Source organism: Liolophura sinensis, chromosome 12 (assembly GCF_032854445.1).
Source record: "Liolophura sinensis isolate JHLJ2023 chromosome 12, CUHK_Ljap_v2, whole genome shotgun sequence".
Classification (NCBI taxonomy): Eukaryota; Metazoa; Mollusca; class Polyplacophora; order Chitonida; family Chitonidae; genus Liolophura; species Liolophura sinensis.
The window spans coordinates 23,085,127-23,157,215 of record NC_088306.1 but is presented as its reverse complement, the minus strand read 5'-3'; the positions used below and the strand labels follow the sequence as shown (position 1 = coordinate 23,157,215).

The following is a 72,089-nucleotide window of genomic DNA, read 5'->3' as shown; positions in this document are numbered from 1 at the left end:
TTTATTTATTTGATTGGTGTTTTACGCGGTATATAAGAATATTTCACTTATACGACGACAGCCAGCATTATGGTGGGAGGAAACAGGGCAGAGCTCCCCACATTCGGCCAGAGAGGAAACCAGCATGAGCTGGGCTTGGTGAGAGGCTTCTGGATCAATGCGCCACGCTAGCGTGCTAACACCTCGGCCAGTTTAGGCTCAGTATAAGATAAAAATAGCCAACTTTACAACTGTGATGTAAATTGTCTACTCGTTAAAATTCTTGATTATGTCCATAACAACAATCAAATAAAGAACTAAAGGGATGGTCTACTTGTGTCCCATTATCACTTGTGCGATCCGTTCTAACTCCCGACCGACCTTATGGACAAGTTACTGGGTTGTCGCTTATTTACAAATATTAATTTATATGTTGGCAGTCTGTCAAGGTTTTGCATCGCTAACCATGGTAAGTGAGTACTTTAACCATGAAGTTCAATTTTAGCCTTAGGCAGGGAATTTGTAGACCCCCCACCCCCACTCCCTGCGCTAGTATTGTCCATAATGGCATTGATGACAATATGCTGTGACATACGGGACTGTTTGAACAGCTGTACATTTGCTTATCTTGCACTAATATGTCGTGCAAGCCTTAACGTCATGCACATTATGTGGAAATTGTCAGTAACTTGCCAAAGGTCAGTGGTTTATTAACCTCCATGGCATAAGGCAAACGTTCTTCATTATGGAGCTAAAAAACAAGTAAACAAAAAATCAACTGATTTACGGTAAACCGTGCAGAACGGTTGTTGAAACCAAACAGATAAATATGGCGTGAAGTACCTATGTAAATTTAAATTAACAATTTCCCGGTTTAAAGTATGAGGCCAGTGAACAAACTGTATGGCGGACATTTTCTGTCTTTATTCAGCTTATCCCAGACTCTAAAAATAAACATTACTGCGTTAAGAAGAAGCGTTTTGCTTTATTTTAGAACCATACAGGGCAACATTATCTTCATCTAATTGTGAACCAAAACTTAACATACCAGCTTATGTTAGATTCTTTTGATCATACCTTCACATTCTTTATCACTCATAATATACAAAGAATCACATAGAGCCATTTTCCTGGCAACTGAAAGTATATCATATATTTTTTCTTGCAGCGCTAACATTTAACAGGTCGTTGGGAGATCAGATGATCAGATGTTACTTAGCATACTGTTACTGTAGCAATATCATCTAGTATACATCACATGTAGACACAGAAACCCATTTGAATCTGCGGCAGAACCTCACATTGTTATACCCCATACGTCTCAACAATCCTGACCCTCTCTTCACGCGCGTCCAGTCCCAAAGAGTGCATTTCTTCAGCCGTACACGCCTGCATTTAGGTCCTGGTTTAATCCGCTGTCCAGGCTCTGGTAATGGCCACCGCTTTTGTCGATCGAGAAGTGACTCTGTAATGAAAACAATAACCACAATGAAACGAAGACTAATGGCATTTAATGGTGACAATATAAAGAACGACAGACTTTGCTCTAGGCCACCATGACAGGCTTTTTTGATAGATAAATGGCACTGCAATGACAACGGTAACTGCAATGAAAAGAAGAAGAAGAAAGCGTTAATTGTGATGACATCTCCAAAATGTTTGTTTGCATGCTTGGGGATTAACGCTGCACGCAAGATATATTTCACTACATGACTTGCCAGTTTCTTTTTTGTGCTAGCATCGTTCTGTTTTACTTGTACCATCCTTTCTGTTACAGGCGTCATCCTGTTTCAATTGACCCTCATCATAAATCAGCAGCCGTCGATTCTCATCAGACACCCGTCACCACTCCCGCTGTTAAATTACTAGAAATTGCTAGAAAAAAGAAATGCAACTCATACTCCTTCGTTCCTTATTTCTTTCTTTCTACCGGATTGTGTCATAACAAAGACTAAAATGGGGCCTCCGTAGCTCAGCTGGTTAGTGCGCTAGCGCAGCGTAATGACCCAGAGGGCTCTCACCAATGTGGTCGCTGTGAGCTCAAGTCCACCTCATGCTGGCTTTCTCTCCGGCCGTGCGTGGATAGGTATGCAGCAACCTGCGAATGGTCGTGGGTTTCCACTGGGCTGTGCCCGGTTTGCGCCCACCATAATGCTGGCCGCCGTCAAGTGAAATATTCTTGTGTACGGCGTAAAACACCAATCAAATAAATAAATAAATAAATAAATAACCAAAGCCTGAAAATGGCACTTGCTGCTGTGCCACAGCGCTCAGCACTGAGCGGTTAGAGCAAGGAATCAGGACTGGTTGACCCGGTGTCAGTATAATGTGCCTGCGTGCTGTATCTTGTCTGGTGTCTTTGGCGTGATACTTTAGGGGAGAAGTTGGCGGAATGGACTCGATCCAGGGTCAATCCTGGGTCGGGTGACACCTAAGACTTCAAAAGAGGAAATTGCAGCTTCCTCGCTTGGCGTTCATCATGAAGGGGATAGTGCAACGACTGGTTGACCCGCATCAGTATAATGGCTCGGGCGGGGCGGCTTACTTACCTTCGGGAATGACCCAGAGGGCTTCAGTGAAGAGGCATTAGATAAAAGAGGGGTGGAAATCCATCCCGCAACAAAGAGGCACATTACATGCACTCTAAGGACTCTTTCGTCGTCACATGACTGAAATATTGTTAACTACGACGTTAAACCTCAAGCACTCACTCTTCTACTGTGCTTCAAAGACAACAACAACTACTAGTAGTGCTATTATTACGGCAACTACACTATAAATATTAATACTACTGCTACAACAACACCAACGAGAACAACTAGGCCTCTAACGAGCACGGATACGAACCAGTTAAACCTCCCGGTTGCCACATTATGATGTAAATAAACATGTACCATTTCAAATTATACTGACAGTGGGCCAACCAGTCCTGTTTCAGTGATGAGCGTTTAATCAAGTCAGCAAGAAAGACCAGTTTTAATATCTGACCCACCCGGGTTTGATCCCGTGTCTCCCGACTTCAAAGTCGGCACTCTAACCATTGGGCCACAGAAGCGGCCCTTGTAAATTAATAAAAGCTCACCATTTTCCACGAATATCTTCACATCACCGACTTCCATGTCACCTTTCTCAGCTGCATCAACCTACAGACATGCAATTTGATTACTTCTTATTTTTTCTTTTATTTCAGTTCTTTTCTGCGGTTCCGTCAGTCAAGATTGTGTCACTGGTATGAAGGTTTGTTTTTCTACAAACCCCCTGATGTTTTGAGGACTGTGAAGTGTTGCTCAAACTTTTAAACGAGCAGCCTCATCAATGGGGGGAATCCTATCAACAATTATTAATTCATTTATTTGGTGTTTTACGCCGTACTCAAGAATATTTCACTTATAGGACGGCGGCCAGCATTATTCTGGGAGGAAACCGGACCGAGCTCAGGGGAAACAAACGATCATCCGCCGGCTTCCGGGGCAACTTTGATGAATTACGCCTTAAATTAAAACTGCTTCATTTCAGGAATTCATGCAAATTCACTGCCGAAAATTTTTTTCAGGAACACGGTCACTGCTGAAAACGGACACCACTTTTAATGAATATTTTTTTTTAAATTTGAACTTCTTCCCCTGTGTCATTTTAATGCTTTATGCATGAGACGCTGCTTTAGTAAGCGATTGAAACAGTCGTATCATAACTTCAATGGCAAACGTTTCTCAGAAATTTCATATTTGCTGGAACCGGCATAATACTGATGATTTAAGACAAAATAATGACGGTGGTTGGGGTAAAGAAAGATAAAAAAATAGAAACACAGAGAAAGGTATAGCAAATGAACGAGATTCTGCTCCTTTGTCAACTTTTTGCGTTTGAATTTCTGGCAACATTTGTACATTTTTCTTTTACCTCTTTTTTATCACATTTTCTATCAAGTGTATTTTATTTTATGTGTTTTTTTTATTTCATGTAGCTGTACGTTGGTCTAAGTTATTTCACTATTGTGATGGCGGCCAGTTACCGCACTATGCGAGGAATATGACAAACCTCCTGATTTGGGGTCGCGCCGAGTCATTCAGAGCTGGACTTGAACGCTCGACTGCATTGGTGACGGGCTTTAGTGGATTCATGACATACCAATTCGTCAAGTCGTAAAGTCGCATTTTAACGACTTTGTATAAAATTTAACTGACTCACCTTAACTGACAGAATCCAGCAAGCAAACAGCAAAACCAGAACCAGCATCATAGGACACCCCTTGGCCGTCATCATGATGGATCTGAAACAAGCCGCGGAAGGAATAAAGTCTATTTTCAAAACCCTTATTGTTAACATCTATATTTGATACATTGATGTCTCAGGTTATAACTGGTAACGCGGAACGCGTAACACGTGGCGAAAACACGAAAGTGCGAAGTTCACAACTTCGCTTCGCGGTTTCGACCTTCTATTTATAAGACGAAAAGGCGAATGGCCGCATCCGGCTACCATAGTCTCGCGTGCAACAGACACGGGTCATATTGGTCTGAGGCAAATGATCTCCAGCAACCTTCATGCAAGACTACATGTATACCCAAGACACCGCCATTAACTGCTTATTGCAACTAAGGCCACAAGAACCAAGAAAGAGGGGGAATCTAGGATGATTGCCAAATCTATTTTGACTTCAATCCAAATATCACTAATGACATTTTTCTAAAGAAATTATTATTGGGAACAACTACATGGAACTGGTGTTGCATGTGTATGTTAAAGATCAAACATGATTTAAGCCTATGAAAAAACGATTACTGTATTATGATATTGGGGTTTTAAATGTTGACAATATCTCATAATAGACTCGGACTCATAATGTAAAGTTTTTACTAAATTTCTTAAGTTTTTCAAGAAACATATTTCCCTTAAGCGTTTTTTTCCAGAGATATACACTCCATGTTTGGCGTCGAAAAAAATATAACGCAGTACCCGAGATTTTGGATAAAATAATCCGTACACGCCAATACATGTATTAAACAAATTTTATGTATTTGCCTTTCACTAAATATCAATCTCGCACCTGTATCATTTATGGTGATAAAATGATTCTAAAGTCTGGAAAACTCATAATGTGGCCAGCTTTTTAAAATTTACGAAATTAACACGTGCACAGATGACGATGACATTTTGTGAAAAGTTATTATTTGACTTATTCTAATTAACAGCAAAAAATAAAAAGATAAGGAATATCAAAAAAGTGGACATTTACTGGAATTGGGAAGTTTCCTAAAACCGTCCATGGTGCCCTTTTCACTTTTTTCTGTTATCAAGATATCGTCTTATTGACAGGAGCAGTGAAATCCAAGGGCTAGGGAAAAGCATGCGCTTTGGAGTACTTCTTCTGTTTCACTTCTCTGAAATCTTACGTGAGAATGTCAAATGTCGGCTAGTTCTAGCTATGTAGTTATATTACAGAGTCTGTCTCTTTTTTTCTCCTAATAAATGGTTGAATTCTATTGAACCCTGTTGAAACAACCAACAAACTTAACATAATTCGACTGCTCACACACTCTAATTATTTCAATGATTCGACAAACACGCACTTGTCATATTAACGATTAAATTGTTAAAGATAATATGACTGCACATCGATTCACATATACAATTTTTTTCAAAACCAAAGTTAGTAATTTGGCGAGTGTCCACCATCCCATCAGTCCATTGTGTATATTTTTTATCGGTATAGATTTCAGTGTTGCTTGTCTGATGTTTTGGATTAAAGAAAACATTTAATCCAATAAACGCGGCGCTGCATTGGCGCATTTTTGACAACATGAAAACTCTAGTACAGAAATATGTATAGTGACTATAAAGGAAATGAAATAATGCAGTTCAGTATATATGATAAACTTACCAGAGTCACAGGGCTGAAGGACGTCTCTCTTCTGAGTGGAAATCTCCAGAAGCTATATGTAAATAGTATCAGTGACATTAAAATTCAAGATGATTGTTTGTTCACTTTCTTTTTTGACATTTTACTTTCCACATCGTTCAGTATAACCAACCCAACGTCTTTCTTTTTGTAGGTGTGACAGCTTTCCTATGGTTTATTACCAAATGGCGCTTTTCGCTTCTGTGTTCTGTTTATTCTCATGTAAATTCTCAGTGTAAGATTCTCATATATACAAGCATACTTTCAAAAGCATTTCATAATATCTTTCACGCGAACTCAAAATGGGTCAATGTATTTCGTGATTGCGCCTGAATGGCTGCACTCAAAAGGCCGCAAGTATTTTTATACCTACGCTTACATTAAAATCAAACTGGGAAACCAGGCACAGGCGGAGACCTGTCACATGAGGAAACTAAGTTTCTAGGTAAGATGAAGTGTAATTGTTACTTCCCACGTATTAACAAACCAGCCCCCACCCCATGCATGCAATACAACTGCATCCAGATCGGTAGATCTACGCGAATTTGCAGCCGTTGAGCACAGCTTGCACACAGCCGTATCACACGCGACAAGTTACGGTCACATTACTTAATGATGTCGACGGTCTTCGCTGGCCTAAGCGCAAGCAAAAGTAATCTGGTCGGACACAGACAGACGCTCACGATCGCAAGGTTATATAGAAGGCTGTCTCAGACTTTTCGACGCATAAACGGTACGTGTAGGTCTACATTGACAAGTTGAACCCAATTACTTAATCTCAACATATACGAGAGCTTAAGACGCCACTGAACCAAACTCAACTGGTAGTACGGAGATGATACCAGTCGCAGGGGGTCACGCGACTTTGAATTGAACTTTCATACTCATATAACGAACAGTACGCAACTCTAGGTGAATCTACGCGTTATTTTGGGTTACACGAACGCTTACGACTCGACGTCGGGTTAAGTTGAGTTTGGGTTTAAGCTCTCGTGCATGACTCAGCAATTACTCGGTGTTTAACATAGATGTTCTACTTTTCTGCTCTTCAGTGAATCCAGTTGCCTCCAGGTCTATCGATCTACGCATGTTTCCACCCAGTCATGCGCAGTTTACATATAGCTGGTTACTGTGAAACATCACATGTAGCTGGTCACGTGTCACACTTCTACGTCAGAGCTGACAGATGCCGCCAGTCGTTGTCGACCTAAGCGCAAACAAACTGAATCTGTTCGGACGATGACAGATGCTCACGATGACAATGTTTTCTCAAACTTTTCGACAGGATCGTAGGACGACCTAAACTCATTTTAATTCCCCCAAGTTGAAGGGAAAAGGCGGGGTAGTGGTAAATCAAGTGAGGAACCAAAATGGTTAATCCCCGGCCACAGATCTGAGTCGGTCAGTTTTCGCTCTGAAGAAGATAGTAACACTCACTGATAATTGTTACGACAAAGCAGTGGTTCACATGATCGGGATCAAGCGGTCTGAATGGATGAATGGGAGAAAAAAAAACGAAGTCGGGTATGAAAGTCTTTTGATTGTTGAAAGCACTGCAGCTGTGTGAAGACCTGGATCAGCAAATCTGCGCTACAACGTAGAAAGGGAGATCCGAAATAATCACCGTGTAAAGGGCGCGTTGATTGGTTAAACATGTGGCCTGATTAAAATATGGAATAATATATTTTATCGTTTCCTCCCACTATAATGTTGGTCGCCGTCGTATAAGTGAAATATCCTGGAGTACGGCGTAAAACACCAATCTAATAAATACAGCAATTAATATATTATCAAACCGGTAACCTACCGGTTACCGGTTTCTGCAGAGGTTCAATCGAAGGGACGGAATGGGTCTTAGCATAATGGAGAATACAGTATGGCTTGCACATCTGTACGTCACACGTCAGTATGTTGCCTAATATCGGTGGTTTAACTAGGGCATTCTCGTTTCATTTATCCATTTAAAACTGACAGCCAGTGAAAAGTACAGGTGAAAAATTATTGGGTTAGGCGTTAAATTGCAATCCATCTGCTGACTTATTTTAACCTATACAGGTTATGTTTTGTTGTGTTCTGCGAGTGGAATTGCCTTGAAGCTCATGTATACATATTTATCAGAGATCTGCCTTTAAAGTTTCCTGTTCTTCTAAAGTATATCATATAACAGTGACGTTAAATAGAACTGTAGATGTTGAATATTTCTGGGTACGCACAGCTTGGCTCTTTTAGTAGGCCCGTCTAGTATTACTGCGCTGTATTGCGTGCAAACACATTGTACACCCTTACAGGTGTAAATGTGCTATACATCCAGTATGAATGACGATCTGCTTTTAACTTTTTTCTCCGTTCAGATTTTATTTCACACTCTTGAAAAGGATCTTTAGAGAGAAAAAACTGATCCAGTAAACTACACCCAAAGTTTAACTGAGGTAAACTCATACTCAGGATGGGTGTCAGAATGTGCTTATACTTAACAATTTTCGGTCATATGACGTCGAGGAGTGATTAGGTGCGTGTACATATACCGTGTTTTATTGTGCGAGGGCGAGTCCATGCCGCCTAAGTGCTGCCATCACTAAAGAATTCCTCAATTTACTGATGATAGTCCGACAAGTGGTTTATTTTCCCGCCTTGAGTACTTCGGGACGTTGTTGATTCCTCTCTGTAAATTGTAATAGATCCTCCAAACCGTCAATCAAGAACACGGAACTGACCAATCATAAGCAGTATTGTTGCAAATAGGTCAACTGGATGTCCTACACATTAGTTACAAATGGTCAGTCTTTCTGTGAAGTCGTGACTCCACAATTTCTTTCACCGGAAACGTAATGAAAAGTAACGTTGTCACGTTACTGGTGGTGGGACATCGGATGTTTTGGATCTAGCCATACGCATTCATTTCCTGAATGCAGTGAGGGCCTCCGTGGCTCAGTTGGTTAGCGCTCTAGCGCAGCGTTATGACCCAGGAGTGTCTCACCAATGCGGTCGCTGTGAGTTCCAGCTCATGCTGGCTTCCTCTCCGGCGGTATGTGGGAAGGTCTTCACCAACCTGCGGATGGTCGTTGGTTTTCCCCGGGCTGTGCCCGGTTTCCTCACAACATAATGCTGACCGCCGTCGTGCACGGGAAATTGTACTCCTTTAATTTTTTTTACCCTTATCTTAATATAGTGCATACAATTATTGCTATGGTCCAATTCTTTAACCAGTCGCCTATATTCAGCTATCTGTCAAATCAGTCATACTCGCTACCAAAATTACCTTTTCTTAGTGAACACATAACATCACAACTTCATTGATATGTTGTGAGTTTATTTTATTGTAAAGAAAAATGCAGTTAGAATAATTTTTCTAATTCACAATGTTATACTCCTTAAACCTGGTTTCAACGCCAAGAGCTCATTGCCTCAGGTGACGTCATGATTAGTTCCACTTCCTGTTTGTACACGCTTAAGGATAAACACTGACGATAAACAAACAAATGAAAAAAAATGGACAAATGTCAATAGCTGAAAATGAAAATAAAGATCACAACGCACTGTACTGGTCACGTGAGTACTTTTGGGAGGGCGACGGCACGAAGCGATGGCACTATAGTACTAAGCACTGACACGATGGCACGAAGCGATAACGCGTGTCATCGCCTCGTCCCATCGTTGCTTAACGCCATCTTGTCATCGCTTCGCGCCATCGTTGAATCGTTTCGCATCACCATGCCATCACCTTGTGTCATCGCCGGTCGTTGGAATGATGATGACCTTATCTGGTTTCCACAGGTTTCCCTTCGAGCACAGTTTCTCTCGAGTCCTGACCTTTTCCGTCTGGGTTATAGAGCTGTGCTCGAACAATGTCGGACTTGTCTGACAGCAAAGATGATAGAAAAGTGGAAAAAAATGTCTCGTATCTAGATGATGACACTGATAAAATAGCAAGTAAACAACTGTCAATTGTCTGTATGACCTGTATGATAAGAAACCCTGACAATATTGTCAAAGTTGTGGCCAAGTTTTTACTTGCATGGTGCCTGGTTAAACCTTACATGACGGAATGATTGCATATACCTTAACCTTTCGCTTCTTTCGCTGCATGTATCTACCTTTCGCTGCATGTATCTACTTTCGCTGCATGTATCTACCTTTCGCTGCATGTATCTACCTTTCGCTGCATGTATCTACCTCTCTTACCTCTTTTACCACTCTATTTACTGCACTTTTTGAAGCATGGCTGTGGTCATGATGGGATTTCTTCTTGATCCCTCTTACTTTGCATGCATAGACTTCTTGTATGATTGGTTGAGTGCATGTACTTGAACCTTTTGTTCCTTTTTGCCGCGTGTATCTACCTACTTTACCCGTGTGCATGTGAGTGGGACTCACATGCTTTTTTTAGTTGCATGTATGTAAATCCTTATGTGACTTCTTCTTGACCCCTGTTTTTTTTTTCATGCATTGTTTTTTTTTTCAAATCTTTGTATTGTACGTGGCGCACATCATTGAGCTGAATGGAGACGCCAACCTCATCCCACCAGCAAACGATCCAACTAAACTATCAACCAACCAACCAACCAACCAACCAACACTCCAACACTCCAACCAAACAACCAATCAACAATCCAACCAACAAACTAACCAACCAACCAAGCAATCAATCATCTAACCGTCCATCCAAACAACCAACCAACCACCCAACCAATCATCCATCCAATCAACCTACGAACCAACCATCCAACCATCCAACAAACCAACCAACCAACCAAGCAAACAGCCAATCATTCAAGCATCCAACCAGCCATGACTTTGAGGTCAAAACAAGTCATGTTTTACCATGCCGCATTTAGCCACAACGTAGATTTTCATTAACTATTAACAATATTAGATGTTCTAAAAATATTTGCATGCCAAATCATGGCAAGTAAATACCACTGGGAGCCTCCGTGGCCGGGGGTGGGGGAAGGGCTTAGTGCGTAAGCACAAGAAACATGACACACAAGGAAACTGGCCCTATATAGGTAGGTCTGTCTGCAACCTGTGGATGGTCATGAGTTTTTCCCGGGTCCTGTATGGTTTCGTCCCACCAAAATGCTGTCCACCGTCGTTTAAGTGAAATATCCTTGAGCACGGTGTAAAACATCGAGTCAAATAAATAAACCAAATGGAAACTAGATACATGAGGAAGCGTGATGTGAAGGAAACTGGTTGACACGATGTCAGTATAATGTGACTGGGTGGGGTGTCATGTCCCTGTCACTAGAGACACACTACATAGAACCTATACTCCTCGTGGTAATGTGACAGAAAAATTGTTAAGTACAAGGCTAAACTTCAAGCATGCAGGGACACACACCTATACATATATACATACTGTCTTGAGTGAGTACTGCACAATCGATGATTTAATATCAATATTTTTTCACACAGTATACAGAGGCTGTGTACACAAAGTTATGGCACAGTTTCGTAGAGCTTCCGCTTTTGGGGGGCGGGAGATCCGGGGTCAATCTTGGGTCTAGTCACACTTAAGACTTTAAACGCTTGGCGTTCAGCGTTAAGGGGCTAATGCAACGACTGGTTGACCCGTATCAGTATAATGGTTCGGGTGGAGCTGCTTAATTGCCCGCGGTAAGTCGTCTCAATAAAGGAGCACTAGATAAAAGAGCGGTGGAAATAGGATTATTATGACTGAATATGACGTCATATGACTGAATATGACGTCATATGACTGAATATGACGTGACTTCGGTTAGCTCCCGATGGCGGTCACCCCTCTATGGCGATCAACACCCGATGGCGGTCAGAGCCCGATGGCGGTCAGATCCCGATGGCGTACACCATATCTCGAGTACACAAGACTACGGTCCGCTTCCAATAAAAAATGAAGAGCTCATTGTCCACGTATTACTCAACAAAAATACGATAAAAAAATTTTAAAATCCTTGAAAGCTGATCTAAAATTTGAAATCAGATACAAAATACTATATATCAGTAACTGATAATCCAGCGCTAACAACCGACCTTCAAAGGATACAGAATCGACGCTGAATGGCTGACAGAGGAGACAAAGTTTCCTGGCTTAAAACATGCAGCCTTGGTCACGCTTGAATAAATGTACCGCACCTAAATACTCAGCTGGGACAAGGCATGGCCTAGACTTGCCTATCTCTCACATCAGTCAGTCAGACAAGACATAGCTTAGACTTGACTATCTCTCACATCAGCCAGTGAGAATTGACAAGGCATAGCCTAGACTTGCCTATCTCTCACATCAGCCACTCAGAATTGACAAGGCATAGCCTAGGCTTGCCTACCTCCCACATCAACCAGTCAGAATTGACAAGACATAGCCTAGACTTGCCTATCTCTCACATCAGCCAGTCAGAATTGACAAGACGTAGCCTAGACTTGCCTATCTCTCACATCAGCCAGTCAGAATTGACAAGACATAGCCTAGACTTGCCTATCTCTCACATCAGCCAGTCAGAATTGACAAGGCATAGCCTAGGTTTGCCTATCCCTCACATCAGTCAGTGAGACAAGACATAGCCTAGACTTGACTATCGCTCACATCAGTCAGTCAGACAAGGCATAGCCTAGACTTGCCTATCTCTCACATCAGCCAGTCAGAATTGACAAGACATAGCCTAGACTTGCCTATCTCTCACATCAGCCAGTCAGAAATGACAAGGCATAGCCTAGGTTTGCCTATCTCTCACATCAGTCAGTGAGACAAGACATAGCCTAGACTTGACTATCGCTCACATCAGTCAGTCAGACAAGGCATAGCCTAGACTTGCCTATCTCTCACATCAGTCAGTGAGACAAGACATAGCCTAGACTTGACTATCGCTCACATCAGTCAGTCAGACAAGGCATAGCCTAGACTTGCCTATCTCTCACATCAGCCAGTCAGAATTGACAAGACATAGCCTAGACTTGCCTATCTCTCACATCAGCCAGTCAGTGAGACAAGACATAGCCTAGACTTGCCTATCTCTCACATCAGCCAGTCAAAATCGATTCTGTACCCCTTTAAAGAATTTAACTTCCCAGCACTTACTGCTAGTATAAGCACTAAAAACGGTTACCTAGTGAGAGGATACAGAAATATGGGGGATTAATATTTTTTATATTCAACGAAGTTATCATGCGAAAGAAATGACCCGCGGCAACGTCGTGATACTTTCATTGCTAAACAAAGAGTTTTCCCTTCGATTCTCTGTAGAAATTTACACCTTTGATTGATACAGTGAGGTCATTATGCAACACCATCGAGGTGTCAGATAACAGTAACATCACGAAGCCTTGCCTTCAATTGCAAAACGACTACCCTAGAAATTACTTATGCAAACGCTCGAACGTGCCGCAATTACTACATGCTGCGGATTGAAACATGGAGATTTGTAGGTTCAAAATAGTTAAAGGGCAATGAACACGTAATGAGTTATAGGACTGCATCGACTTCGAAAGCCAACAAATCACGGCGTTTTAATGATTTATTACTATTATTTTTATTCTTTATTTTATTATTCAAATTATTTTTGGTAAAGGGATATATACCTGGTCAGGCAAGTTCACACGCATACCCGTCTTACTTTCTGATTCAAAACCTGTTCTTATTGTACAAGGGTTTTAGGGACCAAAATTGGCCGACAGTGTTCGTAGGACTTCCCTTTCAAAAATACGGCGTAAAACACTAATGAAATAAATTAAAATCAAACATATGACTTGCGTGCGCCCTACATAGGAAAGTTCGTTAATAACTTTCCAAATGTCTATCCCTGGTCTTCTCGTAAAGCTGACTGCCATCGTAAAACTGACAAATTCATTATCATGCAGTTAAAAGCAATAAAATAAATATTTAAAAACCTATATAAATGAAAGGAAAAGATTAAGTCTTCTGTTTAAAAGATAAGGGCAATGAATAAACGATATCATTTTCTGTCTTTATTTAGTTTAACTCAGACTGTAAAGAAACATTACAGTTGCATCAAGAAAAACCATAGGTTTACAAGTTTACAAGGAATGTTCCACAGATCGGCTTGTATTTCTATTCGTGTTTGATTTAGTGCTTCACAATGCTATACTTTATGCATTTTCTTTTTTAATGTCGCCGTCTTGGCATTTTCACACGCCTATAATTCTTAGAGGAGTGAGCACAACCCCAAACTCTCCCAAAAGTGCATCCAGTATTCGAACGCCTTCCTCGTCCAGAAAGCGGGTCTGCAATAAAGCCGATGTCGGCAATAATTAGAAGACAGAGGATAAAATGAGGATATTCATATAACGGCCTTTCAACACAAATCCCCAAACACCGAAAAAATATATGGAGTAAGAAATTAGGATAGATTCATGCAGTGAAAGGATGGATTATCCTCAAAGCCTTAGCTCGCCGCGATATGGCCGAGGTATTGTGGCGTTAAGCTACAAACCGTTCATTCACTGAACGCCTTATTTTGTACAATAATGACTTGTGACTTTGACTCATATTGCCAAACAGCACATATGATCTAACAAATGCTACAACACGAGGTATATACACACCATAAGCAGAACCATTCGGTATATTGCTGTGTAAGTGAGGATAATTTGCAATGTCAAAATTGAAACCATCCTCCCTGTGGTACAGGCATATAAGGATATATACCTCCATGGCTGCACAGTACCGTTGTAGTCTTCGTGCCAAAACAAGTACGACGGTGTTAGGCAGTACCAGCATGCGTGCATTCTGCCTTGGGTACTAACGCCCTGTGTAAAAATTGCTTGACTGATCTGTCGCTTATTTTATTTTCTTGTTTTCGTGTCATTTTGTTTCACTGACCCCGCTTGAATGATCAGCAGCCCTGAATTCCCACCATAAGCCCTTTAGTATTTTGTGCACTCGGAATGAGAAAGATAGTATATCAGGCGGCTGATTACTTAACTTGTTAATGATATTGCTACTGTTGCCACTATACCCCTACCGAACCTGAGTTAATCAATTACCCACTTAAACCTGTAATCTGGCACAATCTTCCTAGATATGGCATATGCATTGAATAAATGAATAAGCAACAAGACAAATAAATGGACAGACATTCGTATGCTAGCTGTAAAGGAATATAAACGTTCCGGGTCAACATTCGCAAGATCAGTCCCCAACAACGTGTAACACAAACCACCAAAGAACTAAGACAGTACATAAAGCTCGAAATTTGGCCTGAATTAAGTAAAGATAAACAGCAAGCAGTTTTCAATGGAATGTAATGAATGAAAACTCACCATTTTCTTTCACCTCGTTCACATCAACGACTTCCAGGTTATCTTTGTCAGCTGCATCAACCTACAGACATACGGTTTAACTATAGCTGATCTCTCCATTAATGGGTCGGTCTCGTTTGTTGCGTATTTATTTCATTATCATTCTGCCTTCTAAACATGACTGAGTCACTGGATTCCTTTCACATAAGCAGCCGCGTCAGTTGGTTATCCTCAGATACTACTCGAATGCGTACTAAACATATTGACAAGATGCGAAAGTCGCAATTTAGAAATTCAAGGAACTTTGAAGAAATGAACACTACCGAAATTAAGTTAAAACCCGTAAATTTCAAGTAGTTTCGGGTATGGAGAGGCTTCTCTAAACTAATGACAGGGTAATGCAACAAAAAACACTCTGTACAACAGGTGTCAATTTACCTGAAACTACCTTTACCTGATGGTGTCATGTTGTACAAAGGTTTTCTGTCGCATTAATTCTCAGTGGAAATTTCAATAAACCAAAAAAGAATCTAGGTAGTATAGTGAAGTCTAGGAGAGATAAATACACTCGGATGAATACATTTTGTTTCCATTTTATTTACCTTTTTGATTTTGTTTAACACTGTGCTACTAATGTGATGGAAGCCAGCTTTATAGATGTAAACCATCGGGCTAAGATCAGGCGAAACTACCGCGCCTTACCAGGTATCTGGCTAACCTCCCGACGTAATACCGAAGCCGATAAATCATGAGCTGGATTTGAATGTTTCATCTGACAACACGAAAAAATTCTGGAGAGTTTGATCGTAAACATGCTTACAAAACCGATACCTATTTCCAGAATGTAAACTCTATTTACAACAGCACTAAACTCACACTAGATCGACTGAAGTAGAGCACAGGCTATAATTTACACAGATGGAAAACTGTAGGTCAGACACTGACAAATAAAAAAATTTTAAATATTATACAATGTTTACAGACGGGGTTTGTAACACTATGCTCCAATAGACACCTTCAATCCAATAGACTGGTTACATGCTCTAATACCAAACCACTTTCATGTGGAGTTATCAATAGTTTAATAATTTAATAGCAGATCATTACCTGACTCACCTTGGCTGACAGAATCCAGCAAGCAAAGAGCGAAACGAGAACCATAATCACAAGATACCTCTTGTCCATCATGATGATGGATCTGAAACAGGAAAGAACAGTGTTATTGATTACCATCCACATTTCTTTTCCTCTACTGTCTCAAATTATAAATTCAGGACAAAACCGTGCACTGTCCAGAGACACCTTGTACCTTGTCAAGTCCATGGCGTTATTATTAAATATTTATTTACTGTATTCGTCTGGAATCTCCGTGCCCTCGTGGTTAGCGTGCTGGCGCAGCACAATGGCCCAGGAGCTTCACACTAATGCGAACGCTATGAGTTTAAATATGGGATATCTAAACTGGTATAATCTACAATTTAAAAATTGTTTGTCATTAAATCCATTTGCAAACTAACATGTTCCATCAGGACTATCTGTTATCTCCTTTAAATCTCACAAAAATGCCTGATTTCTTTTAACGGCCTCCGTAATATTCTGATATTCTGAACAAGACCACAGAATAGAGCACCTTCAACCCTTTATTCTCTAAACCTGAATTAAATAAAAAAAAATTAGTGCAGAGGGATTCACCTGTATGTTCACCGAGATATAACTCTCACCTGAATTGTGCTATACGCCGTCTGCAGTGCAGAATACCCAATATAAACGAAGACGAACCTAATAAGGAGTTACACCTGAGTAGCGACAACCATGTGATAGCTGGGAGAAGGTCACACACAATCTATGAAATAAATAGGAAAGATGGATGAGTACATCTCGCCACGCGGCCCGCCGCAAGAGGGCTGTGCAAAGCGTGCGCGAATGGTACCACCCCCGCCAGCAACCTATGGTAGCAACCTGCGGATGGTAGTGAAGTTATGATAATAATGATCACCACCGTCGTATAAGTTACATATCCTTGAACACTACGTAAAACACCAAATAAAATAAATAAATAAATAACAATTGGATGAGACGACGTAGGATGGCCACTGAGCTATAGCTATGATAGCACATAGTTCACATGCTCAAGGTTCGTAGTTCTTCATCTGACATCAGCAGAACACCAGTTCTGAAGTAAATTGATCACGTAATCTTTCTCGTCTTCCGCCGTTCATTCAATTCACTGACGAGGAACATTAGTACAGGTTTTAAGATTTAGGGCGAAGATAAAATAGTGGTGGAGCTATACAATAACTTATAACAGTTACTGCTAACACATGTCCGGGTGTTTATTCCGAATGATCATGTTACTGCTGAACAGATTGTAAAACAACAAAAGTTGGATAAATAGAATTATACAGTAATTTCACTGGAAATAGCCAATGAGAGAATTCGCGGGAGAAGCCTTTATAGTGAACTGGCCTACCGTTAGTTATTTACAGGCTATCGGTCATAACCGGGGATACATGCTACTGGTCTATATTTCAATTCATTGCAACGTTTTTGTCGCCCTTTTTCTTTTACATTTTGTGACAACGTTTCATAGTGTAAATTACGAAATATTACACGACCCTCAAGTCAAATGGATTTTTAAAAGTGGGTCGTTCGCCCCGACGACCCCACTGGCGACGCCCCTGATTCCTAGCTTCGTATAGTGTTTTTCCTGCATCTTTCTAAATCTTGCTATATCTATGTAATATTTACCCATCCATCTGTATGTGATATCTTTCCATCTTCACCTACAGTGTATGTTAATAATGAAACAAACCCAGAAATATAATGTTTACAAACAAATAGTTAAGGTTTTTTTTATCTCGCTACTTTCTGATATGGAATATATATATATAGTTTATTATCTGGGTTTATCTCCTTTATAAACACAGGTGTAAGAGGGAGGGTTTCACATAGATACAGATATACGGATGGACAGAGATGCAAAGACAATGGAAAGGGAACTCCGTTCTGAGAAAAGATGGTCATTAGGCCAATATTATATCAATTCATTAAACACTGAACGAATAACTACATACTGTCTAGAATTTCTTACATCGTTGTTAAAAAGAGGCAACAGCCTGGAGGCTTTGATTATGCAGCGACCTGAACACAGTTTCCAGGGAAGGGTTAGTGACCCCACCTTTAATTAGTCCTGCAAAAAAGTTTCCTTGCATTATCGTTTTACAATGAAATAACAGGTGTGAGATGGAATCCTCAACTAAACAGGTCTCACAAAGGCCTGAGTCATGCTGATTGAATCTATGTAAATATGAATTCACTGAGAAATGACCCGAGACCAGTCCGTGAACAAGGATATCGGCCCGTCTAGTAGGAAGCTGCTCAAACCGAGAGGTCACAAGCGGACACATTCTATGGAAAAACCTCCCTTTCGTGTTATTATTCCATCTAATATGGAATTAAATATGATCACTTCATTGTGTTTATTTTATTGCCCTAAGGATGTACATTGCACATCACAGGCCCACTTCCAGCTTACGCGAAATAAACAAGTCTAATTTTTGGCGAGTGCGCACTTCTAATTTTCAGACATTCCCCACATCGTGCGTAAAGCCCTGTCCAGACTATCCAACACTGTTCAACTTGTGTTGACTCAACAGCAAATTGAATACTGTTGAGGTAAGTTGAGTGTCCGTCCACACTACAAATCAGATAGTTCAACATTGTCCAACATTGTTGTCGTGTGTTGAGCTGTTGTTTATCACCAAACTTTCGATAAATTGGAGGGAAATTTTCATCTTTCTCTCCAGTGCATGAGACACAATGATTTTCTTTTGTCCCTGTTTTTGTATTCTTTAAAGAGAGTGTTGTACGGGCAAGTATATTTTTCATACTCCTGTATCAAAGAAACTGTCTCATTCTGAGATCAGTTTCACTCTTTCGCCTTTGGTGCCGTCATTTTGCCCAGGTCATGTGTATTAAGATGGTCACGTTATTTCTACACGCCCGCTGATTGAGTGCTTTCACTCAAATTCACTCAACTTGTCGACAAAAAGTACACAAGCACATGTCCGATTCAATCGTGTTGGATAGTGTTGAGTGTTGTGCAACCCATCCAGACTACTCATCACGTCTTGTTCACTCTTGTTGGGTCAGCAAAAGTTCAGTGGTGTCGGATAGCCTGGACGAGGCTTTACGTAACTCTAACTTAATGGAGACACAGGAAACGCATGGCTGTACGACTTACTGGCATGAGGTGGCTCGAAGTCTTGCTTGAAATTAGTGCAACTGTATAGGATTAGAAAAAATGCGCCCCCCCCCCCCCTCCCCAGCCCCCAAATACATAACCTGCATGGAATTAAAGTAAGTTAATACCATGAGTCCCGGACCTGAGGTTAGTCTTGGCCATGTTCACGTGACTTGATCCACACACACACACATATCCTAGTCCTTCTCGAATTTGGGACGGCTGGTCTGCTCATTTTAGCAAGGATGTATGTAATTCTAGCAAGAATATTGAGTTTCTTTTTCTCATATGGTTAGACCATCTAGTAAACAACATACTCATATCATTGCGTTTGCAAAGGGCTGGTAAAGAAATGGAATGTTCTACTTTCAACCCCACTAATAGGCCTATCTGTCCCAAAATTTAGAACTGGGGTTCAGTATACACAAACGCACCGATATAAATACGCACATGCAGGGTATACTTGTTTGTGTGTGTGTTTTTATTTTTTTATTTTGATTGCACTGTTTTTTACGCCATACTCAAGAATATTTCAATATTATATGACGCCGTCCAGCATTATGACGGGAGGAAACCAGGTAGAAGCCGGAGGAAATCTATGGCCATCCCAAGGTAGATGGCAGATCTTTCCACGTACGGCCAAAGAGGACGCCAGCATGGGCTTAATTGAAGTGACCTCAGTGGTCTAATAGGCACGTGTCAGGTCTATCATGTTGAATTATGTTCACATGATAGAGATTCAGGATTCTATCTGAAACATGCCAAGGTCACACATTCGGCTTAATGACTTTGGTAACCATCCTTAGCTCATAACTAACATTTTACAACGTCAATGCGAGAACTGAATTGTATGTAAATGTACTTCGTTCTTATCAGGCATGCCAGGTATTAATTCAGTGTGCGCCTTCAGACATCAGTCGTTCTGCATGCGTATGTAAAGCGTCTTGAGAGGTATTTTTATATATTTTTGATGGATTATCTTTTAGCTATGCCGTTGTTATTAGAAATGTGGTATTCGTGTACACTCGACATCATTCGATCATTTTTATTCTTCTATATTGCAAAAGGCAACGCTTTATCAAGCACTTCTGGTTCTCCTCTTGGCTGCGGACTTTGTACCTAGCTGCTGCGTCACACATTCACTGATTATCTGCCACTGTATACCGACTTTGCAGAGAAAGGAGAAGTAATAGAATCATGCTTTCATCTTGGTTTTTCATACACAGAAATCTTAGGATTCTTGACATTGTTTCATGGTTTTAAAATTGGCTACCGACAACTTCAGCGTAAGCTTAGAGGAAGAGGGCTTAGGCGATATTCTGGACAAGCTGCTCCGGATGTTATTATGGATGTAATTGAAAGAGAGCTAAGTGGTAGAGGGAAGCGCCTAACATAACACTCTATGTGTCAAAGAATACGACAAAAATACAAGCTTGTGATATCCAGGGAATCAGTACGTGTTATACTACGGCATCTGGATTCTGATGATTTGCGCCTGCGACAGCAAAGACGATTATACAGGAGAGAATATTTTGCCAGTGGACCGAATTTCCTCTGGCACACAGATGGCTTGGACAAGCTGAAGAAATTTGGCCTTTGCGTTCATGGGTTTATAGACGGCTATTGAAGGCGTGTGATGTGGCTGGAGGCCTCTTCGCCAAACAATAATCCAAACGTAGTGTGTAGACACTTTGCTGTGTGCATTCACAGAGTGAAAGGTCTGCCATGCACTAAACGGGCTGACGGAAGGACAGAGAATGTGAATCTCTTTCACATCCAGGTCTTTGGTGACCTGGATATCGAATGACAAGTGCCTAGGGCTGAGGCCAAAACTATTTTCCAGTATTTCCTTCCTTTGAAATATATGATCATTTCGATCACATAGAAAATAATTTCGTCTATTGTTTCTATTTGTTTTATGTTCTGCGTTTTTTAACAATTGGGAAATGAAAAGAATATTAATATGTTCTTGAACTTCCGACAATTGGTCAAACGAATACAGTTGTTGATGTGAAGGATAGCGGCAATTCCACATGACACAAAACACAAATTAAAGATACCTAATTAACCAATTTTCATGTATTTCAAACTATGTAACTACAAGTTACTATTCTTCACGCACTCTTTCTGCATCCTTGACAAGTAGTGACTATATCTTTTAATGACCTTCATGTTGATGAATGATGCCGAAAATGCAGGGGTAAATAAGCATTTGTTGGCAAAACTTGAAGTCGTTGACATATATAAATTAGACCAATCTTAAGCAAATTAAGAAATATTTGTTTGGCTTGACATAACCTCATCATGAAACGCCTAATAAAAAGGTAACAGTAGAAATCTTTATTTAGAGCATGATTATACCCAATCTCAACTCAAAAGAAAGATATCTTAATATCACTTTTCACACAATTATCACATTGTGACAACAAAGCTTTCAATTATTAATTTGACAAACAAACTAGAAAACGATGACGTTCAATAAAAAAATTAGCAGTTAACAAATTTTTAAAAAGGCTACCGCCACAATTAAGACTACACACAAACTTCTCACAAAAGTGGATTCAAATTTTACTCTGAGATAAAGAACACACACAGCGAAACTTACAAAAAGCACTGTGACTGAATGTTATAACACACTAGTAATATAAAACAGACTAGTTACATATCACCAAAAAAGGCATTGGCAAATGCTATGTCAAAGGTGGCAAACAACTGTTCCTTTTTAGCAGTAACATCTGGTTCAATAGGGAGAGTGAGCTGACAGATACATGTCTGAGCCCTTGGCATGGATAGTGGAAGCCCTGAGGAAAATGCAATAGGTTGCTGATTTTCAGATTCAAGGATTGGCTCTGTGTCTGTTCCAGTAGCAAACTGTAGAATTGACCCAAGAGTGGGGTTCCGTCGTCTTCCAGCTGTACATGTACATATCGGTTTATGACTAATGTCTACCAGTAAGTAAATTTTGAATGAGGCATGGCACGAACATAGACTTTACCAGACAGGAATATTTGATGTTCAGTCCAACGTAACACAAGAAATCATTCATTCAAATGAAATGGGTAGATTGAATGGGCAAATCAAAAATCATTCTGCCAGGGCATGTTTTGCTATACCTATACAAACCAAAATATTTTAATTTTTTAAATTTTAAATTTCAAAGTTTAATTATTAACATTTGCAGAACTAAACCAGTAGTATACACACTATAGGCTCTGGCGCCCCCCCAAGGTCTTGGCAGCCAGCCATGTATTCGCCGTGGTCGGGGCGTTAAAAACCAATTTCGGCTTTGCGGGGCCTGTGGATATCATAATGTCCAGACGCGTGAAAGGCAGCGGAGGCGCAAGGCTTTCTTGGACGAGTTTAAACGGCTGGCAGCTAAAAGTTCATATTAGAGAGACACCACCACTAGGCATACGACGATATTGCACAACGGCGAGTACAAACAGCTGGCGGCTATCGAAATTTCATATTAGTGAGGCATCGCCACTAGGCATACGGCGCGTACAATGAGGCACCATCAAAAAGCGCGAGCACAACGGGAGGAGTTTGAGACGCTCCTAGGTGTGCGGCCCAAGTACCTTCGGTCCCGCAATGCCTTGGAAGAACTGCAGGGGATCCTCGACAGGCATAAAACGGCTGTAGCTGAGTGGAAGCGGTTGCAAGACAGCAAGAACTCCCGAAAAAACGAGGAGTTGAAGCAAGACAACAAGAACTTCCTCAGTAACGAGGAGTTGGATGAATTGCTAGGTGGAATACAGGGTGAAAAGAAACTAGAATTCATTAACACCGGCAGGGCCATAAGGAATCTCCTCCGGGTCTGGCAGATGGACGCACCCCAAGGTGTTTGGACGGACCCCGTAGCCTTCGCCAGACGCTAGAAGAAGAGATCCTGGCACTCGACGGGGTTAAGTTCCAACTAGGCCTCAGGGTTCAGCTGCGAAAGGCCCACGCCGATGGCAGTGAAGAGTATACCAGCCCAGTACTCCACAGCAAACAGGAGGCCCTCCTAGAGGTCGGTGACATTGACGGGGCTCTGGATAAGGTCTTCCCCACCATCCAGGAGGCGCTAGAAAAATGGACACAGCGGGGGTCAGAACTGCAAACACTCTGGCTTTACATTGCAAGGTATCAGCCGCTGAGAGGCGGGTCCTACATCCCCCTACCTGCAGCTGTGAGTAACAAGAAAGCAGTCATCAACGTGAAGAACAAAGACGACGATTGCCTCCGACGGGCACTCCGGTCTGCCTTATTTCCAGCCGCCCGGGACCCTCAGAGACCAGCAAAGTATCCTCCCAGTGATAGTCTTGACTTTGCTGGGATCGACGCCCCCACACCCATCTCTCAGATCCCTAAAGTGGAGGAAAAGAACGACCTCGCCATCAACGTGTTCGGGTGGGACAAGGGCGTGATCGTGCACCGCCTCAGCAAGCAGCCCGGCGATACGCCCCGAATCAATCTGCTGCTGATTGAGAAGGCAGGTAAATTCCATTATACGTGGATAAAAGACCTCAATCGGCTCCTATGCCAAGAAAGTAAGGCGCCAAATCGCAAACACTTCTGCGAGCGCTGCTTACACGGCTACACAAGGGAGGACCTGCTCGAGGCGCATAAGCCGGAATGCCGAGGGATTGGCCAGACGGCGGTGAGGGTGGAAATGCCCCAGGAGGTGAAAAACAAGTTCACCTTCCAGAACCACCACAAACAGCTACCGGCTCCGTTCATCATATATGCCGACTTCGAGGCTCTGACCAAAAGGGTTGAAGGCCCACCGCGAAGCCCTACAGAGAGCAGCACTCAAAAGACTCAGCACCACGAGCCCTGCCGTTACTGCTATGTTGTGGTGCGTTGCGACGGCCGCACAAAACACCCCGTGGAATAGAGAGGCTCTGACGCGACGGAACACTTCCTCAGAGAAGCGGGAAATCCAAAATATTCTAGCTAAACCTATAGCCATGAGGATGACTCCCCAGGGCTGGCAGGCCCACAACAACGCCGCAATCTGTCACGTGTGTGAGAAGCCTCTAGGCGCCGATTCTGTGCGCGATCACTGCCATATCACCGGCAAGTACAGAGGCGCGGCCCATAACGCATGCAACCTAAAGTTGCGGCTGGGTCCCAAGACAGCCATACCAGTAGTCTTCCACAACCTACGGGGCTACGACGGGCACCTCCTGATGCAAGCCATAAGTAAGGTGGAGCGCCGCATCTCCTGCATCCCCAACAACACGGAAAAGTACATCTCCTTCTCGCTGGGGCAGCTCCGCTTCATCGACAGCGTTCAATTCTTACCGACTTCCCTTGACAATCTGGCAGAGGCCAACAAACCTGAGGCTTTCCACATCACAGCCCGGTATGAGCCTGCCGAAGAAAAACGTAAGTTACTCATGCGCAAGGGTGTCTACCCCTATGAGTATATGGACTCCTGGGAGCGCTTCGACGAGTCCAGCCTCCCACCCAAAGAGGCTTTCTACAGTAAGCTCAAAGTCTCAGGCATTAGCGATGTGGACTACATCCACGCTCAACAGGTATGGAAGGTATTTGACTGTACCAATCTGGAAGACTACACAGGCCTTTACTGCCGCACAGACGTGCTCCTGTTGGCTGATGTGTTTGAGGCTTTCCGGAAGACTTGTTTACGGCAGTATGGATTGGACCCAGCTCACTACTTTACGAGCCCAGGTCTCTCGTGGGATGCGCTGTTCAAGAAGACCGGGGTAGAGCTGGAGCTCTACGGCTATCTCAGGGGTCCCCGCTTGTAAATGCGAGAGAGAGCATCAGCCACTTCTTTGGAATCTTTAATAGCCAGAGGTTCCGCCTCCTTGTAGCGAGAAGCGACATCAACAACTGTCAGCGCGTACTTATACAGCGTCCGGCCTCGACGATCATGTGGTAGAAATAAAAGATCGGCTTGGTGGATGTCATTCGGCGTGGAAACATCGAACATAGGCCTCGGTATTTTTCTGGGACTGGGCAAGTATATCTGCCAGATAGCCTGCTTTTCCAGCCAGGCCCGGACCACATCTTCGGAGACTTTAGCCGCAGTGGCAAGTTTCTGGATGGCCGCGCAGCCCTTCCAGTACCCACGAGGGCTGCAGTAGATATTTGCCAGATGAGCAAAAAACCTTACTAGCCATGTCATCAAGGTATTCTAGCAGCCCTCTAACAGATTTGCGACGAAAAAGATGTTAATCATCGCGGCGTATTTGCGTGCGCAGAACCACCTCACTACTAAGATCGTGCCTGCCATACGGCGAGAAGCTCGATGGCGAGCCCGGCACAGTCAGTTCGGATTACTTGGTGAGTTTTGCGATTCCGTAACAGATTGTTCTTGAGCTTCTGTCGAACCTCTGCCTTTTCGCTCTCTGCCTCAATGATGTGGTTCTCCTCCAGGCATTCGTCAAACGAGTGCAGATCTTTGCATTGGAATAAAGCCACCCACCTTGTCTGCTCGCGAAAGTCTTTGAGGGCGGCGATGTATTTCTGAGTGAGGACCCAGGCGCTTTGCTTTGCATGACGGCCCGAGAAAGCCATGAATGACAGCATTTTTTGTTTCTTCTTTATCGCCTCCAATGCGCTACAATCATCGATGATGTATAGGGTGGTCTCCCCCTCGAACAATCTGTAGAAAGCTCTCAGACAGTCGTTGAGCCGCTCGCTGGGGTCAAAACAATGGACCTCAGGGTCAGACAGTATCCATTGCCGCCGGTACGCCTCGTTATGCTTAAGAGTGGGGCACAGGATCACAATGTGATGAAAGAAACCGCGGAAAGGGCCCTCAAGTAGGTCCAGCACGAAGACTGTTTTGCCGCAGTTCGTCTGCCCACAGATAATCGCGCAGTGGGCGTCATCAGTAAAGCGCTCTAACGAATCTACCATCCTGGATGTGCAGGTTTGCGTCCATGATCACATACAGATATACGTTTAACACGCCGGGATCTTCTCTCTCTTTTGTCACCTGTATCGTAATCCCCTCGCTGGCGTTCAGAACGCGCCTCCCACTGCCATGCAGCTTGCCATCGTCGCTTGGCCGAAGGTCAAGCCAGAAGGCGTGCTTGTGCGTCAAGAACTCTTCCAGGGAGACGTTTGCCAGGCCTAAGTCTTCTACGACCCTGGCCACCTCAGGGTCCCGCTTCTGTAGGGGTGAGCTGGCGAAAAACATCTGGACCTCGCCCCATTGCTGGTACGCCCGCATGCCCCGGCTGTACAGCTGATTGGGGACACCTTCTATTGTGACTTCTACTTTGGTGATCTTCGGGTTGTAGAAGGATTCCGACGTGGTTCCTTTAGTCTCAAACAGCATGAGGATGCCCTTCATTGCTATTGCAGGCGTGTTCAGGTTTATGTTCCAGAGAGTATCAGGCTTGTCCTTCACAAACTTTCGGAGGCGGAGGACGCGATCATACAGTATGGAGACGCCCCCGGCAAACTGGGTGCGGATCTGTCTAGCGAGCTCCTCTTCGGTGACCATATCGAACTCCAGGCTGATGTTGTCGATGGTGTAAGTCGCGTCGGCATCGTCTGTTGTCTTTATGACCCGGTCGTAATCGTTGAACGTCAGTTCGTACTCCAGTCGGTCGGCCAAGGCACTCTGGTAGAATGGCATGTGGCTATCTAGAAGCTCAAAGTCTAGCGGGATGTGGAACCGGTTGCCAAAGGCGTGAGCGATGGCATTTTCTCCAGCATCGTCGTCACTTGCGTCCTCGGCTCCGACTCGAAGTTTAAGCATGTTTTCGCTGCCTATGCCTTCGTAGGCCGCATTCTGCCGTTCGTTTTTGGTCAGCCATAAGTCGCCGTAGCAATGAAACACATCAGAGTCGTCGATGGACATTACCTCATTCCCGCTGATTCTGATAGTGGTTTTCTTGACTACTGCGCGTCCGAGATTCCCAATCACTGTGGCGTTCGGGTCGGATGAATTAATCGTGATCGAGAAGGCCAAGCGCACGGTACCGGGCACAATGACGTCATTTGTGCCGATGTTAGGGAAGCGGACCAAGAGTTGTTGATTCTGGTCGATCGTACTCGGGTTATTGGTGACGACCACGGACTGCCGTTCACCTTGTACCCCGAGAGGCTTACGGAGTGTTCTGAAGGGGTTTAGCCTGCGTCCGTATGCATACATTGTGTATTGAAGGCATACCTTGTGTATTCAAGGTATACCTTGAATGTTCAATACGAGGATTATGGCAGACTTTGACTTTGATAATCAGGCGTTCGACGACGCCCAAGAGGACTGCAACAATGCCAAAGACGACGACGTCGAACAGTACCCAAAACTGGAACTCACCAACGAACAAACTGGCGAACCGCTAACCGTCATAACAATCGCCAAGAAGGGAGGGAGAAGGTTGTTAAGGATGCGGAGGGGCTGGGCTTAGTAGACTGGAAAGGACAAGGCAGAATGAAAAACAGAAAACAGAAATCACTGCTCCGGCAAAAGTCGCAATCCTGGAGACAGCGAGTTCAAAACTCGATGCTGCGGCCGCCGAGGCAGATACCATGGAGCTGAAGGATTTAAGCCAACCAGCGAAAAAGGCCGCTGATGCTGTCCACATAATGGAAACAAGCTTGACGGATAGAGGAGGTCGAGCGGGCTCTTAAAACGATAAACGACCCTCCTCTTCCCATGCGAGAACTTCTGGGGCTTGACAAGGCACTGCAGACCTCGGAAGGCGAACACTCAAATAACCTCGCCAAGCTGTCAAGTCTCGATAAGGACATCGTAAAACAAAAACTGAAGTTGGAGGAGGCCCTTGATGAATTCTCCCGGCGTCGGATCGCAGACCGGATAAGGAATCTCGAGGACGAGAGGGTGGCCCGGTTCGAAGCAGCCTCTTTAACGGCCGAAGCCCTGCGCACGCAAACACGCCGCATCAAGCAGACGGTCGATCGCATCCTACACATTGATACCACTCTGGCCGAGCGCGTCCGCACCCTCTTCCGGGAGCAGGGAATAACAGAGGTCTCCATTCTCACGGCAATTGGGATGGCGATCTTGACACTGGGGCTAGAGATAAAGTTGGCGCTGACTAAAGTTGGCGCTGACTGGCGGGTCCGGCGGGAGCATCCAGCCAACGCCACCTCCATTCGACGGGCGTGGTCTTAAAGAATGGGTGAAAAAGCATCTCCAGTCCCTGGCGCGCGCCCTTGGCAGGCTGGCTGGGAAGGCTGCCGCTGCGATTCCTTGTATTATTGGCAGTATCGTGTCCTGGCTACTGAACCTTCTCGGGAAAGCGGCTGGGTGGCTGGCCGAAAATGTCTGGGCTCTAGTCCTCGCAGTAGGTGGCCTAATGCTCGTGGCTGTTCGCAAGTATTTAACGCATAGTCCACAGCAGCAGTAAGCCGATACCAACCCCAGCGACGACGATGGCTGTCTTCTCCGCATCGTGATTCTTTTGCTTTGGAAATGGGGCTTCTTCAGCCGCTTTGCGGCGCGCAGCAACATGCTGAACGCGCGCGGTGGGTGGTGGAACGCTTTCTTGTGGCTCAACGATCCCGTGGGAAGGTGCCCGCTTGTGCAAAAAGGGCGGCACTTTAGCGTTCACACCCTCATTGGCACCTAGCTTCTGGTCCTCTGTGGCCACGACGATTTTGTTGTTGTAGTTCGCCACATGGCCGATCTGCAGAAGCATGTTGCTGGGGCCATATATAGGCCTATGCCATACACAAAGTCTACAGCGCTCCCTGCATACTGTAGCACGTCCTGGTAGCGTTTGATAGCAGACGGAAGGTCGATCGGAGAGGAAATGGCGTCTTCAACGTTCGTGACAAACTGTTTTTGCGCATCGAAGGCTGTGCCCGTGCCTATAATACGCGCCCTTGTTTGCGCTTGGGCGCCTAAAACAGCCCACACGTATGTCCGGATGGAATCGTTTAGGCGCTCTACGCCCGGCTGCGTGAATCCTTGGGATTTGTCGACAATGAACGACGCCCAAGCCTCCTCGGCGTCCTGCTGGATGTAGTCGACGTGGAGCGCTGTAGGCTTTCTAGAGAACGACATCCTGCTCAGATCGAAGGTCCCATCGCCAATGGGGCTGTAGCCCGTTCTCGTGACATAGTAATATGCCACTCCGAGGACGTGAGTCACCTCCCCCCCCCCCCCATCTGCGCCCCCAGTCTATGTGCGCATCTACGCGGACTCCCTACAAATCCTCTCATAGGCCCTCTCGTCATAGAGGTTTAAAGGTCGCCCACGGTCTGTCTTGCTGCAGGGGGGCCTGGATCTCTTCCAAGATCTGCCTAACCTGGTAATACACATGGAACGTGTACAGGGCCCTTATTCGTTGGTCGGGGGCGAGAAGATGGTCTTTTGCAGATACGCCACAGCCCGTGGTTGCGCACCAGACCGCGAAGTTCACTTGGTTCTGCCAGAATTGCATAGTATTGGTGTTCCAGGCCCGAACAATTTCATTCTCGGTTATCTTTGGCAGCCGGTACTTGGCCAACACATCTGTGAACTGGACTGGAAAGGCCTTCTTTTCATCGATGTAGATGTCAAATCGCGTGAGCTGCTCTGCGTGGGTTTGGATACTATGAAATGCCCCGGCTTGTAAGTGGCCTCTCTATTGAACCTGTAAGCCTCGCTGTTCATCGTGCTAAGATGTTCATCACATTGACTGACATTCTAAATAGGGCACAGCACACGCTGCCTCAATGCCCTTGACAAACCCGACGGCCGCCTAAAACCGCCCTTCGCGAGATAACATTCTACCCGGCCTGGGTGAATATCCCCTCCGGAGTGGGCTTCTTGCTTGAGGGCAAACGTGTTGAAGTGCCGACGGCTACTACAATGTCTGTACGCTGGACAAGGACATATTCCGCCCGCGTGGGGTTTCTCTGGGATTGAATGAAGCCACGGGCCTTACCCTCCCTAGAAATGCCTTCATAATACTCCAAGAGCTTGTCCCCATCTTAGGGTTCTCCGACGGGATGACGCCCGTAGGGGGGCTGTGGAGGGTGAAAAGCTACCTAACTTGGTCTCACACAAAGAAGTCTTCGTGCATTTAGATGAACTGAGCACCTCAGAAAACGTGAGAATAACCTCAGATTTCGGTGGCGGTTCCACACTACTAAAAGCCATCGCCGTGACTGGTGAAGGGATTAACTGCGGAAGACGGTTTCATTTCCCAACCCACAGTACAAAACCTTGCGAGCCGACTATATAACGCATATGACCGTGGCACTTTTAGACAAAGACGGCAAGTATATGAATGTAGGGTACCTCAGTGCTACCCTAGAAATACAATGAGTATGGTGGACGCAGCCGGTCCCAGGTCTGCGTGCCTGTCTTTAAGCGACTTGGCAGATGTGTCGGAGTTCGAACTTCAAAGCCAGGAAGGTAAAATCTGCGCCTTCCAGTTTCAAAGTGGCAAGTACATCCGCAAAAAGATTACCGGGGGCAAGCAGAACCTGCCACGTTTGCTTCCCTTGAAGGTTTCTCATCCTCTGCAGAGCAAGAGCGCAGCTCGCCGTCTGAGGTGATTGAAGAACAAAAACTCTCATTAATTCGCCTTGAAGACCGCTTTGTTCTTACCAGAGCTCGCGACCCCGATTGGTTGATAGATGTAAAGGTGACCCCGATGTCGGTCCAGGCCGATGTGATCGATGTGAAAAAAGTTTCAACTCCGGAACCTATTTCGTGTCGTACGTACCAACCGGCCCGCTGTATTCTAGATTGGGACAGATGGTCGTCGCAGATGCTAGAGCCTGTGCGTCTTACCGCGCAAACCGATTTTAAGACCGCACTACCACTAAACCCTGGATCTATACTTATCTTCGACCTCATACTTGGCGCGGGCAGTCGCCATTGCACCTTGATTACCGGGTTGAAAATAATGTGGCCTATAGAGCACAATGCAAAGGATCTCAGACTTATGATCAAATTACCGGCCCAGGGCGACCCAGTCATCCAGAGCTCTCTCGAGGATATACGAGTCGTCACAGGGGCGTTTTAAATCTCGATGAAATCTATTTAGAGTTCGGCATAGGCCCTTCGTCGCTTTCGTGTTAGTAATCCCGATGACAATTTAGAGCTAACCGATGTTATTGATTCGTAGGACGGACAATATGGGGCGACTGTACCCGACGATCACGGATGAAGACTCCTTGCCGACGATTACGGATGACCACCCCTTGGCCCCTACCGCGCCCACGATTATGGTTGAAAACCCCTTGGCCCCGACTGCGCCGCCGGAGGGCGTGGCGCACGCCCATCGCCTGCAGTATATCAGCGAAATACAGAGGCAGCTTGAATCTCAGAGAGATCTCCGCCGGGCCTTGTACAAAAAGTACCGGCGTGGTGTCTTGGCCACCGAAGCCCTTGATTCAGCCATGCTCACAGACGGTTTGGGACTAGGGGTTGCAGGCGTGGGGCTACTCACAACAATAATTGCAACCCCCGCTGTCTTGGCCATGGAAGCTGCGGCCCTAGCTTTCGGTGTCTTAAATGTCGCCGGAAAATTCGTTAGCCGTCGACTTTACGCAAAGGCCAAGAAACATAACGATATACGGCTGTTGGCTGAGGCCAAACTTAGCAGCACCCGTGCGTAGGTATCTACGGCATTATCTGATGGTGTTATTTCGGACGTAGAGTACAGGCAAGTCGTTCAGGAGCTCAAGAACTACTCTGATCTGAAGCAGGAGATACGCGCCAAGTCTCGTAAGGTATTTAACGCCGTAGAGATCGATGAAAGCACGAAAAAACAGCTTATAGGTCGCGGCCGAAAACTAGCTCGGCAAGAGCTGAAAAACGCTCTTTCCGAATGATGTTCTGGGGAGGTGCCCAGGGGGAACTTGTTTGGAATTAGGGCAACACCCATGCTATGTCTCGAGAGCCCCGGTGGTAAAAAAAAATCTGCCCAGTGTGGGGCTCGACCCATGGTCCAAAAAAGCAAAAAGGCCTTGTTTATAGCTCAACCTGTTACCAATTAATCACCACCCTAACGGCGGGCTCCGGATTTTTTGCGCTCGCGACCCACCGTTAGGGGGTTTAATGGGCGCTGACACATCCCACCACCATTGGGCCATCTACAACACCCCTTGGTAAGGTCTCTCTGCCTCTGAAACTGTCGAAAGTTGCAGAAATTCCTTAGAAGTGCGTAGAGCCATATATGCAGGTAATGTATTCATATACTACATATACAGGAGACCAATCCGGATTTGAGCTAGCAAACATCCCCTTATATACGCAGTATATGAATACACCCCTTACATACAGCGCCATTCCCACCTGTATCCCAGACCCACGAAACATGGGCTAAATTGGAAGGGCTTTTCCGCATAAACATAATATCTCCAATCCTCCTAAAAATACTGGATCTTATCAAACAAGACACGCTGAAAAAGACTGTCACATTTATTTTTCATAAAAAACCGTAGTTTAAGCCCTATCCTGAAGAGAAAATCAGCTGAATCACCCTGTTGTGCAACACATCCGGCCTACCTATAGGCTATACGCCTTATCTGTTAAATGCCAACTAGGTCGCCTCATATCAATGTGTGTATGTAGGCTAGACTTGTAAATAAGCGTGTACGCCTTGGCTGGGGAGGCACCCAAGGGGGGGCCTCTATTTGTTCTGGGGAGGACCCCAAGGGGAGGGCGAGCCAGAACCTATAGTGTGTATACGCTTCGAGATGGGGCTGGGAGCCCCTATTTGCCAGGGGGAGGGTGTTCAGGGAATGGGGGTTGGGAGCCTCTATTTGTTATGAGGGAGGGCCCCAAGAGGGGGGGGGGGGGGAGGCCAGAACCTATAGTGTGTATACTACTAAACCTCATACAATAAAGCAAAACTATAAGATGATCAATTTATTTATTGCAAACTTCAATGTTTTAATAGCATAAAATCTAGCAAGACGATTCAATTATTTACTCCTTTGTATTTTACTTAGGAACATTTTAAAGGAGAAGAAAACTTAAATATCAAAGAAATACCATGGAAAAGTGTATGCATTTCCTCGCAGGTTCATGCCATAAAAAATTCTAACTTGTACCTCAAGATGATAAATTATAAATAAAGTCAGTGCCAAATCCGCTGTGGGTGACTCCATTGTGCCTAAGAACTAGTCCTGAAATCTTGTGTTAGGAGGAGAATTGCCGTCGGAAACCGCCGGTAGAACTCTTTTTCCCAGAAGGTAGCGAACAGTACAGTTCGTTATCCGCCTGACGATCGGGAAACCGGAATGTTGAACATAGGTTCCGACTTTACGCGAGTAAGCCGACGGTTTTAACGACTCTAATTGACTGAGAGACAACACACCCCCGGCATACATTACAGGGTGTTAAACATGGAGGAGGCGATGGACTCAGCGATTTATGCCAGCTTTGCCGTTTTTTAGACTTTACGTGTGTGGTGAGGAAAAGTCGCAGCCGGCACCAACAGATAGAAAAAATGTGCTGTTTTCAGCCTATAGTGTCATGTTTTAAAGTTTTCTTCTCCTTTTAACGATCTAAGCTCCATTGCCAGGTATGATTTTCTCCTATAGTTTCATATCAACGGGCATGAATCCCTGTTCCTATCAGTTGTGCTGGCATGTCAATGTCCCTTCTAGTACTGCCTTACACAACTAGTGGATAAATAGACTTCCCAAACCTTTGACCAGAAACTTTAACCTGAAATGTTGACACCAGCCAGCCAGTCAGACTTTAATAGGTTACAAGCCAGATACTGATCCACAATTTGGCCAAAAGCTACAACCACATAAGCTAACAGGTGAAGCTTATAATTACATAAACAGAAAGTACTCATCACTAGTAAAAAAAAAAACTACACAAAATGTCAGAATGATATGACACTCACATAGCTACAAATACACGAACATGTAGGTAAAACATGTAATGACAGTTATCAAAGGTTTGACATATGTGTGCACTTTGAGCAACCTGTCATTTCTGTCAGGTATGATAGAAACTGCCTGTATGTTTACTCTTCCAGTCTCCGTTTGTTGCTACCAGTTTCTGATAGTTTGGGGTGAAACAAGGTAACGAGCTCCCTCCTAGTAATGTGTTTATTTGGGAAGAGGGTTGAAGAAGTGACATCATGCAAGGCTTAACTCCGATCAGCTCAGAAAATACCAAAACGGGTTGCATCAACATAAACCTTTCATAACCATCCAGCTAAAGAACTATTATTAAAACATCTTAGACATCTAGTCATTCACACTGGACACATTTTAGTCTGGATCAAAACCCAAAATGGAAATAAAATATAAATTGTCTAACCCACATAAATATGCATATACTGATGAAAAATAATGTTACTACTTACATCAATAATACCTAAACAGTTGAGATCATCTCTAAATTGCTGTTCACTTTTCTTCAACCGATTGAGTTGACTTGCCTCAAGGAAGCATAAGATTGGACCTTGTTGCAGCATACTGAGACCTGAAAAAAAAATCACAAAAAACACCCATAACCATAACAATATTCTTAGCGTATATGAATGCACATGTACAACACAATATTAAAATCATATAATACAGAAATTGTCAATATGTAGATATGTAACTGCATTTAATTTACAATTTAATTTTAAATTGGCAACCAATTTATGAAAACTTATATCAGATTCTGTGTCTTATACAAGATACAAGCTGGAAAAATCTAAACTGTTTGCATGCAGGAATAGAAAATACACAATAATGTTTATAACGCATAAAACAAAATTCTCTGCTTTTAATTGGACAGCAATGGTCACCTGGTAGAGGTGCATACATGTATCTCTATACCCTGCAGCAGATGCTATATATCCATCTGATGACTGAACAATAGGAAGAAGGCCATGTTGACACAACATTCTCCATAACATTATGACGTCATAATTCCCAGATCACTGCTTGGTAATTCAAAGCTCCTGGACGTGACAGGGGATTGCTGAAACCTCTTCTGTTTTTCAAGAGACAAATTTCAGTGTAGTTTTTAGGCTGAAGCCTCACCCAATATGAGCCTTACAAATCCCATATCGTATCCTTTCACTCAATAACCATGTAACTAATAATGCCCGCAGTACAGATACACGTAACTTGAACATGTCCTAGATCTCTTTTATTTATTTATTTGATTTAATAGGTGTTTTACAGCGTGCTCAAGAATATTTCACTTATACGATGACGGCCAGCATTATGTTCGGAGGAAACCGGGCGGAGCCTGGGGAAAAACCTTGAGAATAATCAGTTTGCTGCCAGACCTTCGCACGTACGGCCGGAGAGGAAACCAGCAAGATCTGAACCCACCGCAACTGCAATATATGCACCAGTGCTGGTTTGTGAAAATATCCTGGTCTCCTCTTTGATGTCCTCTTTCATCACCAGGCATAAGAACTCCCTGCGAGGGCCCCCAAGGTCTTGGGCTAATTCCCCATAAAATGTTACCTATAAAGGGAGTCTGTAATTGGAATTTTCTAGCCCTAACAGTTCTTGCATGCTAGTCTCCAATATATCAAATCTTGATACAAAGATTGGGAGTGTTTCATCCTCAGCTGTTTGTGTTTTTCTGTTTGTGACTCCAATGCTCTACCTTGATGTACAACATTCTCGTAGAATTGCAGAATCTCTTTTGGGTCAGATGAGTCTTTCCTAAACATTAAGGACCAAAACTGTCAGTGGGCTGAGAAAGATATGACATGAATGTAACTACATGGAAGATCTTTGGTCAACCAGCATTATAGATTCTCAATGTATTAAACAGCTATCATCAGTCATGCATGTCTGTTACTGTAGACAAAATCAGTGCACACTGATCTGTAAAATGTCATGAGAAAAACTATCAATGCACAAGCCCAAACATTCAGCTTGTCATACTCACAAGTTTTACTTATATGATGAGGGTCGGTTTTATGGGTAGAGGAAAGCTAAGTGCCCTGGGTAAACCACCTACTTTGGGCCTGTTACTTGTAAACTTAAGACTGCATGCGAAAGCTCATGAATTAAGAAATAAATGAAATTTCCAGCAAAGCAGCTGGAATAACTTAAAATACAGTTGCCATAAATAAAGGGAAACAAAGTTGCCTGCATGTAAATATATACGATCGTGTGGCATTATATGAACATGATGACACTAATGTACATTACATAGCACAATTGCAATCCTTACATGGCATGAACAGTGCCTTGAATGCAATCCTGCATTGTCTTCCACTGGTTATAAAATTGTTGTTATAAGTATGATAAGTGACCCTAGCTCTGAGCATACATCTACGTGGGCTTACATGTACGCAAAGTGATAGGGTATTCCTGTTGATTTATTTATTTTATTTACTTTGTTTAATACCAGACTCAAGAATTTTTCACGGATTTTGTTGTAAAAGAAAACTGAAGTTCCAGAGAAAACCACCAACTTTTAGCCACCAACCACATACACATTTGAACATCCTGGGTAAATGTTAAATAGGATATCTCTCAAACCAGAATGCATTACCAAATGAACATACAATACTACAATCCCTCTACACTTACATGCACGTATCCTTGGTGAGTAGTGTCTCCGTCATCACCAAGTCCAGTATTGGGGTTGCTGGATTTCTCAGGCGTAATATCACTTCCCCACTCGGAGTTCCCGATACCTCTGTCACACATGTAGTTTCTCTACTTGGGGAACTGGGATCTGGCTCATTTTCTGTTGTCAAGTCAAGATATGCGTTGTACAATTCTTCATCGGACTCATTAGTCAACGTCGTACAAAGCATGTAACATTTGGTCGTCCCAGGAATCTTTTCCTACGTTATATAATTTCCCATTAGAAAAGACCCTTTCATGTTGTCTCGGACATTCTGATTCTTCGCATTTACTATCTCTAGAACAAAATCACTGGCATTTCCAATGACTGGATTTTTTCCATCAGGAAAGAAAGCATCTGTGATTAAAGAGAGGAGTTTGTAATAGTCTTCACCCAAATCTACATGGATGGAGATATTGTTTTTATCACCAAGAGGGCTTTTGACAAGGACTCCTATAGGTTTTCCTTTACTATCCCTCTTCCCTTCAGACAATCACAATCCAAATAAACAATCCTATTGTGCACTTTCTGTATTTGACATCACTTTTTATACAGGTACGTCATTAAAACTTTATTAGAAACTGCACACTGCTCTTGTACTTTTTTTTCTGTGTTTCAGATTTAATACTGATTTTAAAATTTTTTCTCTCTTTCAGAGTTATTATGGCTAATAAATTAACAGTACAAGAAAGAGTTGAATTGATTTTTATGTTTGGAAGAGATGGGGCAACACACCGCTTTGTAGCTCAAGCATTCAACCTATATATATATATATATATATATATATATATATATATATATATATATATATATATATATATATGACAAACTCAACTTGTTGATTTCAGTTCACCGTTTCGTGACGGTTCTTCAGAGCTTTATTTATTTCAGCATATCTTGGGACAGCTGTATATAGAGATTATTAGAGAAGGGCATTATGTGGAACTTGGGCTCACTGTGTAGGTTACGGGTACATGATGCGATAATTTGTTGTGTATGTACTCTACATCGATTCCTGAATGAATCACCGGTTTCGCCTATTCACAATTTGTTACAATTAGAGCAGGTTCAGACATACAGTAGACGTTGGAATTTTTTGTTCATAGTAGCGTTAATACGGAAGTTAAAACTGGTAACATACAACAAAAAATGACTGCTTTGTTATTAAATTTTGACGTCATCTGCATCGTGGGTCTCCACACTTAGAAGTTGTATAACTGGTTTCTATACAAGTCACCGTTTAGGCCGACAGCCTGTAAAACAATATCCAAACTCATATCCTCGAAGACGATGATAATCTCTATATATATACTCTCCCAAAAAAGAAACGCAACATCCGATTCGTTTTATCCAAATATGAATTTTTCAACATCATCTTAAATACAAAAATAAGCATCACATCACACTGAAATTTTCCACACTGGTTGTTCAGACTTTTAAGTTAATTACAATGTCAAAATTTATCACATTAAAGTCCATAGCACTCAGATGACGTCACTGCAAAGTCAATATCTGCTATGCCTACCATTAACCCGTAACACAGCGCGAATCCGTCTCGGCATAGACATGATCAATCGGCGAATACGGTTTTGCGGAATTCTCCATTCTTGGTCAAGAGCCCGCAGCACTTCTTGCTGAGTTTGGGGCGCAGGATGACGACTGCGCAAGCGTTTTCCCAAGTCATCCCACAAATGTTCTATTGGGTTCAAATCTGGTGATTTGGACGGCCAGGGCAGCACTGTTACGTTCTGGTTCTCCAGAAAGTCAACCGTAGCACGAGCTGTATGCGGCCGAGCGTTGTCGTGCTGAAAAACTTCCCTACGAAGGTCCATTATGGGCAGCATGTGTGGCGTCAAAACCTCATCTCTGTATCGAGCAGCGTTAAGGTTGCCTGGGATGTGCACCAGTTGAGATTTTCGGGCGTATGATATGGCACCCCACACCATCACACTTCCTCCACCGAAATTGTCGACTTCAAGGACGCAGTTCCTTGCGAACCTCTCATTTCGGCGTCTGTAGACGCGTGTATGGCCATCTCTTTTCTCCAGCATGAATCTGGATTCATCGCTGAACCAGACTCGCCTCCAATTTCGCAGATTCCAGTCCCTTAATCTGTTGCACCATTGTACCCTTGCGCGTCGATGCTGTTGTCTCAGTACTACGCCAAAGTAAGGACGTCTGGGACGTAAGCCGTTTTCACGGAGATGGTTCCTGACTGTCTGTGCCGATATTCGTCGGAGACCTGGGACATTTGATGCTGTTTCTGTTGCTGTTACGGTTCGGTTTCTGAGATGAAGTAACCGGATGTAACGGTCTTGGGCTGCTGTTGTGACCCTAGGTCGGCCATAACGTTGACGGTCAGCTGTTGAACCGGATTGCTGGTACCGTTGCCAGAGCCGGGAAATCGTGCTCCGGTGAACATGATAAAGTCTAGCGACTGCATTCTGTGATTCACCGGCGAGGAGTCGACCAATGACGATGTTCCGGGTAGCGGTGTCTAGTCTTGGCATATCTTGGCAGGTTGGAGAAGCAACTTAGTGACTGAATTCAACGGAACGGTTATGTGTCTTTTATACCCATTAAATCCGCTTAAAAATACGGCATGATTCGCAGGTGCAACTGTCCTAAGTTTTTCTCTACGAATCCCTCGCGCAGCGTTACACAAAGGCCGACCCTTAAGTCACGTGTGACCAACAGACACTATCTGGCGTTTAAATTCAATTATCGTACATTTACATTATAATATGATCATATTGTCATGTCTCAATCACGCCAAATTTTTGAAGAATTTATGATTGATCTTTTGGGGGGGATGTTGCGTTTCTTTTTTGGGAGAGTATATATAGTTTGGATATTGTTCTACAGGCTGTCAGCCTAAACAGTGACTTGTACTTCGTTTAATATTTCGCAAACATTCGTATTTCGTATTCCTCAGTATAAGCGACATGTTGTGTTGTTTGTATATTCCCGTGACTATTGCCTTTTGTGTTTATCAGTTTGATTAATGAATTGATTTATTTGATTGGTGTTTCAGCCGTAGTCAAGAGCATTTCACTTATGCCACGGAGGCCAGCATCATCGTGGGAGGAAACAGGGCAGAACCCGGATAAATCCGCAGGCTGCTGGAAGACCTTCCCTCGTACGGCCAGAGAGGAAGTCAGCATGAACTGGACTTGAACTCACAGGGACTACATTAGTTAGAAATTATGTTGCGCAAGATCGAGTGTCGTGGCACCAGTACTAACACCATTATGTTCTGATGCATGTATCCAGCATTTTAGAGGAGTTGACGTTCAACGGTGTGTGCGGTGGGGAAAATCCGAATTAAAACAGAATGTAGGTAGAACGAAGTCAGTTAAAACAAATGAGCTAAGAAAGGGCGGTTGTATTTCTAACGCTTCTTGTGAGAAAGAAGGTAATTTTATTTTCGCATTGCTTACACATATATAAGAAGGAGAACAGTGTTTTACCTAGAAGTAACAAATCTTTCAAGTTTTTTATGTCACTCATTCCTGCAAACTATCAAGTTATATTGTTACACGATTCCTATACATCTATACCGAAACCAGTTTTTCTTTAAATTTTATATATTTGATTTACTTCATTAATGGATGTTTTACGTCCTATTTCACATATACGACACCGGCCAGCACGTTAGTGGGAAGAAACCGTGCAGAACTCGTCGGAAACCCACGACCATCCGGAGATTGCTGGCAGACTATCTCACGTATGGTTTTTAAATTTTTCGGCGTGTGCATAGTGTCATGCCAAACTATCTGGTTGGCGATACAACTGCCTTTATACTCCCTGTGCTGTAGTCTTTTTGTATTTATAAGCAGGACTGTGTTACGTATGTCTATGACACATCCTTTTTTAGTATATCGTACATGGTTCAGTCCCTAAAATCCAATTCTGTAACATCAACAGGATACATATGCTAGGCAATTTTCTTAAACCAGGTTTCATTAAGTCATGTACCCGTGAGTTTCATTTCATTGCGCTGGCTGTCTTTATACGCATTTTAAGGCTTTGTCCACCGCACCGCGTGCAGTCACTCTTGCCTAACCAAGGTTAGCAAAAAAAAAAATGAATTGGTACAGACATCTACAGAATTTCTCGCCCTGTATGCTTGGCCCATGAAATAAATTTTACGTCTTCATGCATACATCGTCGTGTAACATGCCTATTACACATAATATCTTGGGGTGTATATTTCATTTTAACCCGCTCCTAATAAATTTACCTTAATTTGTATCCCTTGAATGGCAATTTTGTGTATTTATTTATTTATTTATTTATTTGATTGGTGTTTTGATGCCGTACTCAAGAATATTTCACTTATACGACGGCAGCCAGCATTATAGTGAGTGAGTGAGTGCTTGGGGTTTAACGTCGTTCTCAACAATTTTTCAGTCATATGACGACGAAGGAATCATTAAGGTGCATGCACGTGTAATGTGCCTCCTTGTTACAGGACGGATTTCCACCGCTCTTTTATTTAGTGCTGCATCACTGAGACGACTTATCGAAGGCAAGTAAGCCGCCCCGCCCGAGCCATTATACTGATACGGGTCAACCAGTCGTTGCACTATCCCCTTCATGCTGAACGCCAAGCGAGGAAGTTACAACTTCCTCTTTTAAAGTCTTAGGTGTGACTCGACCAAGGATTGATCCTGGATCTACCGGTCCCGAAGCGGACGCTCTACCAACTGTGCTATCCGGGCCGGTCAGCATTATAGTGGGAGGAAACCGGGCAAAGCCCGGAGGAAACCCACGACCATCCGCAGGTTGGTGCCAGACCTTCGCACGTACGACCAGAGAGAAAGCCAGCATGAGCTGGACTTGAACTCACAGCGGTCGCATTGGTGAGAGGCAATTTGGTTAAGAGTTAAAACTAAGTTCGAAATTTTACTCTGCTCTGACTGTCCATCATGGTGTCGTGTGTCCGTTTGCGCAGTCTAACGTCCGGTAGAGATCACTGGACTTTCAGCAACATAGTGTGCATACATGTAAATCAAAAATCAGTGGTTTGGGTCACGCCCTCTGGTTTCCACAACCCAAAATACAAGCCGAAATCGTATATGTGAGTACCGGGTATGGCGTTAAACAACAATCAAAAACAAAATTAATTGGTATGGTTTGTATTGACGTTTGTTTAGCCCTAGAAGCTAAGTTATAAACTCTGTACTTCAGATGATAAGCTCTAGTAGATCTCATTCTGCTTAAGAACAGCAAACAGTCAAATCAAGTTCCACCAACTTTTCCAGGCCAGCTTTGTGCACCCATGCAGCTGTTTGGCCTACTTAACTGGCCGAAATCAACACAGCTTCTTTTGTCGACTTCATCAACACTTTATAGCTCGAAAAGAGAGGTATCTCGTGCTCAATTTTTTTTTTATTGTAAGACTAGTACAGAGTATGCGTGTCTGGCCCAGCGTTAAATTTAAAAGGAGTCCCCAATGGCATGACGCGTGATTGTGTCTCATGTGACTTTTAGAGAATGTATAGTAAGCCTTATAGAGCGTGACAGTGACTTAATCTTGGCATTAATTCTCTTGATTCGCATTGTCGTTAAGATCAGATTTCACCAACAGTAGATATACTTTCAAGATATACGTTTATTTCTCTACACAATTCGGTCAACAAAGTGGTGATTGCGGTGATTTTTGGACGACGTAAATGTCGAGGTTAACACGCTTAAATTATGTCACTTGTTGTCGTGTCTGTTCGTGTCAGTTTACAAAGAACACAGTAAATTGTGGGTTGTGATCAATTTTATTGTAGCACCTCCGTGGCCGCGAGGTTAGCGTGTTAGCGCTAAACAATGAGTCGATGTGAGCTTAGGTCCAGCTCATCATGGCTCCCTCTCCGGTCGTAAGGCCTGGCCGTAACCTGCGGATGGCCATGGATTTCTTAAGGGCTTTGCCCCGTTCCCTCCCACCATAATGCTGGCCGCCGTCGTATAAGTGAAAAATTCTTGAGTACGGCGTAAAAAAACCAATCAGATAAATAAATAAACCAACCTACGTGTATATAAGCGTAGAACGACTTGCATTGGTCAATTCAGCCTACTGTAGGGAAGTGACAGAGAATCGCTGACATTGTAAAGATTCCTTTTGTCAGCTTGTTTTCTTTTTCACATAGCAGTTTCAGGTTTCACAAAAATTTTGATCCTTTTATTCAGTCTGCTTGATTCTGTATCCATTACCTTTATACATGATTACAGTGGGCTCCCTTCTCAAGTTCCCCACAATTTATGGCTCTCCTTGAAGCACAAAATCTGTGGAAGTGTAACCTCAGTTTGTGAGCACGCACAACATGCCCTTCAGCGCGCTCATCTACCATGAAAAACAGACACATTGTAAACCCTTCAGTGGTTTAACAGTGTGACAGACAATCTCCTTTGTGTAAACATATCTCTTTTTTTTCTTTATTCTATTTTTCTTTCACACTCTTGCGTACGTGGCACCTTGAACAGGGTTCTGGATGAAAGTCTTTAATGGCGCAACTGTTCAGAATACAAAGTTATAGGATATCTATACAACCTTCTGGTTATCTGTTAAAGAAGCCGGGACAACTTTGACTCTACCCTAAACATTGCGTCAGAGCTCACTATGTACTCACTCTAAACAACCACAAAACCTCAAAGAAGTCTGCATGGGTCGCTTGTTTTATTTTAGTACAAGACACGTCCAGTAACAAGTAGCTAAATCGTCTGTTTGGTGCTCCTATATACATCCACTGTCAAAGAAGCTAGAAAAAATTGCTAGAGGTATCAATGATGCCAAGAGAGCGCAGAGAGGGCGCATGCGCTGTAGGGAGTATGAGTAAACCACTGAATGTGGAAAACTTTTTCAAGTGCGTGTAGTATATTTACGTCATATTTGTGGAAGGCAAGAGATGTACATCATACTTTATGTAAGACCACATAAAGACTCCCAAGGGAAAAGACCAGGCGAGTTTTACAAATTTACTTTCCCCCCTGGTATTCTTGACGTATTTTGAGTCGCCATGTAAACTAATATATGTATGTACGCCCACGTATTCTGGAATGCGGATTGAAACACCAATCAAATAAAAGAATCAACAGGCCCCAATGTTCTCTAGAATTCTCAACGTGAACGTTGATCGAAAAAATAAATAAAAATTGCTCGTCAAAGATAATGGGACTCAGTCGACGTCTCGTGTACCCCGGGGATTAGAAACCAACACCTTAACCATAGAGCCAGAACCTGCTCGATCACAACTGTTTGTAACTTTCTGGTCACGTGCGCAAAATGTCTGAGGGGACAAGTATCATCAGTCAAGGCGTCTAAAGGAAAACGCAAGATAAAAATAAAGCGCATGAGAACCGACGCTGAGTTGATACTATTATATTGGTTTTCGTACAGAAGTAAACGCACAAAAGGCATAATCTTTCTGAGACAAGGTTTACTCCGTTGGTGGAATTTGTTAAAAATAACGACCTTTCATAACTCAAATTCTGACCACAGATTTTAAGTACCTCAGTTAAAATTTCATAGCCTGTCAGTGCTAATGCAGCATGACTATATCCTTGAGGAATGGCAAGAAAAATAGCTAAATATTAACAGAAAGTGAAATGACATAATCTGGAGTTCAAAATTAAATCATAGATCCATGAAAAGAAAAATAATGATGGAACTGTTGAAAAATTAAATCTAAAAATATTTCGTTGTTTTTTTTTTTTTTTTCATCACTAAATTAAATGTCGTTATACATATCTGAATTCTGTGACGGACTTCATAGCCCTTGTCGTAAGTTTGAATGTCATAGCAATGATACTGAGTATTTTTACTAAAACATTAAATTGCGAGCAAATTCTTATGACGTTTAAATGTGAGATGTCTAGCCATGCTCTTTGCCATCTATAAACATTAGGCTTGTGACGTCATTGACAGCAAAACTCTCCCATAAATATTCAAGTGAAACGAGGACTGACGATATGTATTAATCTTAATCAACAAGCAGTATTTATTTGCAGGTTAATTGCTAGCAGTTCGAAGTTTTCCTGTCGAACCGTAATTCGCCAAAGTAAGTAGGACACAATCATGGGAAGACTATATATGTAATCGTCATCATTATTTTTCTCTTTGAGTGATGACCTAAACACACACATTCTGAGATCTATAGTTGTGACGTTTGCCGAATGGTGTTCCTAAGTTATGATATGCCCAGCTCCTGCACTTATGACGGTAACCCCAAGAAGCACAATACGGGATGTGACATTCGGCATGAGACTCACGTCTCTTGCGAACACGGTCTGCTGAAACACAAGCGCCAGTACTATATACACCCTCTGACGGTTTCACGAATTGACATGGAAAAGGGACAAGGAGATGTCGACCCTGAATTACGAGTAAAAAATCTGTATGCCTATGATTACATGATAGAGAAGGAAGATATTATTTTAAAAACTACTTGCCGAGTGAGTACCTGAATTAGAATTCTGATCTTATTGTTCAGAATGCCATTTTAACAGTATACATATCTGATAGATTTACTTTGGTTTTTAAATAATAACTTACACAGTGTTTATACACGGCGATATTTTACTTATATGTGTAGATGGTATAACGCCCCATATATTGAGCCACATAAGAAAGGGAGACTGATAGACAATATTTAATCTTTCAATCGATCGCATGTGTGTGACTGACTACGTAATTATTTGAACAAATCAGTCACTGAGTGCACACTGTAAAACTTCAACTGATATGATATCACACCTTCCTGGACGTATGATTTCAGCTGTGTGTGGTGTGATGTTAAAACTGACGATTGATGTAGAGACAATGTATAGTGTTCACTGGATCTTCGAAATTTCTACTGCCCTCAGTGTCTACTGCCACATGTTACTAAAAAGAAATGAACAAAAGCATATTATGCATATAAGGGAGAATAAGGTATGAAGCATATAAGAAAAGCATAAATAAAAAAAAAATAAAAAAAATAAAGAAAAGCATAAAAGGGAGTATTTTACGGAGATGTAGTATTAGTATTTTATAGTATAGTGTGTGTAGTATAGTATTCGTATTGAATGAGGGAGAAGGGAGCACAACGTCGGCTTGTAAAGTCTGAGTGTTGTGTTTGGGTAAATTGGGTAAAAATTGGGTAAAACTGAGCTAATTATTTCATATCGCGTAACAACAGCCGATAGCCGGTTTCGGATGAATATGGAATACTGAATGGAGCACTTTCATTGGCAGACGGAAAACTGGGTCAGTCGCACGTGGCCGAAGCGGTATTTTACAAACAGAAGTGTAAAGAAAAGGAATGCCGACGTTTCAGTAAAAATTAAAAGTGCAGTTATTGACAACTGCGCCACCGAACAGACTAGTGTAATCTTTAAAGGATGAGGACGAAAGAGAAGTAGAGTTTGCTGACAAAGTTAGCTGATTATCCTTGGGATTCTGCGAGGAAGTTGATGGCATCGGAGTCGTGAAAACTTCGTTTGTGTGCACTAGAACTGACCGGCCAGGTAGTGGAAGCACAAGAGATGGTTGACTGAAGGCGCGATTGCCCTGAAGTAAACTCGACATTTGCTTCTGCTCTACGTGATCTAATTTAGAATCATACTCCTGGATGCTAGCAAGGAATTTGTGCCCGGTGACCTGCATAATTTTATGTCGGGCGACGCCAGATTTTACAAGGGTTTGGACAGTTGTTTTTCGGACCGAGTGATTAGTTTTCCGGCCTTTCAGTCCAACACCCTCGGCTGGCCTCTTCAACTCTCTCCCAAACGATGCTCTCCCAATTGGAGTGGAGTAATACCACACAGCTGCATCAGGTTTAAGGTGACATTGGGGAATTGGTGTGAGGTAGATGTCCAGCTCTGGGCCATCAAATGGACCAAGTAGCATGCAAATTTCAGAGTCGGTGAAATCAAAAGGGTCAGAATTTGATTGATCGGCAGCCGTGCTTGTTGTGGCGTCTGCTAGTTGACAAACAAAAAGTAGTCCGTAGGTGTGACGTCACAGTTACAACTGTCCATTATATTAAAAATATTGGACAGTGGTGTTTACTACATAATATAGTAGGCGCTGGACACTTAGGTGTATAATAAAACATTGTATAACATTACATGTATCGTTGACATCGATTTGACAACAGGCATTTTCTTATGTAATATTTTTTATTTTGCCGGACGAATTTCTTAACCCACCCAGTGTGTAAAGAGGGAAATCACGTGGTCTCTAGCTTCTGGATTGTCTTATAGAATAGCTTATCTCGTCACACAACTATCTGTTGGTATCGGCAGCCATACCTTTTCATGTATATGCAGAAGTGAATAGCGGCAGTCGATAACCTAGCGCCCATGATAACAAATGGGCTTAGATTAGCCATATAGGCCGCCTGGCCAGTTATGCCCTTTCTTTTGAACTCCTGGAATTGGGAGAGTGTTAATGAGAATGTCATCATTTTGCTTAGTGTCTACGCGGCGATGCCCCCGTCTAGTGCGGACACATCACCTCAAATCAGGACTTCTTTCTCAGTTGGTATACCCGAACACTCGCCGTAGTATAAACACATGCCGTATTTCTACTATAAATGGTCCAATTTTCGATACCTGAGATTTACTGGTGATTTACTTGAGATTCGATACTTGAGATTTACCGCTTTCGAAGTGGCACAGCGAGTGTTACATAACCGTATGCTTCCAAGTTATAAGCTTATTTTTACCTATATGTTGCCTAACACGTTGCTGTAATCATATTCTCTGGATTTGATGTCTTTTTTATGTAAAATTGAATAAAGTAATAATTGTTGGACATCATAAATGGCGTGACGCGAGACGCGTGACGGGTAGAGCTAATCGCTGGGTAATTCGGGTCGACTCGACCGGAGTGAAGCTGTTGTGTCTCCAACACACGGAAAAGTTATCACTTTGTCCAGGTATGTACCGAATAGGTGTGTTTGGTCGATTAGGGGTCCTACATCTTGTAATCTGTGGTTGTCCGAACTACTGTGTGTAACTGACAGTCATGTAGGCCTACATGGGCTTGACAAGCAAACATGACTTTTCACATAGGTTTAGTTCACTCGGCACGGAGAGTCATGTTTCACCAGATTTCTTCTATCCTCTGAAGGCCAGGCATCTCAAAATGATTTGGATATAATATTCTAGCCATTCTCTTGGTGCGCAATTGTTTTGTTGTGTGCTTTGAATCTTTAAGCATTGAATATAAGCCTCAAGTCCGACATTCATATGCCATTCGTAGTCCATAAAGGGCGCTCCAAGTCGATAATCGCAAGATCCATTTCCAAAACAACGTTTAACACTAACTCCCAAAGACAAAGGTATGTAAGAAATTATACAAAGAAGAAATAAAGCCGGTAACACACAAGAGAGAAGCGGTCATCAGTTTTCAATGATGCCGTGCAGACAATGAATATTCCAGGCATGAATTCCATATCAAAGTTCAAATTCGTAGTCCGTGAATGAGTTCCATGTCAAATAACAATTAAACAAGTATCTCAGTCGCGAGGACAAAGCTCAAACATGTTTGGTATGGAGTTAAACATTTTAGGACAGTTTAACAAGGGGAATAAATCTGGGGGTGTATTATCATTGTATAATGAGTTACTTTCCCTGAACTTTATAGAGCGAAACATAGGAATGTCAGAGCTTTCATTTAATCAGGTGTTACTATACGACTGTAAAATCCTGGATTAATAAAGCAATGTTTTGTATTGTCATTTTTGTTTATGTTTTATGATTATATTTATTTATTTATTTATTTATTTATTTACTTGCTATTACAGAAGGACACAGACCCCCATTACAACTTCCGTTTTTCGGTAGGGACGATTGTAGTTCTGTGAATTTTAGGGTATAAAGTCTTTTTTTGCTCCCAGGCGTCCATTTTTGGTGCACAGGTGCATGCTTGGTGTTAAAATGCTGGAAACTGTCTAAACTTTGAGGAGGTATGAGCTTTATTGATGAAAGTTTGTAATTCTGGGCGAGAGGACACAAGGTGTGAGGTAGTGATGAGGCTGCGAGTGACGTCCCCTTGGCGTTGCTTGGCACGCCTCCCAGCTGCCGGCATGGAAAGGTCCAGATTTTGACGGTCAACCTATGTCAAGATTTTTATGGCTTCTTTCTCACAGGCTGGGCCAGGTATGCACCAAAGCTTAATGGCCACGGAATGTTTGGGACTGAGCTACAGCGCTAGACGTTAACATTGTCGCTTATGGAAAATTAATGGGGGTCCGAGGCCTGTACTGACGAAGTCACCAAAATGTGAAAAATGTCACTATGCGCTTAGATTTCACAGCAGCCTGATAATTTTTGGTGGGTATGTCTGTGATGTGTTTTGCATTGATTGGGCCGTTTCATAGCTTCTTGGGGCTATTTACATTTTGAAAATATCCATTTTGATGAAAAATCGGTAAAATGCTGTTCAGCGTAGGGTAGCATGTGTATAGGCATCCTGAAATGAACAACATGCAACGTTCTAGTATTCCTACGCTTGAAAATGGAGACGTTCAGAGCAGAAATTGCTGCAAAAATTGAAAGTTTCAGTGTTTACAGTGATAACGGAGCCTGTCGAGTGTGGACTGGACCATTGACGAGGGATGGTCGATATGGTCTTGCCTCCTACAAAGACCCCGTCACACATCGATGGAAGAAGAAACACATCAGTAGACTTGTTTATATGGCCAGACAGGGGCTGTCACATTTAGATCCCAAGCTTGATTGTTCACACGTGTGCCACAACACACGCTGTGTAAATATGGACCACATAAGCTTGGAGCCGCATTGTGTTAACAATAACAGGCAGCGCTGCTGTCTCGGCCATGGGCAGTATGCAAGGTGCATGTGGCATTTAAGACTGAGCAGGTTGGTTTCCCCTCATTAAAAATAATAAATAACAGATTGTTTTAGATTTTGCTCAATTTCTGTTATCATTTTTTAATTTCTTTCATAAGCAACAACAGCAGTGACAAATTATATACAAAATTGGCGGTTACAAATATCTAGTGTATGTGTGATCTGTTTGGGTGTTGTCCAGTTGTCCCTTGGCATAGTCAGTTTTTTCTTCTGGATTTGAAAGCCTGTACTCAATGTGCTCTCGAAGTTTTCTGGCTGTATTGCGGAGTGATCTCCCCTTAACTGTCTGTCGCTTCTTATAAACCTTGTGGTACTGGTTCACCCTTTCAATCTGTTGTACTGTTCTCTCGCTCCTAGGTGAAATACTGGCGCCGACAGCTTGGAGTTTGGCAGCCGTGGACTTGTCCTGGCCATTGTTAAGTCTGTGGATTGTGGACGCCGCCCTTCCCTCCATATTTCTGCTGTAGTTTACATTCTTGGGCAAGGAGACGCTGAGTGATCTGTTGACAGCTTCGCACTTTTGAGTGCTGGTGTTCATCCGGAGACTGGTGACGGCTGTCTCGCTCAACCTCATGTGCAGTACTTCGGTCAATAGTTTCCTGTCGTTGTCATCCATGTTAAAAGGGCAGAGTTTACTGGTGGATAAAAACAGGGACCTCTCCCACCAGCTGCTGGTTTCCCCTCCGGAGCAAACCACACTGTTCCTGCGGCATTTGGAACAGTCCCCACCGTAACACCTGACCGTTGCGTCCACAACCCTGGGTAGGCAAGTTTTTATTTTCCTCATGTCACCAATGTGCTCAGACATAAGTTGAGAAAATATCAAGCTACACCTGGCCTTAACATCCTGACTCAACACTTTCTGTGCTTTCTTCCTGGCTTCCCTCGTTCGGCCCTGTCCTTCAAACATGGCATCGCTGAACTTAGCCTGGTTACATTTCTTGAACTGGGATCTACCAAGGTGCGTGGGGTCTGCTAACCGTTCGACCTCCCACAGTGGCTCGACCAGTCGGATGCCGTCCTCCACTCCCTTGGCTGACCTGGAGTCGCCGTCTGTGGTTACATGTTTGGCTAAAACACCTTGCCTCGCCAATCCCTCGCCAATCTCGTTCCCCATATTATACTCGGACCAGGGGGCATGTGGGTTTGTGTTCGCTGTGCACTCCTCGTGTCCTCCAGGGCACTTTACTTGGAAGCCTTTTCCTCTTAGCCAGGACCCAGTCCAACACAATTTATTCTTCAGTGCTGCGGAGACAATGTATTGCTTGTCTGTTGATGTCTCCACAGCCAGGGAAATTGCTTGTGAAGCATTCTGGCCCGGTTTCTTGGGACTGGTTATGGTAATGCTGTTGTAGCGAGTGTCTGTGGCCAGATCTATTGTGCTGTCATCCTCTCCTCTTTGCCTTTTGTATGCCTTTACCTCTTCCACCTTATTTGCCATATCCTCTCTGTTCAGCTTTGCGATTGCAGATGCGACATGGTTTGCAGTGCGATGCATGTTCCTACGAGTGGCAGGCGGCACGTCCATCGCTGCAAATAGGAGTCTGGCTCGGGTGTTCCCCATTGGTGTGTCCTGGAGGCCTACTTGAAGAGCTCGGTTCACCGCCGCAGCTTTTTGGCCAGGTCTGTTGCATTCTACCTCTTTGTAGAATTTGTGGAAGCCAGATACATAGTCACAGTCACAGCACTTAAAACTGAACGCCCAGGCTAAACCCCACTTTTTCTCTGCATCTATCTCTAACCTGGGCAGTGGACAGTGGTCCTTGGTCTCACTGTGCTCAAGCATAACTTTGTTCCATATACACACCATTTTCTGTATATCTATGAGTCGCATTCCTTCAGCAGCCCATTCCCGCTCGTGTGTATCTCTGTCTGATCCTGCCGTGGAATCTACTTTGCACCGTCTTGGCCGCTGTATTCTCTTTGTGTCAGGCTGGTGTGTTCTTACAGCCTCCTGATTGGGCTGGAAATCTGTGTCCATCAAGGAACACCCAGGCACAGGATTCAGCATGTCTGTAACTGCTGACAGGTTATTTGAGCGATCCTGGGCCTTTCCAGCTTGAAATCTAGACTGTTTCCTCTTTCTGTCTCCCTTCATGGTGTTTTGGGGTAGATTGTTTGCCTTGTTAACTGTCAGACTGACCAGTATAGGTGTACTTGGTGGCTGCCTGATTGGAAATGTTAAATTCATATTTTTCCTCTCTGTTTATATATTGTAGATGCCAATGTGACACCCTTTGATGTTACTGTGCAGAGTAATAACCTGCTGTGAGACAACAGCAATGGTGCAGGGAGGTTTTTGCATGGTGAGCTGGTCAGCCAATCAGCAGTCATGGGGGAGGAGGGCGGGGGGGGGGGTGCCTGGCTGGGTGGTCTTATAAAGGGTTTCATCATGTTATTCAGTGGGGAACTGGGATACTAGTCTTTTCTTAAGTCCTGTCCACTAAAAAAGTGCCTGTGAGTAGGTCTTCATCACCTTGAGGCATTATTCTTGCTTTGATTTTGGTCACAAATGATTGTTCCGAAATCGTGACAATCCGCTTTGATACCCCCTACCACACTGTCAGTCAATTTTTTTCACATAGTTGCTAAAGTAAATGTCTTATATTTTGACATTTAATTGTCAGATAAATTGCCTATATTTTGATGTATGCTTTGACACTTTTGGCTTGTAACTTTGATATTTAAAGCTGCTCTTAGTAGAAAAGTCTTCTTAAAAATGTATATTTCTCTAAATGGTTGCTTTTGAAAAGTCTAAAGTGCTCTGTCAATGTGATTTTTTAACTTTTCTTGCAGATAAACATCTTGTCTTTCCAAAACAGTTGACCTGATGGAGATATCTCGAACGGTATATGCACTGCAAGGCTTCAAAGTTTACCCTTCAGAGTTTTTTCACCCTGGAAAAAAGACACATGTCCAAGATGGGGGTACCCCAACTTGAATTCATTCAACTCCAAAGTTTCTGCATGTATCAAGCCCTAATTTTGCCTGTGAGGTTCAGAAGTGTCAGGAATTGTGTGGTGCAAAAATTATTGATTTTGAAAAAAGGTGGCTGGTGTGATAGGACACAGACCCCCATTACAACTTCCGTTTTTCGGTAGGGACGATTGTAGTTCTGTGAATTTTAGGGTATAAAGTCTTTTTTTGCTCCCAGGCGTCCATTTTTGGTGCACAGGTGCATGCTTGGTGTTAAAATGCTGGAAACTGTCTAAACTTTGAGGAGGTATGAGCTTTATTGATGAAAGTTTGTAATTCTGGGCGAGAGGACACAAGGTGTGAGGTAGTGATGAGGCTGCGAGTGACGTCCCCTTGGCGTTGCTAGGCACGCCTCCCAGCTGCCGGCATGGAAAGGTCCAGATTTTGACGGTCAACCTATGTCAAGATTTTTATGGCTTCTTTCTCACAGGCTGGGCCAGGTATGCACCAAAGCTTAATGGCCACGGAATGTTTGGGACTGAGCTACAGCGCTAGACGTTAACATTGTCGCTTATGGAAAATTAATGGGGGTCCGAGGCCAGAAGCGACGTGCCAGAACCAGAGCCAGAGCCATCGTGACCTTTTAAGGGCCGTCACTGTCCATCTTTCCGGCTGTCCAACGTGCAGCCCGGGAGGACCGAAAACAGACGGACAGGGGCAGATAACCTAGCCTGTGTATACTTTTGAAGCTTGTTCACTGAGTGGAGCCGATCTCATTTTACACTTGATCACGCCAGTATTTTAATCCACCACGCCATATGTATGTAGCGTTGTATTGCTTGCCACGTGTTAGAAGGAGTTCTTGGTTACTATTTTACAACATATCGCGTGTAAAAAATGCAATTTGAAGAGAGTGTATAACGGTCAAAGGCGTGTTGAGTGTTGAGTTGTGTGGCGCCAAAACGGATCAATGAGGTGGCTGGGTTTGGTGTGTTTATCCCGCTTGGTTATTTCGTTGAGGCCTGCATATGAGACAGATTTCTGCAGTTGGTAGTTCAATGAGAATTCGTTGTAGTGTTGATACAAGGGTTATGGTGTGAAGAGAGCACTTTTTATCCACGATATTAAGAACATGAACTGGTATTGATTTCAATTCTCATCCTTAGAGGCATGACGGACACGTTCAGTACAGCCATGGGGTACAGGAGCTGTGATAAGATGATGGACAGGGCCGTATACGGTCACGTGGCCACAGGAATTTATACATTAGCCTGGGTGCAATCTTTTGCCGGCGCCATGCTCATCTGTTTTGCGACGGACCGAAAACCGAGAAGATAACCTAGCCTATGTATACTTTTGAAGCTTGTTCACAGAGTGGAACCGATCTCATTTTACACTTGATCACACCAGTATTTTAATCCATCACGCTATATGTATGTATCGTTGTATTGTTTGTGACGTTCTAGAAGGAGTTCTTCTAGAAGCCACTGACAAGGTATGTAGTATTCCTGTAAGGAGACATCATAACAATGCAGCAATTTTGAAAGCGGCATTACACGTTGAGTAATCGAATGCTGTACAATCATTCAAGCAAGTAAGCAATTGTCAGTATTGCCTGTCGTTTTATATAGCAAAATTCAATAATACTTTTGGCATTTAAATCCGTGAAGAAGATTTTATTAGACGAATCTTCATTATTATATTTCACAAATATTTTTTTACACCAATATAGAGTAATTATATTTTAATTCCTCCTTTTCTCATCTTGTTTTTTATTCTTTAAATTTAAAGAGAAGGAAAAATCTAATACTGCGAGGACAGAGCTGTCTACTGTCATTTCCGTCTGCTTTCCTCTCAAATTGTTAAACTTCTTGGGCGGACGTTTCAATGGAGTTATATTTTCATTTCTATTCCGGTTGGTGTTGTACTGATGTTTACTTGCCAAACACGTGAACATTTATAGTATTACGGCTGGTGTACATTACATCTGCTTGTGTTCGAGTAACAAGCGTTGCATATGGATGCGTACCTGATATGAAATACCTCTATTAAAACTTTATTGTGTCTGGTTTGCTGCGTTTTTTTTCTACACGGAGAACGCAGATTGAAATATTGACAGCTGTCTCGGCCAGACCCTGCTCACAAGCACTAGGGCTATTCCCTCGCGAAGTGAATGAACACGTGCTAGGTCACAGCTCGTAGCCTTGTTGTATTTATACAGAACACGCGAAGTTTCAGTATTGGCAATTCGCAAAATTATCTAAAACAACACATCGATTCAACCTTTCCGACCAACTTGAGATGTCAGCTAAATGTGGTTGATGGCCATCGCACTGTAAGTTTAGTTGCAGAGTACGATTTGTTACTGGCATGGAAATATCGGTACACCAAGCACATTACTCAGTGTAATATTGATGCTAGGCAGCCATTACACAGGCTTCATAACTTAATATTTATATTTGCGTTTTGGACTTGGTAACCTGCTACTCACCATATCAGTCTTGAGATTCTTTTATAATTAACTGTATCTCGAACACTTCGTGGAAGTGTGAAAATGAGTGTACCCAATTTATCACCCCCACCGAATCCGGTGGTGGATGCTGATGGACTGTTCCTCGGTGATTCCCTACGAGAGCAGCTGTTTATACGGACGTTTGGAAGAGAATCCAGTTGTTGACGAATTGCTAAGGTGTCACCTAGATTCCTGCAGTGTTCATCAAGGATCACAACAAGGGAGAATGATAAGATTCTAATACATAAAGATGTGTTATATTCTTTACACGCACTGAGCATTCCACCAATTTCCATGTATTTTGTTCCTGAACAAGTAATCATACCTCAAGTTCAACTACATAGGCCTATTCCTGACTCTGGAGATCAGCATATTGATTAATCTGCATTGAACATACCACTAATTATAGTGATATTTGTTCCAATATCTAGTTTATTATACCTTGCCTCCTTTTCACTATAATGGGACATGCAAGATGATAGAAGCATACCCTGCCTAACTGAAACCGGGAAAACGGTAGAAGTAATAAAATATTACTTGTTAACTTTGCTATAATAAAATGTTCATTTGTAACATCTATGTATTCCTAATCTCTGTTTTTGTTTTTTTTCTTTGATGCAGAAAATATGATGTGCAAGGATGCAGAAAACATGCCGTGCAAGGATGCAGAAAACATACCGTGCAAGAATGCAGGAGAGCTAAGGTAGATAAACATGTGTATGTTAGAAGAATAGTGTGTGAAACCTGAATGTATATGAGATATGCCTACTTGTCGAAAACACGTGCAGGGGCAGTGCCACATAATGTGGATGAAAGTAAAAGGGAGATCACTCTTATTGTCACGCTTAAGGGATATGTCCGTCCAGGGATCATTTCATATAACGAACCTGGTGCGTATATATGTATACATGCTTGACGTTTTACGTCGTACTTAACTATTGGTCGGTCATATGACGACACGGAGTCATTATGGGTGTCTTCTTGTGGCAGGGCGAGTTGTTGCCGTCAAAGTTCTGCCACCACTGAAGTATATACCGAAGACACCAACCAGTAATGTTCTCTTGCTCTAACGTCTCAATGTTGAACGCCAAGCGAGACAGTTACAAGTGTCATTTTGAATTTTTTTTTGTATGACCCGACCGGGTTTGATCTCAAATCTCCATACTTTGTGACAGACGCTCTAACCATTACGCCACTGTAGCGTGCTTGGTTTTAAATGGCCGTTAACTAAGTGCACTTCATACATCACTACAGCACATGTATGATGTGTAACATATATCTGTGTTGTCATGGTAGATAAGGGCTTCCTTAGCTCTTTGTGCGCCACATGAAACGAGGGCAAGCATTTATGAGCAGTGTACCAACGTAAACAGTAACATCGAGATGAATCTCTCTCGCGAGATCACAATGCGGCGATTACGTAGACAGAGTTTTAACATGGCAAGAGTGCACGATGTCGGTCTGAACGATTTATGTTGAGTTGCTATATCTTAAATAAATTGTAGGCGCTCAGAATAGTTAGGTTATTAGAAATTGGCGGGGTTAAAACTCAAGAGAACTTGTTCTATCCCGACTGAGGAAATATCGAATTATGTGATGGACGATTTTTGCAAACACCTTTGGTAGGACGGTGATGTATGCAAACAAATTAAACATAGCGTGGCAACACAAGCAAGATAAGAAAAGGAGAAATGACAAAATATCGTTAACAGTTTCTCACTACTGTACATCACTGGCTTCAATTCCATTGATGACAATGAATGATTTAAGCTTAGATTTAAAGCGAGATTTTGAGGATATATAACGTATGCAGATGAGCAGTTTGTTCCATTCCCGGGGAACTGTACACTTTATAGAATAATGTAGGAGATTGGATTTACATATGGGCTAATTAAGATTGAAAGTATGTCCTCCTGTTAGATAATTGTGGACTGTATACTGTTTCAACATATAAATAGTAAATCTTATGAGGATTTGTTCTGGATGACAGAAGAATCAAATGTTTGGTATCTTTGTGTGTTTAGTTTCCTCGTGTGTCTGTTTTCCTGTGCACCTTTTTCCTTTTAAGTCTAGTTAAACTCTTGTGTTTGGTTCCCTCGGGTGCTTTCCTCCATAGTCTAGATAACTCCGATGACATCTTTCCTCCTGTGACTGTTTTTCTGTGTGTCTGTTTTCCTCTTGAGTCTAGTTAATCCCTGTGTTTGGTTTTCCTGTGCGCCTGTTTTCCTTTATGCCTGTTTTCCTCTTGAATCTAGTTGATTGTCGTGTCTGTTTTCCTTTGTACCAGGTTTCCTTTTGTGCCTTGTTAACTCTGATGGCTGGTTTCTTCGTGTCCTTTATTTCCTTGTCTCTCCTTGTTTTCCTTGTGCCGGATTTCCTTTTGAGTTTTCGTGTCCTGTGTCTCTTCTCCTTTGTGCCTGTTTTCCTCTTGAGTTTTGTTTACTCGAATGACTGGTTTCCTGATGTGTCTGTTTTCCTTCCAGCCTGTTTTCCTCCTAACTCTAGTTATCTCCTGTGTTTGGTTTCCTCGTTTGTCCGTTTTCCCTGTGCCTGTGTCCCTCATGAGTTTGTTAACGTCCGTGTTTGGTTTCCTGGTGTGTCTGTTTTCCTTTTGTGCCTCTTTTCCTCATGAGTTTTGTTAACTGCTGTGTTTGGTTCATGGTGTGCCTGTTTTCCTTTGTGTCTGGTTTCCTATTCAGTCTAGTTAAACTCTCGTGTTTGGTTTCCTCGTGTGTCTGTTTGGCTTTGCGCCTGTCTTCCTCCTGAGTCTAGTTAACTCCTGTGTTTGGTTTCCTCGTGTGTCTGTTTTCCTTTTGTGCCTGTTTTCCTCATGAATTTTGTTGACTGCCAGGTTTCGTTTCCTGGTGTGTCTGTTTTCCTCTTGAGTCTACTTAACTCATGAGTTTGTTAACGTCCGTGTTTGGTTTCCTGGTGTGTCTGTTTTCCTGTGTGCCTGTCTTCCTCCTGAGTCTAGTTAACTCCTGTGTTTGGTTTCCTCGTGTGTCTGTTTTGTTAATTGCCAGGTTTCGTTTCCTGGTGTGTCTGTTTTCCTCTTGATTCTACTTAACTCTCGTGTCTGATTTCCTCGTATGTCGGTTTTCTTTTTGTGCCTGTTTTCCTGTTGAGTCAAGTTAACTCCCGTGTTTGGTGTAATCGTGGGTCTGTTTTTCGTTGTGCCTCTTTTCCTCCTGAGTCTAGTTGACTCAGTGTTTTAGTGTTTTCCTCGTGTCTCCTTTGTGCCTGCTTTCTTTTTGTCAACTCTTGTGTTTGGTGTCATCGAGTGTATATTTTGTGGTTGTTTTCCTCTTTAGTCTAGTCATCTCCTGTGTTTGCTTTCGTTATGTTTCTGTTTATCTTTGTGCCTGACTTCTTTCTAAGTCTGGTTAACTCCGATGTTTGGTTTCATGGTGCGTTTGGTTTCCTTGTGTGTTTGGTTTCCTGGTTCGTTTGGTTTCCTCAGATGTCTGTTTTCCTCATGTGTTTTCCTCATGTGTTTGGTTTCCTTTGCCTGCTTTCCTTTTCTGTCTAGTTAGCTCCTTTGTGCTTATTTTCCTTCTGGTTCTAGCTAACTTATGTTTCATTTTATTGTGTGTCTTGTTTCATCGTGTGACTGGTTTCATCGCTTGTCCGGAGTACTGTTCATTTTAATACAACAAATGTTTGGAAGGCATACTGATATTTTAGCTCCAAACATTATATTTTAGAAATTTTATTTGGCTCTAAAATACACATTTCCAGAGGAATTTTTATGGCAAATATATTACACGTATTATTATACTATCTGAACAATCACGACAGACGTGGATTAATTCGTTGTTGGAAATTGTTCGTCAACTTTGTAGACACTAGTTTCTTTATGTGATCTCTTTCTATTCACGCTGGCTTACATTTGGTTGTCTTCTTCACCCAGAACCCGGCAAAGTCCACGAAAACAAAACCGTGGTGTTTGTGATTCTATAAGTGCTGTGCATTACGCAGCTGAATTAATTGTTTTTCGAAGTTTCAAAACGTCTTATGCAGTCTGTGGTAATAGAAAGGTATACATGTTTAGGTCCCGTTTCATTAAGAATGCAGGCGTAGATGCACGTCATGTAGCTACAGCATAACCTGTATAGCGACGAATACAACAGACACACCCAGCTAAGCCCGTGACCACTGTAGACTATAAAGGTACAATGGCTACCATTTGTATGTACATATAAGCAAGGTAAACACGGAAATAAAGGACAATACATCAACAGGTGGCTCATAAATGTATAGATTAAACAGAACTGCATATTTTTGTTGCCTCTTGTGACAGGTACTTACAGGTATACCACGGATTTTCACATATGTGGGCTAGGTTTTAGTTCGTTTAAAGCGGACGAACTTAAAAATAGTAAAAATCCTCCTGCTTGATGGGTATTTGAAGTACTTTGTAAGAGAGACTCGTAGTACAACTCATACCAGAACTCGTTTGCAAGGGGGTCACTCTAACCTTTCAAGCCGTTGAAATCTGCAATAGGAGAGGTAATGGTAAAAACAAAGTAATTTTATCATAGAGCTTGTTAAAAATGCTAGGCAACCTTTTTTGACAGTAATTTATCGATCACCTGTCTCACCCTGTTCCAGAGTCAGGAATAACACCTATTTCCTAGGAACTTCTCAGGTTCACAAACGTTCTGCTCCCCAATTTTCTCCTTCGTTCGTGAACTCTGAATTACTTATGGTGAAACTTTATCAAACGCCCGTATTATAGTAAATGTGATAAACAGTACCTGCCTAACATTCTTCACGGGTCACATGATACAGTCAGACTTTTTCTATTGGTGATTGGTAAAGTTTCAAACATACCTTTATGCTCGCTATGTTCGACTATAACTCACAACAGTTTAGGACATAGAATTAGCTGGTCGCCAAATCTTGCGCATGTGATTGGTTCAGAATCTACACTTATTACGTGTGACATGAATTCACTTAGAATACAGTCAAACTTGTTAAATACACATTCTATATAATGTTAACTGTAGGTGTCTTCCATTGAACACACTCATTATATGCACCTGGGAATCATTTCACGAATAAATCTTAAGTCGTAAGTCTTAATCATGGCATTCTCTGTGGCATACCAAAAAAAAAAAAAAAACAACCTAGCATCACCGCTACATTTTAACGGACTGCTGCTGATATTGAGTATTGGAGGCCTCCGTGGACGAGGGATCTAGAATGACAACGCAGAGTAATGAACCAGAAGCCTCTCACCAATGCAGTCGCTGTGAGTTCAAGTCCAGCCCATGCTGGCTTCCTCACCGGCTGTACACGGGGAGGTCTTCCAGCAACCTGCGGATGGTCGTGGGTCTCCCCCGGGCTGTGCACGGTTTCCTACGGCCATAATGCTTGCCGCCGTCATATAAGTAAAATATTCCTGAGTACGGCGTAAAACACCTATCAAATATATAAATAAATCCCACCAATGGGGTCGAAGTGAGTTCAAGTCCAGCCTATGTTGGTCTGCTAGCAAGGGTTAGGATGGCAGTGGGTTTTCCACGCGTACTGCCCAGTTTCCTCTCACCATAATGCAGGCCACCGTCGTAAAAGTGAAATATTCTTTAGTAATAAACCAGTCAAATAAGTAAATAAATACTGAGTAATAGTACTTAGTCACCATGCTACAGTGCTAAATATTTCTACCGTCTGGATACGCATAAGGAAATACATCAAATTTGCATAATTACATGGATCTATTTTACCAAAAACTTGCCTTGAATACCAAGGCAAATGTATTAAAATCAGGAGTTCAAAGCAACTTAACTTGAGGATTGTGGTGTGTGTGTGTGTGTGTGTGAGTGTGTGTGTGTGTGTGTGTGTGTGTGTGTGTGTGTGTGTGTGTGTGTGTGTGTGTGTGTGTGTGTGTGTGTGTGTGTGATTTTTCAAAACATAAAATTCGAAATATTTTACTATGCAAGGATTTATATTCGCTGTACACGCAGAGGGACGTTCACTGCCTTAGAAGCGCTGCCCCACTGCGATTGTTTGGGTGTTTGTTTCTATATATGTAATTATGCATGGGGTCTAACGTTGTACCTAACAATTTTTCAGTCATGTTACGACGTCATGAGGTGTGTATGCATATAGGCCCTAATGTATCTTCTTGTGTAGGGCGAATCCATGTCGTCAAAGTCCTGCCGCCACTGAATCACACCAAAGTTGTGACACCTGGGCGTCAACACTGTCCAAAGTGTAATAGAGCTGCCATCCTTCTTAACACTCACAAGTCTTGAAATATACCTCATTTCTGTTGGCTGTTTGTTGTGGCACATGAGCGTCGACACTGTCCAAAGTGTAATAGAGCTGCCATCCTTCTTAACACTCACAAGTGTTGAAATATACCACATTTCTGTTGGCTGTTTGTTGTGGCACATGAACGTCGACACTTTTCAAAGTATAATAGAGCTGCCATCCTTCTTAACACTCACAAGTGTTGAAATATACCACATTTCTGTTAGCTGCTTGTTGTGGCACATTGACGTCGACACTTTTCAAAGTATAATAGAGCTGCCATCGTTCTTAACACTCACAAGTGTTGAAATATACCACATTTCTGTTAGCTGCTTGTTGTGGCGCATGAGCGTCAACACTGTCTAAAGTGTAATAGAGCTGCCATCCTTCTTAACACTCACAAGTGTTGAAATATACCACATTTCTGTTGGCTGTTAGTTCTGTTGGAAGTACTTGTTCGGGGGAAAGACAGAAGTGTCAGTTCTATTTTAGGACTTTGGCCTGTAAGCCTACAATGCATCTTTAAAAAGTTGAAAGTTTGAAACGGAAGAATGATTTTGCAAACTTACAAGTTCAACCAAAACGCCGATGTGCCTGATTACCTCACTCGTAAACCCGCAAACATAGTTCGTAATAAATGCTAAATTACGCAACGGCAAGTGAATGCAGATATTAAAACTGATTATTACAATTTATTCGAAAATCATCATTATCATTTTCTACACTCTATAGGCCTACTGATGCATAGCCATATTTTTAAACGATATCACCACATTTTCATTTGTTATCCCTATGCCATACGGAATCCCCACAAACAGAGCTGAGGTAACGACAAAATGTCACTACCGTGTGATTTACAGCGACAACACAAAACAAATCAAATGCCAAAATGGAACATAAATGAACTAACTTGAATAAAAAAATACAATTACAGCAGTTTTCAACAGCGCTGAAATTTCAGCTTGGAAAGAATTCGCATGATCGCCGTTGACATTTTTGCACATCTCAAATATTGTTCAGGGGTTTCCCCGATAGGGGGCGCCGACAAGGTCTGGGATGGTGTGCCAAGCCGCCGAGAGTACTGGGACTGGATTAAAGTCCGATTGAAGCAACCGCATCAGTGCAGTAAGTTGACAAACTTCCTGACGTAAATCCACAACCAAACCAGCTTTTCCATTAAGTCATTTTATTAGTCAACCACCGGTGCTTTATTTATTTATTTATTTACCTCATTGTTATTTACCCTAAGTATTTATTTATTTATTTATTTGATTGGTGTTTTACGCAGGAGCCAAGAGTATTTCACTTAGAAGATGGTGGCCAGCATTATGGTGGGAGGAAACCGGGCACAGCCCGGAGGAAACCCACGACCATCCGCAGGTTGCTGGTGACCTTCCCACTTATGGACTGGAGAGGAAGCCAGCATGAGCTGTTAACCTAGGTATTTATCATTTCTGCGATGCTGGTCATTTTTACCGGAGGTGGAAGAAACCGGAGGTTTGGAAGTAGACCACAGACTTTTCTCATTTTAATGACAAACTGCCCTGTATCTGTTGCACAAGGACATTAATATTTGTAGAAGATACGTGGGCAACGAATGTTAGGATGTACTTGTGGCTAAACGGGCACCTTTATTCTCTTTATTTTCACCAAGGGCACGCGAAAAGTGACAGCGTGACAATAAAGTAACTTTCTGTCAAAAACTGCTGGTGGTCTGAAGAGTTGAGCTTCGAACGTAAAAGGCTACATTTAAATATAGGATTTGGCGATTAAGATATGGCCAGCGTGAGGGTGGCAAGTTAGAAGAGATTTGCCAATACACTGGCTGTCGCTGGACTTCACTTAAAATTAGAACTCACCACATAACTGTAAGTCACCGGATGTTAGTGGTTCAGCTTTGTAAAACCATCCATGACCGTTGGTCGATCAACTAACGGGTTCTCCAATACAAAACGGTAAATCCTTGTAATGAGTTCAAATTTAGCCCTTGATTATTCGAATGAGACTGTTTAAACTTCAGGAGGTGCAACTATGTACAAATGTTTCTTCTTCTGTCTATTTTTCTCATGTACCTGGTGTCCTAGCTATGTCTGGTTTCTTCCCGGGATTGGTTTGCTCCTGGAACTGGTTTACTACTATGTCTGGTTTCCTCGCGTACCTGGTTTTCTCTTGTGCCTTATTTTCTCTCCTGACATCTAAAACTGATTAAACCTGAAAAACCCCAAAGAACTGAATAAAGAAGGAATTCAGGATCAAAGTAGTAAATGCACATATCTTACATATGGTAACATTATAAATGAGATGTTCAGTTCCGAGGGGTTTTCAATGAAAATATTTGTGGAAAATTTTATACTTTTAAAAACAGGAATGTAATTATGTTGAAGTTGTATACCGTACGTACAGTTTCTAATGGTGGAGAAAACAAACAAAAGTTCATAACTTACATAAAGTTCAGATGAACCAGCTGGAAAAGTTAGTCGTACATGTGCTCTTCAATATTCTGTGTATAAAAGACATTTCAACAGAACTTTTGTATGGTGGGTATTTCGGACCACCTTTTGATACATATAGGTTTTGTGTAATAATGTTATAAACTAGGATGAAGAACATGTTTAATAGATATATTTGCACTAGAATTTGATCTTTTCAGCTAAAAAATGTGTTGAACTTTGATTTTGATCATATTCATATTTTTAATATACTTATAAATATTATCATTACTGTACATGTTTAGATAAAAATACAAATTTATATTCAAATAAATTCATTACACATGCATCACATCCTTATTTAGAACATTATTATACAACGACGACAAATACCAAAATGTTGACCCAAATACCCCAAAATATTTTCATTTATCCTGAGAAAAGAACAGAAAAAAAAACTAGTAAAGACCTCATTTCCAAATAAGTTTTGACGCTCTTTCATCTGATTTTGGTATTATTTGTTCTCTTCTCTTCTCCTTTAAGGCCAAAGAGACAGAGGCAATCGCCTGCTTTTGTTGTAGATCTACATTTGAAATACCGGTGTCCTTCATTATTGGATTGCTGGTGGAATTTGAGTACTTTACCATGACGTGGGTATTTTGTGAATTCCTGTTGTGTTTATTTCTTTAATCCATTCAGCTCTCACGTTACTTAAAGACACAATGACACAACGATCTCGATAGTCTCGGTTGACTAACTCAGCAAGTTATGGGAACTGAAGGGGGAATTCCCAGTGCTTACCTCTCGCTTGCCAACACAGTTTGCCTACCGCATTTGACCTAAATTTTAGACCATAATTACGTTACTCATTTTCGTTGATTGTCAGATTTCTATTTCTGCTTTATATGTCTTAAAGTGTGATTTTAAAAAGCTTATATTCTCCTAAAAATGTTTTTAGCACCAAATGTAATATTTTGTACCTCTAAATATGTATTTTTTCAGGCCGATTTTGACGGTAAATATAGTACGTATTATCGTTCTTTCACGGCAGATGTAAATTACTTCGTTTTATCAAAAGAGTGGACCAACATCGTATATTATGCGAAATGGGCGGGTTCAGAAAAAGTCTGTATTTAGACTATACGAAACCAAAACTGTATGCTACTAATGAATTTTTTTAATGAGTACGGCGTAGAACACCAATCAAATAAATCAATAAAATTTGATTTGTGTTTTACGCCTTACTTAAAAATACTTCACTTATACGACGGCGGCCAGCATTGTGGTGGGAGTAGAGCAAGGTGGAAACCTACGGCCATCCACAGACTGCTGTAAGACCTTCCCACGTACGGTCGGAGAGGAAGACAGCATGAGCTGGACTTGAACTCACAGCGACCGCATTGATGGGAGGCTTCTGTGTCATTGCGCAGCGCTGGCGTGCTAACTCTCTCGGTCACAAAAAAATAATTGTTTTGCTTTTAAAACATATATCTGTTACAGTTTTGAAACTAAAGGGGTGTGTTTATTATAGTATTATAGAGGCCCAGGTGCTTAGCCAGTCATCGTGACGCAAAGATCCAGGAGCTTCTCACCAATGTGGTCGCCGTGAGTTTAAATCCAGCTCATGCGGGCTTCCTCTCCGACCCTAGGTGGGGAGGTTTGACAGCAACCTGCCAATGGTTGTGGATATCCCCCGTTCTCTATCCGGTTACCTCTCACCATAACGCTGGCGGCCGTCGTAGAAGTGAAATATTCTTGAGTACGGCGTAAATCACCATTCAAATAAATAAATAAACAAACAGCTGTGCTGTGTTGTGCTGTGCTGTACTGTTCTGTGCTGTGCTGTGTTGTACTGTGCTGTGCTGTGCTGTGCTGTGCGGTGCTGTGCGGTGCTGTACTGTACGGTGCGAAAACCTCAACACACACAGGATTTTTTTCTACGCCAAAGAGACTTTTCTTTCATTTCGTAGGGCCTGGTCTTATCTTTTCTGCTCTGACTCTTTCTATCTGTCCGTAGGGCACACAAGCTGTGGGTTAAATTTCAGGTCTGTTGACCCTTAGTTTAGTGGACCCATAGTTTATGTTTGTTTTATTTTGTTTATTTGATTGGTGTTTTATACCCTGCTGAAGAATAGTACACTTTTAGAAGGAGGAATTGGAGAAAATCGGGGGAAACTCACATTGGTAGACCTTCCCATGTGCGGCCGGAGAGGAAGCCAGCATGAGCTAGACTTGAACTCACACCGACCGCATTGGTGAGAGGCCCATTGCGCCGCGCTGGCTCATCATGAATAAAACGTACAGAAAATTTCACACAAAACACAAAATTTTACAAGTTAAAATACACAATACACATTCTCGACTGAATGATGTCTAAATCTCGCCTGAATATCGCACTGTCGACCAAATTTCGCACAAACATCGGAGTGTCGTGAGAATGTCGCTCGTTATATGAGATTTTGCTAGGCTATAAAGTTACTTATTTGGTAGACACAGCAACATTCTGACGAAATTAAGTCGAGGCTCGATGCTCCCCGCGAGATTTGGTCGATATTCAGATGAGATTTGATCGAGGGTTGAACGAAGGAGCGATATTTCTACGGGGGTGCAAGATTTGCAAAAATTCTCAACCAACTATCGTTGGAGACCCGTGGGAATCTCGACTGAATCTAACACTGGCGTCTGAATGGCGCTCTAGTCTCGTATAAACCTCGGACTGTCGTTCGAATATGGCTGTTCTTGTTTTGGGTCAAATATATATATAAGAGAGAGAATGGCCGCTTCCGGCTTCCATAGTTCTCCCACATCATATACTCTGTATTAAGAAATAAATATCAAGCATGTAATATATCTTTGTAAGTCTGGATATCTTTAAAACCGATAAAGTTAATCTCATTCTGTTATGCAACAGCAATTTTAATATAGATTAATATATCGCGAGATTATCATTAATTGTATCTTCTCTGTAAAGCATTCTCTATATTTAGAAATGTTTTCACCAGGTACATGTAAAGCTGGCCTGGATGGAAAATTTCTCTTATATTTCCTTTGCTAAAACATCTGAAAAGGCATTGAAAGGCTCTGAGCAATCTCTAATTACACGGCCTGATCGCCTGGCCGGCTCTCCATCCTCTATCTCCAAACGCGATGAGTAAAGTGTTTAAACTCTCTCTATGAGATTTAATAGCTATCTGGTTTGAACGCATGACTTAAACTGAGCCACACTGGTGAACGTATAGTTTTTAAACTGGTGTTCTGAAGAAAGAATAACACTGGCCTTAAGTTAGGTAGGTGTTTGCATATGGGTCACTGCGTAAAGCCTAGTTATGTTACCAGCACACCTTTGTTTATAGCTTTTATCGTTATTCCTCAACGAGTCAACGAAACAGCATGTATAAAGAAATATATAGGTTTGCCATTTCGTTTATGATGTTTGAAAATCTTGTTTTTTCGGCACGTATATTTGCCCTCAAACAGATTTAAGCTGCTCTGAAGTTGATCTTTTTCTTACCTGTTCCAACCATTTTAGCTATGATCTCCGCAGTATCTCTCTAGTTTTAATAAAACTTGATATCCGAGAGCATTTATTCAGTGTTTCATTTTCCAAAAACATGTGACAATAGCCAACGTGTCTTATGTAACATATATCTTGATTTATTTTACATATCTACAGTTGACTCTGGAAATCGCCTCGAAGTCGGGAGACCCGGAGTCAAACCCGGGTCGGGTCATACCAAAAACTTCAAGATAATAAATGTACGTTGACTTGAAAACAGAACACGGGTTATCCGACTAGAAATTAGGCAGCTATTTTGATTTTCAAGATGACCGCCATCGAATGACAAATTTTGCAATATTTCATGTATGTTCTGGGACACGCAAAAACTACACTTGAGTTACTAATCCCATATTTCACAACTAAAGAAATTACATTTGATTTCATCTAATCAGTTGTTAAGATCTCCAAAACCAAGTTTGAAACCAATTAAATTTGTTTAAATTTCTTCAGGTGGTTCTGAAGATATCTTTCAGACAAGTTAATAGGCGACGGAAGAAGTAGTCTGTGAAACATAATAAGCTTTTCTCTGTCACTGTGATTCATTTCATATCGGCTTCATACTATATAATTTGAATATATGTATTTATTTATTTATTTATTTATTTATTTATTTATTTATTTGATTAGATTTTACGCCGCACTCAAGTATATTTCACTTACACGATGGCGGCCAGCACTATGGTGAAAAGAAACCCGTCTCAGCGCAAGGGAAACCCACAACCATCCGAATTATTCTGGCAGACATTCCACGCACGGCCGGAGAGGAAGCCAACATGACCTGGACTCGAATTCACAGTAGCCCCATGGGTGAGAGTCTTCTGGATCATTGTGCTGGCTGGTTAAAATCTTCATACAATAAAATCTGAATGTATTCTGTAACCTTTCTCCAGTTGAGGTCACGGTGACATTGCTTATGTCAAACAGGAAGAGATATTCGGTGCATACCTATACCCATTGGTCCTTTGATTACCTTTGTTAGACAAGAGCTCATGAGTGCAGTACAAAGCCTAAAAATATCACATTGTGAAATCCAGTGCATGTAGTGAGTGCGCGCTCTTTCCTTATGGGTCTGTTTAAGGGAACAAGTATTCTAAACAAATTCGTCCCTGTCGTGTTAATGAAACAGGCTTTTGGAGATCCGATTCAACACGATAGGCACGATAATGCAAGCCTTTTTGGTGTTTATTGAGTTACTATACAAACATGTGGAGAATATGTGTGCGCTTGTCCAGTTTATTTGCACACATATGTACAAACATTTATACGGCTAAAGGTTTCGGTCTGTACTTCTACATTTGTGGGAAACTTCTGTACAAGGTTTGCCATATTGCCCACGAGCTATACATGCATGGCTTGACTTTTCACGCATTACCTGAAAAACCAAACCGTTTCTAAGCATGTGTATACGCTTGTGTGCAAAAATTGATGGTTTCTGGATATATATGTTATATATGAAGAAAACTCGAAAAATAAGAAACATATTTGGTAGTTTTCTTACTGTGTGTTCATCTAAAGCATAATTTATAAAAATACGCTTTCATATGCTTATAAATGCCTCAAAATGATAAGAAAGTAATCAAACCTCACTTAACACTTTTAATTGCTCTTAAAATGTGAATGAATATATCAGAATCCTGCAAACTGTGTCAACTGAAAAAATGCTTAAACTTTAGGAGAAATACAGTACTTCGGAGTGTGCTTTATCTGTTTTCTCAAGTACCTGGCTAGGTGAAGTGGTTTCTCGCGGTTTCTCTCTGGTTTCCTCCAGAAGTAGATTGGTCATGATCAGTTCTACGTCATGATCTGTGGTGCAGGGTGGGCTGATTGGTAATGATTGGTTCTGCGTCATGATCTCTCGTACAGGATTAACAGATTGGTCATGACTGATTCTACTTCGTGATCTGTCGCACATAATTGACTGATTGGTAATGATTGGTTCTGCGTCATGATCTCTCGTACAGGATTGACAGATTGGTCATGATTGATTCTACGTCATGATCTGTCGCACAGAATTTGCTGATCGGTCATGATTCATTCCACGTCATGATCTGTCGTTCAGGGTTGACTGATTAGTCATGACTGATTCTACTTCGTGATCTGTCGCACAGAATTGACTGATTGGTAATGATTGGTTCTGCGTCATGATCTCTCGTACAGGATTGACTGATTGGTCATGACTGGATCTACGTTGTGATATTTCGTGTTGTTACATATCACTTCCATGCCTATATCAGCAGATTTTTTCGATATTATAATGTTGATACGACAATTTTCTCGTTACGTATTTCATACATATTAGCAAACATATGAAAATAAACTTGATAGTGCAGTTTTCCCAATATATCTGTCTGCCGCCCTCAAGTCATTTTAAAATATTCTTAGTATTGTGTGTAAAGTACCAGTGAAATGGACTGGATTTGTAATTGCTCATATAAAATGTATTTGTCAACTGTATTCGATACTTTTGGTGGATGGAATGGTGTTTTGAATTTTAATTCTATCCGTGTTTATGTTTATAGCATTGCTCTGTCCCAGGTTTACGTCGGCCATAATATGTTAGGTATATTTGATAACCAGCTACATTTAATACACATGGGCCTTATTTGCCGGTTAGTTAAGTCTCTGCAGTTAAAAGCATTTTCTAATCTAACACAACTTTTGTTGTTTCATTAAACAACCATTAAATGTGCTACCTAGCACAAGCATGTGTTAAGTACATGTGAACTACCTATGTTTGTGTTACAAAATGACAAAACACAAACAAGACCTTGCGTTACTTCAACACGAGATAGAGCTGTTCAAATCTAGCACAAAACTTGTTGGAAAGCTGATACAACATAGGTGTTTTTGTCAGTGCTTCTTAATGTATGCTCAAATTCTTGTACATCTGTCAGCTATGATATCATCTTTAATACCAAGAAATAAAGATGTTTGATCGCAAAACCTCAGTTGTATAAAGTGAAGACTTTCACTTGAAAATGGGACTTGTTTCTGTCTTGTTTGTCGCGCAGCACTGAGAGGTGAGAGCAAAGACACAAGACTGGTTGGCCCGGTGTCAGTATAATGTCATATCTGGTGTGTTCGGCACGCTACTTCAGAGGCGGCAGCACGAACACGCCTAATGATTCCTCGTCGTCATATTACTAAAAAGATGTCGAGTACGAGGTAAAACCCCAAACATACATACATTTATTTGATGGTTGTTTATCAAGAATACTTCACTGAAACAATGGTGACCAGCGTTATGGCGGGGGGAAACCAGACATGTGAATTGATTGACATATACGATGACGCTTTGTAAGGTTGCGTGCAGCCATTCGGTTTGACCAAACGGCAAATCTCATATATGTATACCCCAAACGACTAAAGTCTCAAAGGAGGAATTCATTGGCTCATTGAATCCATTTACGTATGCTTTAATTGCAATAGAGACGTTATTTAATATGTTCCGGGTTGCCTCACGTATATAATACCGTCTGGACAAGTGTGAGACACACACCTGGAGCGCATGCTGGCGGCGTATAGCACCGTACAGGTATAGCTTTGTTGTTGTAAAGGTAAGAATCTTATGCCTATATTTATTGACTTATTTGTTTGTTAAAGTTTTATTTTTTTCATCCATTTATTTATTCCTTTATTTGTCTTTTTACACAAAGTACGGTGATTTTTAATCCTCTTTACGGTTTCCTCTGTTTTCCTCAACCCGTAAAACGGACTGCAATCGTATGAGTGAAATTCTTTAATTCGGCGTTAAATACTAAATAAATCAATAAAACACCAATCCTGTTTAAGTGTGATGACAGGTGGATTCAGTCCCCATCTCACACACGGCAATGTTGAAGATGGCGTTAAACAAAAATGAAACAAAACATCAGTAAAATAAAATGAAATAAATAACAAGAAAAAACTTGTGTCCATGACAAGCTTGTCAGATAACGATACCTGAGGAGACTAAAGGCTATATCAGCTTGTCAGATAGCGGTACCTGGTCAGAGTAATGTCTATCTCAGCTTGTCAGATAGCGGTACCTGGCCAGAGTATAGTCTATCTCAGCTTGTCAGATAGCGGTACCTGGTCAGAGTAAAGTCTATCTCAGCTTGTCAGATAGTGGTACCTGGCCAGAGTATAGTCTATCTCAGCTTGTCAGATAGCGGTACCTGGCCAGAGTATAGTCTATCTCAGCTTGTCAGATAGCGGTACCTGGTCAGAGTAAAGTCTATCTCAGCTTGTCAGATAGCGGTACGTGGTCAGAGTAATGTCTATCTTAGGGCAGTGCAAGATTTTCCTTCGCATGTAACGTGAAAAAAATATGGATGGTAAAAAACAGAATCCATTTCAAATAGAAGGCTTTTTATGAATAAGACATGAGTTTTTGTATATTTTTTTTTAACTTTGGGTTGTTTCAGGTCCAACATTATGGCGTGCACGAAGTTTTCTTTACTTTTGTTTCTCGTTTCGCTGTTTGCTTGCTGGATTCTGTCAAGTAAGGTAAGTAAATTCAACTGTGGTTGCTCTCATGAAAATACAAATACATGACGTGATGATGGCGTGTCGCCAGTTCACTGTAGCCTTTAATCAACGTTCAAATCCAGCCCATGCTGTCTCGGCTGCAACCTTACGTAAGGAAGATTACAACAATTTCTGGCAATGTGCGCGGCTTACCACAGGCCATTCTCCGATTTCTTCCAGTGATAACGCTGGTCCCTCTCGCATAAGTAAA

The 72,089-nt window shown here is 42.2% G+C and overlaps 1 protein-coding gene and 4 long non-coding RNA genes across 8 annotated transcripts in view; 3 read left to right on the top strand and 2 right to left on the bottom strand.

Moving 5' to 3' along the window:
- Positions 1-883: 883 nt before the first annotated feature.
- Positions 884-6,003, bottom strand: LOC135479644 (uncharacterized). Its single transcript, XM_064759542.1, has 4 exons — positions 5,861-6,003; positions 4,168-4,249; positions 3,062-3,122; positions 884-1,444 (listed from the first exon to the last, which is right to left on the bottom strand). The coding sequence occupies exons 2-4, from the start codon at positions 4,240-4,242 to the stop codon at positions 1,224-1,226; spliced, it is 357 nt and encodes a 118-aa protein (XP_064615612.1). The 5' UTR covers positions 4,243-4,249; positions 5,861-6,003; the 3' UTR covers positions 884-1,223.
- A 7,800-nt stretch (positions 6,004-13,803) lies between these two features.
- On the bottom strand, positions 13,804-16,946 carry LOC135479647 (uncharacterized). 3 transcript variants are annotated; one of them, XR_010445874.1, is made up of 4 exons: positions 16,831-16,946; positions 16,226-16,307; positions 15,131-15,191; positions 13,804-14,092 (listed from the first exon to the last, which is right to left on the bottom strand). It is a non-coding gene; the product is annotated as an uncharacterized LOC135479647 (long non-coding RNA). The 3 variants fall into 3 exon arrangements; XR_010445872.1 differs by having other exon boundaries at positions 16,802-16,867; XR_010445873.1 differs by lacking the exon at positions 16,831-16,946 and adding an exon at positions 16,627-16,750.
- Positions 16,947-48,888: 31,942 nt separating this feature from the next.
- On the top strand, positions 48,889-53,196 carry LOC135479592 (uncharacterized). The gene is made up of 3 exons (XR_010445866.1): positions 48,889-48,981; positions 51,915-52,001; positions 52,492-53,196. It is a non-coding gene; the product is annotated as an uncharacterized LOC135479592 (long non-coding RNA).
- A 479-nt stretch (positions 53,197-53,675) lies between these two features.
- On the top strand, positions 53,676-62,470 carry LOC135479483 (uncharacterized). 2 transcript variants are annotated; one of them, XR_010445856.1, is made up of 3 exons: positions 53,676-54,106; positions 55,745-55,826; positions 62,402-62,470. It is a non-coding gene; the product is annotated as an uncharacterized LOC135479483 (long non-coding RNA). The 2 variants fall into 2 exon arrangements; XR_010445855.1 differs by lacking the exon at positions 53,676-54,106 and adding an exon at positions 54,759-54,946.
- An 8,384-nt stretch (positions 62,471-70,854) lies between these two features.
- LOC135479563 (uncharacterized) overlaps positions 70,855-72,089 on the top strand; it is a 4,912-nt gene continuing 3,677 nt past the window's right edge. Inside the window, exons 1-2 of the long non-coding RNA XR_010445862.1 lie at positions 70,855-70,926; positions 71,776-71,857. This is a non-coding gene — a long non-coding RNA (uncharacterized LOC135479563). The remainder of the gene's footprint in view (positions 70,927-71,775; positions 71,858-72,089) is intronic.

Coding starts and splice junctions, on each gene's coding strand:
- LOC135479644 (XM_064759542.1), bottom strand. CDS start 4,242: ATGATGACGGCCAAGGGGTGTCCTATGATGCTGGTTCTGGTTTTGCTG. Junction 3,123..4,167: donor GCTGGATTCTGTCAGTTAAG/GTGAGTCAGTTA, acceptor GCATGTCTGTAG/GTTGATGCAGCTGAGAAAGG. Junction 1,445..3,061: donor GAAGATATTCGTGGAAAATG/GTGAGCTTTTAT, acceptor TTTTCATTACAG/AGTCACTTCTCGATCGACAA.